Source organism: Enhydra lutris, unplaced genomic scaffold (genome assembly GCF_002288905.1).
Source record: "Enhydra lutris kenyoni isolate GAN:26980312 unplaced genomic scaffold, ASM228890v2 scaffoldscaffold25, whole genome shotgun sequence".
Taxonomy (NCBI): domain Eukaryota; kingdom Metazoa; phylum Chordata; class Mammalia; order Carnivora; family Mustelidae; genus Enhydra; species Enhydra lutris.
Window position 1 is genome coordinate 4,125,701 of NW_019154109.1, and position 63,903 is coordinate 4,189,603.

Below are 63,903 nucleotides of genomic sequence, written 5' to 3' on the forward strand. Positions count from 1 at the left end.
AGACTACAGACTTCTGCTGTTGAGGACACCTAGCCTGTGGGACTAGGGTCAGCAGTGGCACAAACAAACACACCTCACTCCCTCCCATCTTTCTCTGGCCTTTCCTGCTGATGTGAATTGTACCAACCTCTGCCTGACTGAGTGCTCCAGCCACATACCCAGTCATCAAGCTTGTCCCTTCATTTGTCTTCGTCCTCCCTTGTCAGCCAGTCTTGCCCGTTTTCCCTCCTGGATGTTTCTAGAACCCATACACTGTGTCCATGACTTCATTCAAGCCTCCCAGAGACCATTTCCTCACTAGTCTTTCTCTCTGTCACCAATCTATTCTCCATGCTACAGACAGAGGGATCTTTCTAGAATCCAAATTCAAAATCACTTCCTGGCTTACAACTCTTCAATGTCCAAACCTCTGGATGCCACTCACAAGTGTCCCCCTAAAGTCCTTCTGAGGACATCTGCTGCCTCTGTCTCTCCGCTCAGCCCTGTCTCCATCAGCCTCGGCCCCATTGGCCACGCATCAGGCTCTCTCCTTCCTCAGGTCTTTGCACGCACTGTTTTGTCTTCCTGAGAGATCCAGCTTCCCGCCACCTCACTGGCTAACTCCCTCTCCTTTTCCGGATGTTGCATATCCCATCTCAACCTGTGGGGTAGGTGCTTTCTATATAGCCCCTGTCAGAACACCGGTCACACCATATTGTCATTGCTGCAGACTTGTCTGTCCTCCCCTAGAATGTGAGCTCTGTGGGAGGAGGTCACTCCTGGGCAGTCTTCTCTGCCATTCTCCTCTCAGTGCCTCAGGGCCTGGCCTGCCACAACACCCCATTCAATTAATATTTGAGTGAGAGATTTTCATAGAGGAGGTAGAATTTCAGGGATGGCTAGGATTCGATGAGGCGACAGAAAGAGAGACGGTATGTCTCCTGCCAGCCAGAACTTGGGGCCAGAAGGCACCTGAGAGACACTGAGTAGTTCATAGTTTGGAAGGGTATCATTGTAGAAGGAGGAAAGTACCAAGCTCTGTATTTCGGTATCAGTCTCTGAACAGAAGCAAACATTGAGAGTTCTTGAGTAGAAGGAGATGAGAAAATAAATCCAGAGATTTAAGAATACTATCCTGGTGATGGCAGGCAGGGGAGGAGGGAACTGGAGAATATAAAAATAAGATCAGTCACCGTTAACCTTTGGGCACAAGGTAAGAGAGACCTAGAATTTTATCAGTGGGAATGGAAAGAAAGGAGCAGGGGCACTTGGCTGGCTTAGTCAGTAGAGCATATGACTTTTGATGGCAAGATTGTGAGCTCAAGCCCACACTGGGCACAGAGCCTACCTAATTAAAAAAATTTTTTTTCAATTTTAAAAGAAAGAAAGGGGCAGATGAGACACTTTGTTGAGAAAGAGTCAATAGAATGGTATCGAGTTGGATGATGGGAGACACGGGGAGACAGAGTGAAGACTAAGACTCAGGAACCGTGAGACAGTGATAAGCAGAAGGTCAGGTGCAAAAGAAGTTTGTGGAAGAAAAAAATGTGTTTGAGGAGACAGGTGGGGATGAAAAGTTGGAATGTGGGAGCCTGTTGGGCTGAGACATATGGAAAACCCACACAGGAAAGTGCTTGAGATCCAGAAGGAAAGGTGTGGAGGCAGGAGAGAGAGAGAGAGAGAGAGAGAGAGAGAGAGAGAAACCAAGCCCTGAGCTTTGGGGACCACAAGAGAAAGAGTGACAGAGTCCATATGGGGCAGAAGCAGGAAGGGACTGGAACAGTGTTCAGGGAATGGAAGCCACCGGGGCCTCCTGGATGGGCAGCAGGGGATGCTGGAAGTATTTAATGCTGAAGGAAGATCAAGGAGCATCAGAAGACCCAGAGCTTACTTGCTTTTCTTGAAAAGACCTTACTAAAAGCACCACCCTTTGAACAACTGAAACTGCTCGCAGATTTGCATGTGGGTTATTCAGAGCTTGGGTTGCTCTGCTGTAAATTTCCCTCGGTGTCTAGTACATTTCGTTTTACTTCAGGCGGAATTTCCCCAAATCTAAGCTGTGTGGATGGGACCCGAGTGCTTAAGCTCTTGACAAGTTTCATGTCCCATATTCCAGACCTAAGCGAACTTGGTGATGAGGATGCATTCTTTCCACTTCTCCATCCCCTAGCCTGATGCTAACTGGGGATGTGATGTCCTAAGTGGTTAGGGAGGAGACAGAAACCGAGGGAAATGAAGAAACAGAGATCTCTACATATGCAAAAACTTCAAACTGGTACTCAGCTCTCATGTTATTTTAGGATGCTGCAGAAGTATACCCTGCCCTGGAAAATGTAACTGGCATAGGAGTAATGGAGCAGGGGTCACACCTGGACAGGAACACGAATTGTCCTCCGCAGCAGCAGCCATGTCTGTGCTCACCAAGGTTAGACGGCAAGTTCACAGGAGGTGTTAGCTGTGATTCTGTTTGTCCGAATCCGATCGATGGCCAGAAGGTCCACGTCTAACATGCTGGTCCAGGAACTTCGAAGAAGAGGAAACAGTGACCGTTGTACACTGCGGACAAAGCCAGACAATCTGTCGCTGTGAGGAGACAAGAGCCATGAGCCTAACCATCCATCCCCATCCTGGCGGTGGGGATAACACATAATTTTTTAAAAAAAGATTTAATTTATTTTTTTATTTCAGAGAGAGAAGGAGAGACAGAGGGAAGGGCAGAGGCAGAAGGACAGAGAATCCCAAGCAGACTCCATGCTCAGTGTGGAGCCCGATGTGACATCACAACCCTGAGATCATGATCTGAGCCGAAATCAAGAGACAGACGCTTAACCTACTGAGACCCCGTGCTCGCTGAAACCCTCATGCCAGTCAAGGCACACAGTCTAGCAATTCAACGGAACTCACAGCAGCCCCCCGAGGGTGTGGGACTGTCTCTGGCGGTGCTGAGGGAGCCAAGGCATAGGGAGGCTGTCACTGGCCTGGAGTCACACCACCAAGGTCAGGGCAGGAACTCGAGCCCAGGTCTGGCAAGCCTGAAATTCCCTGTGCTCGCTGCTCAGAGCTCTCTCCCCAGCCCCGTCCCCGGGGGTTTTATGACTGGGGTTTTTGTTTTTATCCTTCACCTCTTTTCTGGGTTTCCTCCCAGCTGTTTGGGCAGCTGGAGCCCTAGCACTGTGTTCTGCTCCAACTTCTTGTGTGTTTTTTTTGTTTTTGGTTTTTTTTTTAGCTTCTCCCCAAACTTGTATATTCACTTTTAAAGAATGAAGACAGCATTTGATTTCTGCTCAGGTCATGATCTCGGGGTCATGAAATCGAGCCCTGCGATGGGCTCTGCACTCAGTGCAGGGTCTGCTTGTCCCCTTCCCTCTACTCCTCACCCTTCTCTCTCTCAAATAAATAAAATATTTTAAAAAATAAAGAGTGAAGACAAGGAAGTGCTTGGAAAAAAATGTAAATGCTTAAATCTATGAAAAGTGACTTATGTTAAGTTCAAATTTACCTCAATTATCACCCAGAATCCTGTCAGAATGGCATAGCAACATCTCCTGTTGATTATAAGGACATGCCAGAGTTTGATTTCAGAGCTGCTGCCTGGGCACCTGGGTGGCTCCGTTGTTCAGCGTCTGCTTTGGGCTCAGGTCATGATCCCAGAGCCCTGGGATCGAGTCTCACATTGGCATGGTGGGGGAGGAGGTCCCTGCTCAGCAGGGAGTCTACGTCTCCCTTTACCCCCTGCTTGTAATATCTCTCTCTCTCTCAAATAAATAAAATCTTAAAAAGAAAAAGAAAAAAAAAACACTTCAAAGTTGTTGCCAGGAAAGAGGCCTTTGTGTGGAAGTCAGTTCCAAGAGAACTTTTTGGTGAAGAGATTTTATAGGAAGAGAATAAAGAATCACTGGATTAAAAAAAAAAAGAAAGTCCAGTTAAAAAGTATTTGATTAGTTAGTCAGCTGAGTGAGTAACCCTGGCTTCCCAGAAGTTTTTATCTCATTTTGTTCTAGCAGAACATTCCTTAAGCATTTTATCAGGAATGCTAATTCCTTCCCAGAAAGAAGTTGTGAATTACATCATAGAAAAAAGCCCTGCCCTGGACAGGGTTTGAGATAGTTTTCTTCTTCCATCCCTCAATGACTTCATTGTGCACGTCCACCAACGTGTGTCCTCAATGATGTGCTGGGGAGGAGGCTTGGTTTTAGAGAAGTAGGGAAAAAATACGAACTCAAGTCTAGGAGCTCGCAGAAGTCTTTCTTCCTTTTCTGTTCTTGAGTAGTAAATAGGTGAGGTTTCTCTAAGAGCCCTAAGGGTTGCTGGCTAGGGAGGTGGCCTAGAAGTTCTAGAAGGTATGCTCTGGATGCTCACGGGAGCAGTGGGTTCTGGGCAGCCAGCCAGGGGGCCTAGGAGTGGCGGAGAAAGAAGGGGGTATGTGCAGGAAGGAGTAGAAGACATCACAGGGCTCCTGGGGAGCCTGGATCCTGCTGACCCAGGAGGCCTAATGGAGACATTGACAGAAATGACTTAAAATCTGGAAGGAAAAAATGCAAGAAGAGCCCCCCCACAATCCTAAAAGTAGAGCTTGAGCAAAGTCCCACACTGAAATATAGAAAAACATGAGATCCATGTGGGCAAACAATCACACTGGAAAGAGGTCCCATGTCCAGCAACAGGTGAAGGGCTCAACCCTTCGGGGTGAGGACATGGAATACTCGCTGCTCTGAGCAGTAGAGAGGGCCAGAGTGCTGACGCACACACTGGTCTCGAGGACCCGCAAAACGTTGAGTGAAAGAAACCAGACACACGCTAATACGCTGTATGATTTGGTTTATATGAAGTCTAAGGACCAGGAAAATGAATCCGTTGGGATAGAAATCAGCTTCTCCTTTCTCAAATGATAATAACGGTACCTACCTGATGGAGTCATGGCTGCGGGGGTGAACGGACAACCCAGCTACAGCCCTTAGCCTGGAAAACCTGGCGTATGAGGACCCAAGGAAAGTCAGCCACGATTACCCATTGATTTCACCCACCTGAGGAATTTTAACGACCAGGCATGAGCGGATGCTCCCAGATTGACATTTCCTTCTCCTGAGCACTCTCTCTCTCTCTCTTTTTTTAAGATTTTATTTATTTCAGAGAGAGAGAGAGAGAGCACGAGCAGGGGGAGAGAAACAGAGGCAGAGGGAGAAACAGACTCCCCTGCTGAGCAGGGAGCTCAACGTGGGACTAGATTGCAGAACCCTGGCATCGTGATCTGAGCCCAAAGCAGATGTTTGACCCACTGAGCTACCCAGGCGCCCCTCTCTTGAACACTCTTAGACTCAGCTTGTGTACCTGGTGGTACTATAGCCACCTTAAATTGAAATGTATCTAAAAAATTACCCCATTCCCCACACCCCTTAAATCTAGCTCTTCCTGTGTTCATCATCATTGTTCAAGATGTCACCATCCACTACGTCACCTAGCATGGAGATCTTAAGCTCATGTGTACCTTCTACTTCTGGTAAGGAAGCTGCCCGGACAGGGGGGAGTGATTGGCAGAGCCTCTAGAACCTGCATCTTCAACAGCTACACTATTCAGCTGTCCTTAGGGAGAGCAAGGAGACTTCAGAGAGAGGGGTCACTGGGCACAGAATCCAAGGAACACTAGTATTTAAAAGAATAGGTAGAGGATGAGAAACACGTGGAGTTGAAAAAAATGAAAAACCAATCAGGGAGGTAGAAGAAGCCAGAATTTTCTGTTATGGGGGACACGGGAGGAAAGAATGAATTTATTTATTTATTTATTTATTTATTTTAGATTTTTATTTATTTATTTGGAGGGGAGGGACAAAGGGAGAGAGAGAATCTCAAGCAGACTCCATTCTAACCGCGGAGCCTGAGGCAAGATAGGATCTCACAACCCTGAGATCATGACCTGAGCGGAAGCCAGGAGTCCAACACTTAACTGACTGAGCCATCCAGCCCCCTACCCCCACCCTGGGGAGGAAAGAATTTCTAAAGAGAAGAAGCAATCAAAGAAGAAGACTGAAAAATTGCTTTGGGTTTTGCCGCTGGAAGATTGCCAACAACCTTAGTGAGAGCAGTTTCAGGAGAGTCATGGGGCAGGGGGTGTGGGGGCCGGCACGGCCAGCGATGGAGCTGCTGGAAGAGAAGCAAAGTCAACAGAGATTTCACAGTACAGCATCCAAAACGGGATGGGGTGGGAGGCCTTGAAAGCCAGAAGAGGAGAAGGGCTGTAAGAAGTGATACCCGTTTCCCAAATGTTAGAGATTCCCCATCTTTGTAGCGGATAGCTCAATCTGTTCATCTTGAAAATGAGGGCCCCTCAAGGGTAGATGCTTGATGATGTAGACAAATTCAGATGTATACACCGAAATGAGTCAGAGAAACAAAAGCATGCCTTCTTAGAAAAGACTGTGAATGTCCTCTTAAACTCTTAAAAATCTATGAGCATCTGAACCCCTGGCCATTTGGTGATGGGAAATGGGAAGAGCCATGTGCTTAATCAACATGGTGTCCTCCTCAATTCTCTCTTGAGTCAATCAGTGATGCTCTGGCGGTTCTCATGGGGTTCAACTCCGGGGTGGTTAGAGGTCTTCTGCACTGAGAAGGTACAGTGTTATGAACAACTGGGGAGCCAACAAACTGGGTCTTTCACAAGTCCAGGATTTGAGGCAATCTAAGCTTTTTTTTTTTTTTTTTTCCCATGTTTCTAGGTCATTGCACTAGAAGTATGTCTGGCATTAAATAAATAATTATTGGAATAAGAAGAATGAACCTAGCTCTTAGATGTTATTCAGCTAAATGCCTATATTCCACATCTAAAAAGCTCATAAGCCAATACTGGTTAAATAAGAAAGATGAAAAAATTCAGTCTTGATTATATCATGCTGTGACTGTCACTTGCTAAATCCAGAGCACAAGCTTCCCTGATGAATCACGCACAAGAAGCCGAACGGATCAACCTTCTTCTAACCCCACCAAACTGACACCTTCCCCCTCCTCTGTGATAAATGAACTTTTACTTTCCATATTTAGATAAAACCTCAAAATTGTTACTGGCAAATAGTTAGGCACTGCAAATTTAGAAATGCTAATGAGTTAACTAAATAATATTTTGCCAAAAATCTCAGAGAGACCTCATGAAGGACACTCCTACATCACACTGAACCTTCCTTAAGGCCGGTGGGATACTGTTTACTTCCTTTTATTATCATGGAACCCGAGGGTAGCAGATATATTTTCAAGTATGCCGCGCTTGCAGGGTCGCAGTACAACTTGTCTCCTGGCGGACTGCCATTCACAGCTCAGGCTTGCACCACGGGTGACCCTGTACATATGACGACGGGGGTTTAGTTGCCAGTAATGGGAAAGGACAGACACTAACATTTACTAACAACGCACTACTTGGCCGGGACCTAGTCCTACATTTTCCCCATTTAATAGCCAGGAAGTCCATGAGGTGGGTATTACTTTTCTTTCTGCACATGAGGAAATGGGAAGGAAGACAGCAAGCAAGTTGTCTACAGCCGCTCTTTTCACTACAGCACGTGCAGATAAAGCTATCCCAGACAACTAGCTGCAAAGAGGCAGAGCAATGTTGAACGAAAAAATCTTTAAGTAGTTGCCATAATAATATTATTATTGTTTAGTATTACCTAATGATTTGTTTGGTTTGCAATACCAGTATAACTGTTATTATAGTTTTATATATCTATATATAAAACACATTATCGTTATATGTAACTATGATGAACACATCATAGTTATGTGTAACTATGATGTAACCAGTATAACTATTATCAAAGCAGAGCTGTTATGGCAATTTTGAGTCAGAAATAAAATAATGAAGAAAATCAATAAAACAGGGGCGCCTGGGTGGCTCAGTGGGTTAAGCCTCTGCCTTTGGCTTAGGTCATGATCTCAAGGTCCTCTGATAGAGCCCCACATCGGGCTCTCTGCTCAGCGGGGAGCCTGCTTCCCCCCTCTCTCTCTGTCTGCCTCTCTGCCTCCTTGTGATCTCTCTGTGTCAAATAAATAAATAAAAGCTTTTAATAAAAAAAAAAAGAAAAGAAAAGCAATAAAACAATAAAACCCTGAGACCAAGAGAGAATTCTGAAGCCAGTAACATTTATTAAAGGCATTCTGTTTATAACATTTCTTATCAGTGCACATGATTCTAAGAGCAAGTATATTTTCATCATTTGTTTGAATACTGTATAACACTTTACTTAAAAGTATAAATATATATATATACAAAAATTACAAAGACATTAATAATAGGTTTTTGACCAATGAAGTCATGAATTTCGAAAGCAGGAAGTAAAGACTAAGTACCAAACATTAACATGTTTAAACTCTTTAAACTACTTTAAACTACTGTATTGATACTTTAGAAAGTTCCTCAAAGAAGTACAACCTGCAGGCGAAGTTCTCCTATGTATATTGACACTTCATGAAACTTGATAGCAAAAGTGCCACTTGGCAGAGAGTTGACTATTAAAAATACTTTTAGAACTTCAGAAAGAATACAAGCTCAAATGCCAGAAAGAAGAGAAAAAAAAAGGAAAATTAAAGCAAATTTGCTGCACTGCACCATTTTAAAGCACCTGGCAATACCGCACATGGTTTATTAACATTGTTCTGGCTACAGTAACCAGTAGTATTTACAATCTCTTCCCAAAAAGGAAATTACTGAACTTACTCATGGTACTAATATCCAATTTTCACTTCTCAGGCTAAAGTGATATTTGCAAGTGAAAAGGCACATGAAAGGATCAGTTTATTTAAAAGAATTATTCTCCAGGAACTGCTCAATATCGCTCAAGCAGAATCACTAAGTATCTTTCCAGATTCCACATATGCTTGTGGTCAAAATGTCAAACTATTTCCTTAATGAAAGGTCCCAAAAGGAGAATATTGTCTTTATTACCTGATTGCAAATCAACTGTGAGATATAATAAGGATCTTTAACCTTTATCAAATCATGTACAAACTCTTTCATTACACCTTTAACAAAACAAGCATTATCAAGAAAAGGTCCAGCCTCTGATTTCTTAACCCCATTCAAAAGAGGATTCTGGCACTATTTAATTGGTTTTAAACTATATTTATACAGCTCCCATTATGGAACATAGATAATATAGTGAACGATTATACCAGCAAGCCATTTTATTAATATATATTCAAGTAACTATTTCTATTTGGAAAGAAAAGGAAACTGCCCTTGAACACACTGTTCAAAAGGCAACCAGTTAACCTTTCAAGAAAACACTTTTAGATCTAACAATGCAAGTTAAGCTGCCTTAGTAAAACCTATATTGGCAGTTTCACCATAAACCTCATTGTAGCTATTTGCACAGGAGAGAAGGCACAGGCATAAAGGTAACTGATTATTCATGTGTTATCCACTCATGAGAAAATAACTTAATAGTAACTATAGTAACCATTTACAAACAAGCTGAAGAACCAACCAGAGATAGTATATCCATGTGAAAAATAAACATTTAAAATAGTGTATCAATGTGAAAAATAAACATTTTAAATAGTATATCAATGTGAAAAATAAACATTTAAAATTTAAGGCAATGAGAAACTGGAGAAATGACCATTCACTTGTTTTCGAACTCCTAATTTCATTATCTTACCACCATGTTCCAATACGGTGAATGCCTATTTAAAATTATCTGCCAAGAAACTCCTGAAAGCACATGCTGAAATCAGGATTCCATAATGCTTATACTCTCCATTCCCAATGGAAGGCCATCAAACAGATGTGGACTTCTTTGAAACATTTATGCTGACTTCCAGCTTTTTATATTCTCCTACATAAGGAAAATTGCCTACCCAGTGTTCTCTCTCTTTCATGGATGGTCATAAAGTGCCTACATATCAGAATTCACACCCACTGAATCCTACTGGGCGTGCTGTCCTCTGAGGTCACTGCTGGGGACGAGCCATGGAGTTCAAAGACACGCTTTGGTACACCTTTATTCCTAACGGAGTCGGTCCTGCTTGGTTTAGATTGCTGTCCTTCTTCTCTGGTATTTTGGTTACAAGTTTCCCAGGGATTCAACAAATCAGCTCTTTCCTCTGATTCAAAACATAAGAGGAGTGACTTGGCTAGAGATTCTAGTCCCCCATGGCCAACTTGAGGTAGTCTCTTCTCACAGCTGTCAAAAGAAGTAGAGCACATGCTCAAATCATCATGAAAATCCTTGGCCAAGTTGCAAAGACTTTCAACGCAATTCTTGAGAAGATTTTTGTCAGTGTGGCATCCTATGCAAGGAGAAGAAAAAGTTCGTTAACCTTTTCATTTTTCATGAGGTATTTATTACTCTTATATGACTCTACATATCTTTTAGGTCAAAGTAACCCTGTCAAGATAAATCTAAATGACTTAAGATTACTCAGCTTATCTGCTAATTAAACACCTGGGTTTTTAGGATCTAATTATTTAGGCAAAGTACTTACATATTTTAAGTGAGAATATGACCATACACATTTCTATAATTAGTGTCAAAGAAGTAGCATTAATTAGACTTTAGTTAATGAATTAGACTAGAAATGAAAAGATATCTGAGAGTTCTTAAACTATAAAATTTTGATTAATTACAAATCCGTCTTGAGTATATACCTCTCAGTGCAGAAATAATAATTTGAATAGTTTGCTCCAAGCAATGTTTTAACTTCAGGAATTCCTGTGCAAGATTAACCATCTTCTTCAAATCTTGGTATCCAGGACTTTCTTGTAGTTCAGTTCTGAAACTTTTCTGTAAATAAAGTTAATATTTTTAAAGATACATAATAGGCTACATGACAGTAAGGCTTAGTCAATATAATTTTAATCACCAGAGTCTTATCTTCGGGAAAGAGAAGGAGTTTACTTTCCTCACCAGTGCTTAGTTCTGTTTCCACAAGCAAGACCAACATACAATATTCCACAAGCAAGACAACATACAATAATACAACTAAAAACAGTAATTACTGTTTTAAAAAGAAATAAGCATTTTAAATTAATTTTATTTTTTAAATTAAAAGAATTTTTTTTAAACTAAGCTTTATGCCCAATATGGGCTTGAACTCACAACCCTGAGTTCAAGAGTTGCATGCCCTTCTAACTGAGCCAGCCAGGGGCCCCAAGAATTTTAAATTAATTTTAAATCAAAGTACAATCATCATATTACATGGGAATGAAATAAAAAAACAGTACCCTTTATTATCCAATATCATAAAAGATAAATTTAATTTTTTAGAGTTCAAGTTTATATATCTCCCATTTATTTTTATTTAAATAAAAATTTTTGAGCCATAGCTATTTCTGTCCTATTTGACACATTGATTATATACTTAATTTGTATTTTGTTATTTACTTGTGATTTGAAAATAATTTGTCTAATTCACCTATATTTTAAAGTCTTCAAGCATATTGATTATTAAACACAATTTTTTAGCCAGTGACTATCCCAGGAAAAGCTGATAGTTACTAAACTAGTAGCAGTAAGAAATAGATAAAATACTATTAATCTATTAATCAATTTCTTATCTCTTTCTTAAAAAATTAGTTATGACGTCCAAGAGGAAGTAGCTAGAAAACTATGACACATGCTGCAACTAACCAGGCACAAAGGAATTATCTGGCTAAGGATGAAAACTGAAATAAACATATCATTATCTATACTTCGGCTGAACAAAATGCTAAAATACACCAAACCAAAGTAAACATTAAAGCTTCTCTTACTGTTTTCCACTCAGCAAACATGTTTTCAAGACATCCAATCAATCCCATGGCTTTACCTTTCATCTGTTTGGTAACCTATATGGAATATGAACATATTTTACTATATAAATAATTATTTAGAGGTTTAAAAATCCTAGAACTCTATGGGACGAGACAGGCAAGAATTTTAGTCTAAGAAGTCGAAAGACTTGAGTTCTATTACTGGGACTGCAATTAAACAGTCAGCGTACCTAAATCATGTAGGCAGAATTTTTTTCAAAACAAATTGCATGTTGATTCTATATTAACTATAGATACACTCTGATGTTTGTGATAATAACAGCATTTTGTTTTACCTTTAAATATTTATAGGGATGAAATTTCCAAGCCCTCCCTTGAAGAGGGTAACTAATTTATCAAGCAGATATTATGCTCAAAGAACTACATATACATTTTCACCATTTTCACAGAGAAATAGTTGACATATAATGCTGTATTACTTTAAAACTGTACAACATAATGATTCGATATACTGCAAAACCACCGCCACAGGAAGTTTAGTTAACATCCATTACCTCACAGTCACAATTTTTTTTCTTGCAATGAGAACTTTTAAGTTCTACTCTCTTAGCAACTTCCAAATATACAACATAGTAGGTATCATTAACTACTGTCAGTACTTGCCTTCCTATATCTGAGTGATTTCCCTTACATGTTTTATTATCTGCTTCTCAATTATAATTCTATGCTGCTTATGCAACTGTTTTCATTTACAAATAAGAAAACAGATTCCAAGCTCCTAAGACTCAGAACCAGGGTTAGAAGCCTTTGCTTTTGTACTGCTCAATGCTGCCCCCCTGAGGTACCTTTTCACTTAATTTCTGCCTGGGATGGTGTGAGAAGCATTTAATTGGCTTCACCCACACAGCTCTTCCCCAAGTCTAACTTAAAGTTTCTCTCTGTGGTTAAAAAAAAAAAAAAAAAAAAAAAAAGAGGCACACACAAATTCTTTTTTCCCCTGGCTCCAGCTTCACAGTTATAAATCCAATGCCTTATGTTTGAACCCATTTTCCAGTTCTTCGGATTCTTCGTTTTCCTTCCACAGGATTTGGAGTTTTAACTTAAGAGAATATGACGAGCTAAAATCCCACCATGACTATACAGCGGGGGCATACAGACTATGAGAGAAAGTAAATAAGAGAAAGGGAAGGAGGGGCGTCTGGGTGGCTCAGTGGGTTAAAGCCTCTGCCTTTGGCTCAGGTCATGATCTCAGGGTCCTGGGATTGAGCCCTGCTCCCCCTCTCTCTCTCTGCCTGCTTCTCTGCCTATGTTTGATCTCTGTCTGTCAAATAAATAAATAAAATCTTTAAAAAAAAAAAAAAGAGGAAGGGAGGGAGAAGTTTGCCTGAAAATGCCAATAATACGAATTGTATGCAAAATGGGCCTGACCCTTTTGCTATGCATTTCCCCCGCAAACCGCAGCCAAGCTGAGTCTGCGCACCCCGCCCTACTACTCTAAGCACATTTGTGTGAGCTTACTTCGCTTCTACTTTTCATTAACTGACTCTAGGCCCCTTGCACTTACTGCTGGTGGAAACTGTACTTTGCAAACAATGACAGAGAAAAGTGTTTTGGGGATAAATGGCGCTGCTGCTGGGCACCACCAAGCTGGAGATGTTGGCAGTGGGCAGTACGAGTCCACTGTCTTCATTCAAAGTAGCATTACAGAACTGAAACCAGCCTCATGTCTCTAGGACTAGACCCATGTATTTTGATTTAAGGACAAAATGAGCTCCTTTTGAATGTGTTTGTATTTTAAAAGCAAAATAACACAAAATGGGAAAGGCAAACACAGCGAGAACAAGCGCAAGCAAACTGAGGCAGCTAAGACCTGCGGGGGAACTGTGTTTAGCATTTCTGTCCACTGCTCTTAATGGCACAAAATCCTCAGAACAATCTTAGGGAGTTCGTATTCTCATCCTCACTTTTTAAATGCAACACGTGAGGCCCAGGTGAGCAGCTCAAGGCTACACAGGAAGCAGGAGAGCAATTTAATGTTCAATGTTTCTTCCAGTTCTAAGCCGGTTTGGGCAGAGATGATAGCCCTTTAGAACCCATGTAGCCTTTTAGTCTGAGGAGGGTTGGAGAGCCCCTCTAGCTTACATGGACAATTTCTCTCCTGATAAGGAAGCTAGACGCATTAATGAAAAGGTTTTTCTAAAAGGAAAGAAAAAAAACTAACTTACTTGATGCCTTCCTGGAAATGAACCACAGGGGTGGACGCTAAGGGTCCTCTACCTGATTGTCTTCCCTAGATCAAACAGTATGTATGTAAATGAGTACCGTCCTCCTGGGGGTGAGTTCAGCAAACACAACATCCCCAGGCAGCTCCATCCCAGCTGACCGACTCCAGAAAAAGAAAGGGAATGGGCAGAGATGGTTTTAACAAGAAGTTGTTACAAGATTCTAGAGCTGACAGAGCTCCGAGATTTCACTGCTGTAAAGATTAGAACTTATCTCCTGAGTCCCCACTTCACTAATAATAACTCCCAATAATGAAAATTAACGTGCGTGAACAATGATTTACAAACCTTAGTTTTGTAGCCTGTGGAGTTTTGGAGTCCCACAGGTAGAATATAAAACCCTGGCTTGGACAACTGGACGAGGTCCTCCAGCTCTGTAAAATGCATGGGAACCCAAGTAATTCCTCCCTTGCAAAGTGGGGAGGTTCACCCCTATTCTAAGGAGAGCACCTAGTCCCATACTTGCACTGGGAAATTATTTAGTAAATAAATGACTCACAATCTAGGACATAACTATTATTACAGTCAACAGGTGAAGAAACAGAGTCAGAGCGTGGACTTGATAAATGATTGCTGAAAACTGAGAGACTGGTTTTAAACAGTGCCACCTCTAAGACAGCTACTGGGTTCATGTTTAACGTCAGTTAGCTAGAGGAGGTGCTGGGGAAGCATATTTTTGGAAGTCACTCAAATCTTCATTGATTCTGTATCTTGATATGAAATAACAGATATGAATGCCTTTGGCAAAATATTTAGTTTAAAATATGGCATCAGTAAGTGGTAGTTTCTGTTCTTAGGTGGAAAAGAAGAGACGTAAACAAAGATCAGGAAGAAAGAGACCAGCAGAAAGTGAACACTAGATGTCACTCCAGACTCCATTCTGCTCTGGAGTTCATCCGCAGTCGGTTCACTGACAATAACTGACATAATGATCGCATCAGCCTTTTCAATAAAAAAAAAATTCAACACTAATTAAAATACATAAATTTATAAGAATCCAATTTAGTTGAATTAAACTATTTTCTAAAAATCAACTTTATAGGCCATCTGGTACTATATAGAATGTTCTTTTGTCCCTCTTACCTCATTTTGGGTACACTGACTTAAGAGTTCATGCTGAAGTTCTTTTGCTTTTTCTAGTCCAGAATCTAATAGAATCTTCATTCCTAAGCCCACACCATCACAAAGAGCATCCATGAAGTCCTCCTAGAAAAAGTTTTTAAGCATTAAGTAGAAAATTTGGTGTTTTTTTTAAATTATAAAATAATTGTTATATTTTCTGCTTATTTTAGGACTACAGTAAGTTCCTAGTTTATTAAAGTCAACTAAAGCTGGAATAAAAACGGTCTGTAAGAAAATCTATCATTTACTATTCCACATATAACATGTAATAAATTTAGCAAATCTATAATTTAACATTCCACATATAAGAGTTAATAAGGAATATCTGTCTGAGGAGGTGGGCAGAGGATGGGTTAGATGGGTGATGGGTATTAAGTGATGAACCACCGAGTTCTACTCCAGAAACCAATACTGCACTATATGTTAACTAAGGAAAATTTAAGTTAAAAAAAAAAGTCATCTTAGAACGCTGTGTTGCTAGAATATAGTAACATTCTAATATAATACTGTTCTTAATGGCATGACTACTTAGAGCAAGCAAATGCAAATTTTCTAGAATTATGGAGTTCTGTATGTGTTGATTGGCTGTGCAAACCCTCCAGAGTAGGTATGCATCATCAAAGCAAAGATCCAAAAGGCAAAGTGAAGATTCCAGAATTATCCAGTACATTATCTAATTTAGATTAAAACAGTTTTAAATATTGCCAAACTATTAAAAGTATGAACTATTTTAAAATAAAAACAACTTATCCTGTTTAGTTGATATTATTATCAGAAGACTACTGTTCCTCAGATGAAGTCTTCCAAAACTAATATTACCAAATTACCTGAACACTAGCAGCCTTATTGCTACTATTTTCCAGAAAATGCAGCTTGCTCCCTTGAAGAACTGCTAACTGTCCCACATACTTTACAGCTTGTTGTACAATTTGGATTATTTTCGTTTGAGCCTCTTTTACCATTGATGAGATATCTGAACAACATCCCTATAAAACAAAAATGGATCAGTATATCAGATACATGAGATTATAAACAGAGGTAAAGAAAAGACAAGAAAAGCAATTTGAAGAAAATAAATTCTGCATTCATTCATATCGCAACTATGCTTAATAAAAGTCTCACTCAGAATCAAAAAACATGCAACCCTATAGCTACTAACGATGATAAAACCACTTGGATACAGCCTCTACGCCCAAAGACCCTACATGCTAATAGGAGACATAAGACAAGTATGCAGTGAACTAAATAGAAGACAGAAGCAATGAGTGAATGCCCCCCACACCAGAAAAGGGAACAAAATGTGGCTCTTTTTTGCCTTTGAACTTTTCCTGTCCCATTAGCCATCTGGCAGATGGTTAATAAAGATACTTTCTCTTATCAGGGGAGAAGGAAGAGGAAAGGGAAGTGAAAGGGGGAAAACCAACCCTTCAAACAAAAGGCTTCTACACCAGAGTGCACATGCCCAAGAGGAATGAAGCGTGCCTCCCCTGCCCTGCACCGAGATTTTCTCTTTTTTTTTTTTCAAGATTCTATTTATTTATTTCATAGAGAGAGACACAGCAAGAGAGGGAACACAAGCAGGGGGAGTGGGAGTGGGAGAAGCTGGATTCCCACTGAGCAGGGAGCCGGATGCAGGGCTCGATTCCAGGACCCTGGGATCATGACCTGAGCAGTAGGTAGTTGATTAACAGCTGAGGCACCCAGGCGCCCCCAAGATTTTCTTTCTTTTACCTGCCAACTGCAGTGATTCTTCAGAATACTCTTGGCTTGCTTTCTAGGCCATGCTTATAATACTGCTACAAGGTAAGAATTCTCAAACCACACTTAGGTAGGAAGTGTAGTCACTAAGTTCAGTTTTGCCAATTTAACATAAGTCTTTCCTGAGCTTGGTCTAATCTCCCCTTTGAGTCACCTGTTCTCTCCATCCTTGATTCTTTACATAAAACCTTTCCCATAGGGCTATAGGTCACAAGTCCTAAGTTAAGTTCAAAGTGTTCTTCCTAGAGAATGAAAAGAAGGAAAGAAACTACACACCAGTTACTCTCACAGGCACTTTCTTATAACATCCATCCATCCGATCCTCATAGCAACCTTGTCAGATAGGCGCTGTTATTTTTGTTTCCCCAAAGAGAAAATGGGGAGCTTAAAAATTTAAGCAATTTGCCAAAGGCCAAGAACTAATTTAGCATGGGTTCAAACACTGGGTTTCCAAATGCCAATAATGGGTTTGGGAGTTTTTTCCTGTTCCTGAACTGCATCTAAAATCTAAGAGCCAACTAAGTATATCTCATACTCTCTTCCCACCACAACCCTTCGACTAGCTTCCTTCTCCAGGCTCAAGCGTAAGTCGGACTCTCAGGCTTTGGCTCCCCAGCTTTGCTCTCTGGCCAGCCCTCATCTTCATGGCTCTGTGCTATCAGAACATTTCCTTCATCTATTACTTCACCCATACCGGTTTGAGGCCCACCTCTCTGTCCTAGGGTCGTTCTGTTTCCTCACTGCTTATATCCAAAGTGATCCTTCATCCAGTGTGAATTTATAATTAACTCAATAACAAGTATCCAACTGAGCATCCTTCATATGAGGAGTCCTTGTGAGAAAAAGACATCTAAGCCGCTCTAACTGCCCAAAGCTAACTGCCCATTGAGGTGCGTGGGCTTATAGAGATGTTATATTAAAAGGCATAACAGGGGCGCCTGGGTGGCTCAGTGGGTTAAAGCCTCTGCCTTCGGCTCAGGTCATGATCCCAGGGTCCTGGGATCAAGCCCCGCATCAGGTTCTCTGCTCGCAAAGGAGCCTGCTTCCTCCTCTTTCTCTCTCTGCCTGCCTCTCTGCCTACTTGTGATCTCTGTCTGTCAAATAAATAAATAAAATCTTTAAAAAAAAAAAAAAGGCATAACAGGTGAAGTATAAGGTTATCTGAAAAACAAGAGAAATGCCTGAGTTGTGGGGAGACTCACAAAGACCTCCTAAGGAAGAATAATGGACAATTAAAAATAAACGTTTGGGGCGCCTGGGTGGCTCAGTTGGTTAAGTAACTGCCTTCAGCTCAGGTCATGATCCTGGAGTCCTGGAATCGAGTCCTGCATTGGGCTCCCAGCTCTATGGGGAGTGTGCTTCTCCCTCTGACCTTCTCCCCTCTCACTCTCTAAAATAAATAAATAAAATCTTAAAAAAAAAAACCCATAAAAAAAAAGTTTGATTTCAATTTGACTAGTGAGATTACTCAATCAAACAAACATTTCCAAATCCTATCAAGTAAATAGCCCCTCAGGAAGTATTTGATACAACTAACTTCTACCACAATAATAGAATGTAGAAAGTCTCTTGGTGGGCATAATAACGTAAGTTTTGTTCAACATTTTAGAACATTTTGTTATGAATCTAAGTCACCCATTTAAAAAACTGAAACCTATCCCTTTTGATATTTTTATATCTGTTCCCCTCATATATTCAAGGAATCCTTTTTTTTTAAAGATTTTATTTATTTAGAGAGAAAGAGCACATGCATATATGCACAAGCAGGGGAAGGGCAGAGGGAGGGAGAGAATGAGAGAAAACCCTAAGCAGACTCTACACTAAACACAGAGCCTGACACAAGGCTTGATCCGATGACCCTGAGATCATAAAATGAGCTGAAATTGAGAGTTGGATGCTTAACTGACTCAGCCACCCAGGCACCCCTATTCAAAGAATTCTTATGGAGGAGTTCACTGAAATGGTGGGTGACTAGGTATTATCCAATATCAAATTCCCCACTTCTTTTGTAGTAATAGAATTCTTGATTTTTCCACTAGGTACATACCTGTCCAGAATAAAAAGTACATTTCCCAATAACACTTGTAGCTAGATATGGTCATGTAATGAAGTTCTGGCCAAAGATACATAAAGAGAAATGTCATAGGGAAATTTCTAGAAACTTCCCTTAAAGGAAGTTTGGCCTTTCTCTTCTTTGTCACTTCTTCCATCCCGCTGCACTGAACTCAGACAGAGCTCCACCACTCTGGTGGACCATGAAATAAAGGGCAATGATTTGGCTTGGTAGAAAGGTGTGTTGGAAGGGGCTTGGATCTCAAGGAGTGGAGCAGAGCCACTATGCCTACCGCCAGATTTTATACGACAGAGAATAAGCTTTTAGCTTACTACTTCTTCAGAGCCAAGTCTAATCTCACTTGATATAAGGTAAACAGAAAAAAAATTATTTTCCTTGCCTGTGCATCACCAGGCTTGTGACTTATTCAGCATAAGCTGAAATCTAACAAACAAGCAGAGCAAGACTTTGCCTTTTTCCCCATTGCCATTACTGAGGGTTAGCATAGTAGAATATGGATAGTAAAGAGCATGAACTCTGGGCCCAAGCCTGCCCGGGTCCAGATCCTAATTCTATCACTTACCAGCTATGCCTGTAACACTGGATAAGCTACATACCCTGTACCTCCATTGCTTCACTTATAAAATGGTGATTAATAACGGTACCCACTTCTGAAGTTAAGAGATTTAAATGAGTTAATATTTGTAAATCACTGAAAACTCTCAGTGCCTGGCACAGAAGCCATAATTAATAGACAATTATAGATAACCACAGTTTCAGAATTATAAAACAGAAATCACTTCTGAAAATTCTACAGATCTAATTTTGGGGAAGATGCAGATAGTAGGTCAATAAATACTTGCTGAATAAATGAATTCTTCAAATGATAATCAGCAAAGCAATTTACCTGTAAAAATAACTGTAAGTAGCCTCCTAGTTTTTTGATCTCTTGTCTCAATTCATCTTCAAGACTTGCTGCGCTGGTACAAGGCAGAATTTCATTCAGCCAGTGTTTGATTAGCACCACAAGGTGCTCAAAAGCACATGTGACCTGGATTGTAAGTGACTGGGTTGCTGGATCAGAAGAGAACACTTTGAAAAAAGAAGGAAAATTACTGGAAGAAATAATCTCCAGATAAAAGAACTCATATATGATCACCATTAAAGTCAGAAAATGCATGCAAAATGTGACAGTCATTCAAAAGAATATGTAATGTGCAGAAAATAATCATTCATGTGAGTTAATAAAAGCTGTAAGTTTGCTTACAGTTTTCTTGACTTTCTTCGTCTTGTTCTTCATGAGCTTTGGAAATGGCAAATAGCCCGTGATAAATTTTAAGAAAATTATCCATCAGACTGTCTGCCATGGTTTTTTCTTCATCATAACTCTGTCCAAGAAAACTTAAGGATGACCCAATCAATTCTTTGCAAATTCCAGGAAGAAAAGATTCTGCTGAACTTGAGTAAATAGGGCTCGATTTCTCCAGTAATCCTGTCTCGGTAGAAAATAGCCATCTTAAGCCTACTTTTCAGGCATAAAACTTTCAAATAAATGCATTAACACAAGCATATTATAGACTCATTTGTCAGTAAATTCAAAGTAGGCTGTTCTTATTTCAATGCATTTTTACTTCAATAAGCCTAAGTGAAAACACAATTTTATAAAGGAGTCAATTCATCTGTCAGTGGAGTCAGTCCATAGGTTAGTAGTTCCTCAACCACAATACAAATAATAGACAATGCAAATGAACTAAGCAACCACTGGTTTACTCTCCTTCCTTACTGACTTTTGGGGAACACCTAAGAAACTCTGAAATTAGTGAAAACAATGGTAGTTACACAAAAAATAATATAAATAGAATAAATATAAATATCATAATATAAATTAATTAATTCGTAAGCTGAAAGTGTAGGCAATACTAAAGCAAACTCTATTAAAAGGAATGTCTCATTAGCTCTACTTTATATCAGTTCCTTCTCTAGGCTTACTGTAATCAAAATAGGCCAAAGCCAATTATTATGTACAGTTAATATATCAATCACATCTCTGGGAGACAGACTTTCAGGCTAATTTTCTAAGCACTGTCCAAACCAGAAGTAAATGGAACACTTTGTAGAGCTAATTTGGAGACTCTGGTAATAACTTTATACTGGAATGCTAATTCATGAATATAATGATTCTCATTTAATAAACAAGGTTATTTTTTTGGTCTAGGTTCATAGATGACGAAACACCAAACTAAAAGGAAGGTAGAATAAAGACAAAGGGAGGGGACTATTAAGAGTCTAGGACAGGGGCGCCTGGGTGGCTCAGTGGGTTAAAGCCTCTGCCTTGGGCTCTGGGTATGGTCCCAGGGTCCTGGGATGGAGCCCCATATCGGGATCTCTGCTTAGCAGGGAGCCTGCTTCCTCCTCTCTCTCTCTCTGCCTGCCTCTCTGCCTACTTGTGATCTCTGTCAAATAATAAATAAAGTATTTAAAAAAAAAAAAAAAAGAAGTCTAGGACAGGGGAACATGGCTGGCTCAGTCATTAGGGCATGTGACTCTTGACCTTGGGGTTGTGAGTTTGAGCCCCATGTTTGGGGTACAGTTTACCTAAAAAACAAAACAAAATAAAAAGCATTTTTTAAAAAAGAGTGTAGGCCAAAGATAAGAATTTGATTTGGGAAGAGAAAAAAGAAAAGCTACAAAATGCAAAGCTCTACCACTGTAGGATAAGAGTATATCCTAGTCATCATGAATAGTTAACAATATATTCCTTGTTCAGTAAGATAATGATGTTAACGCATTCTAAAATCCAGCATCAACACTTTACAAAGCATATTGCAAAACTCTGGTATGGCACTTAAGGTGAGAAGTTAGGACACTTGCTCAACTTCCCAGAGCTGCACCCTGCACCGTCCCCAGCCCCGTGGCTGCCTGGGCAGGTCCATACTAAAGGCACACGTGGTTTGTTTCCCTCTTTGAAAACTGCAAATGAGCAAAGAGCTCTTGCATTTCTTTAATTTTTAAATATGGCCCTTAAAAAGTCAGTTTTAATTTACCTGGAAAAATTACTTTTTTTATTTTAAGATTTTATTATTTATCCGTCAGAGAGAGCGCATAAGCAGGTAAAGTGGCAGGCAGAGGCAGAGAGAGAAGCAGGCTCCCTGTTGAGCAAACTGCCTGATGTGGGACTTGATCCCAGGACCCTAGGATCATGACCTGAGCTGAGGCAGCTGCCTAATCAACTGAGCCACCCAGGCGTCCCGAAAATTACTTTTGTATAACATCTTACTCTCAAATAATACTGAATAAACAAGGTGATACCACAGATATATAACCTTTTATTGTGCTGGTAAACAATAAGCCTTGATACTTTTTCCAGTATACAAGAAAATGTGATGAAAAAATACCTGATGAATGGGAAGAATGCAAATCCTGAATTGGGTGGGCTTGTATATCATGTAAACAACCAGAAACTCTTCTATTCTTCATCAAGCTCCTGCTCCTAAAAAAAGATAAACCATAAGATCAGTGGTTATATATTACATGGAATAAGAGTATTAAGAACATTCTTGGAGCACCTGGGGGGCTCAATCAGTTAAACGGCTACCTTCAGCTCAGATCATGATCATGATCCCAGAGTCCTGGGATGGAGCCCCAAACAGGGCTCCCTGCTCAGTGAAGAGTCTGTTTCTCCTTCTCCTTCTCCCCCAACTCACATGCATGGTCTCTCTCTTTCTTTCAAATAAATAAATAAATAAATCTTTAAAAAAATATTCTTGGGGCACCTGGGTAGCTCAGTCGGTTAAGCATCTGCCTTCAGCTCAGGTCATCATCCCAGGGTCCTGGGTTCGAGTCCCGCACTGCGTTCCCTGCTCAGCAGGGAGCCTGCTTCTCTTTCTCCCTTTGCCCTGCCCCCCGACTTGTGCTCTCTCTCTCTCTCCTGCTCTCTCTTAAATTAATAAATAAAATCTCAAACAAAATATTCTTAATTCTCTAAAGAAAATGGGTATGCGCAGTGTGTGTTTCCTGCGGAAACATTTTCATCAATAAATAGTTAAATTCATTTGGTTTACGAAGCAAGAACTTTACTATTTATAGGTATCGTTCTAAGCATATAATTAAATTAAGTAAATGGAATACATATTTATAGAGTACTCCTATTTACAGGTTCTAAATACTGTGTTTAAACACAGGAAACATGGTTTTTGGGCTCATGAACTTAAGGTCCATAGGAAAAGAGAGAAATTAGGCAAATAATTACAATACAGTGATGTGCCATGCAAGCAGAGCATGCTCTGCTGGAGAAGGACTTGACCTGGCCCAAGGAGTCAGTGGGGAGGGGGGAGGGGGCTCCTGGGACAATGACCCTGAAGGACGCACAGGAGTTAGCCCAACAGGGAGGCAGGCTTGGGAAGGAGGGAACAGTGGTTCAGACACAGGCACCAGGATGTGGGAAGCCCCGGTGATCAGAGAAAAGTATGGTGCATTCAAGGACAGAGTGAGATTCAGAAGGACTGCAGTAGGACAGCGGAGAGGAGCAAGGGGGGACGCTAGGGGGTGCTAAGATGCCAGCTTGAGGCTGACCCTAATGCCAATCAAGGAAGCTTGGATTTTATGCTGAGATTCGCCTGGTGAGTATTCTAAACAAGGAGATGATCTACATAAAAAAACATTCAAGTAAGCACCTGCTACACAGTGTGAAAAGCAGAAAGCCTGTGAAGTGTAGCAGTAACACAAACGGAGGGAATGACTCTATCTTCACTCTCTCTTTCCGCTGCCTCTTTCCCTTCAGCCTATAAAACCACTCAGATCTCTGCCTGGAGTGTGACTGGCTGTCTAGCTGTTACTCATTTTTCTTAACTGCTACTGGAAAAAGCAGCCTACTTCCACATTGCCATTCATCTGTCAATTTTCTAAACTCCAATTCCAGCCCTCATTGTATCAGTGAATCCTCGAGCTGTGACCTGGATCTAAATCTAGGGGATCCTCTGAAGTCTTTTTTCCTAACAGAACTCTCTACCACTGTCGGCCAAAGAAAAATACTATTTGTTGAAAAGATCATTAAACAAAAACATATTCCATCTGGAGTCATCTAAATGTTTCAAATATATTTTTCCCCATGAATTCCTACAAGAAAAACACAGAAATAAGACCCATAATGGGGAAAGGAAATATCAAACCTCAATATGACTAATAATAGGAAGAAGAAATATCAATCCTCAAAGGTAACAGTTTTTGGTATTTAGGGATGAAAGGGAAGGGTACATTACAGTAAGTCTAAACCAGGGAAATCTATTCTTCTAACACTATCATAGTTAAACAATGTTTAAACTCAAACAAAATGCCTATCACATTCCTTTCAAAGAATTTGAAGGAGAAGGAGAGGTTTTACTTTTGACTGTCCACAGAACGAATCACAATTTATAGGCATCCAAACCAGTCTATTTCATTGCAGAGCGGCTATGGCGTATCGCTGCCCGGTAACGGTTCCATAATTAAGAATCTGTCAGTGTTTCCGTTACCCGCAGGCATTCTCAGAGTTTGCAATTCTGTCATAAACATTCTTACAAGGCTGAAACTTCATATACAAGGTCTCTGACCAAGAGCAATTCATTTTTTAAGAAAAATATGATAGTTTTAAATTTTAGAAGTTTTCAAGAAAACATCTCTACCACATGAAAACACCTAATTTCAAAATATCAAAAGAAGTTTTAATTTTCTGGTAATAATTTAAACTTTTGTTGGTTCCCTAGTTATTAACCTAGAGGTTAGCAGAAAATAAGATGTAGATCACCAACTTTCAATAAGCTAAAATTTTTATGTTCATTATATATTTTTAATTAATTTCAAAAATTCAAGTATAATTAACATGTAGTGTGTTACATTAGTTTCAAGTGTACAATATAGTGAAATACAGTGATTCAACAATTCTATATATTGCTCGGTGGTCATCACAATAAACGTACCCTTAATCCCCTTCACCTTTTTCACTCATCTCGTTGCTCACTAATGTTCATTAATCATACTGTGATCCATAATTCTAAGTACACCAAGTTTGTATCTGTTTACAATAAAATACAGTAAGAAACCAATATTATAAAATCTAAAGGGATTTATGAATCACCCTCTGATGAATTTGTAGTTCTGGTCTGAATTTGGGGGAGGCTTATGTTACTTTAGGTTAGCTTACGTACCCCAAGGCCTTCTGCCCAATATGCCCCACAGGCCATCTTTAGCTCATTTTAGAGAACCCAACACTGTTCTGAAATCTTCAAGATAAATCACCTGAAGATACCACCTAAAGATATCACTGGTATTAAATCAGAAATAAGATCATCGGGGCGCCTGGGTGGCTCAGTGGGTTATAGCCTCTGCCTTCAGCTTGGGTCGTGGTCCCGGGGTCCTGGGATGGAGCCCCACATCTGGTTCTCTGTTCAGCAGGGAGCCTGCTTCTTCCTCTCTCTCTCTGCCTGCCTCTCTGCCTACTTGTGATCTCTCTCTCTCTGTCAAATAAATAAATAAAATCTTAAAAAAAAAAAAAAGAAATAAGATCATATCTGTTTTCCAAGATTTAATCTTATTTAGCACATATAAACAACCAATATTAAGAACTGTCATTTATTCAACACCTATCCACTGCGGTGGAAGTTCTACATACTTTATCTCGAATCCTTACAACTACTTCACGACATCATCATCAGTCCCACGGTGGTCATAGCAGAAGTAGCAGAAGAAGCAATTGTTTTTATATATGACCTCACTTAAACTTAGCAAGAGGCGCTGTAGAAATGTATTATTGTCTCCATCTTAGAGATGAGAAAACTGAAGCCTAAAGATGTAATGTCACTTGCCCCTGGGTACACTCGGCATAAATCACTCTATTACACACCTGAAACTAATATGATACTGTATGCTAACTATACTGGAATTGAAATTAAAAACTTAATGAAAAAAGTTAGAACCCAGGACGCTGACATGAGCCTGTGACTTTTTTATTATAGTACATTATAAGGGATACAGATATATATCCTGTGCTCAAGAAACTCAGAATCTGTTTAAAGGACATGCTTTGATTTCTTTCAACTTGAAATACACAGCTGGTATGTATATAACACATAAGATAACATGTATCGATTCTTGTTTCTTGGCTATTTCCAACTGTAGCTTAGCAGTTACCATATAGCAAATAGAAGAGAAGTAACAGGAGGAAGAAACCTCTCTAAAGTAGTTCCATCTCTTTGAAATTTTTTAAATGAGTTTAAAATAATCATAGTCAAAACCAAGAAAGTCCTGAAAAGGTCTGGAAACCCAAATGGATTCTGAGCTGCAGCTGAAGGTGATGAAGTGGGCAGGGGGAAAAAGAAATTAACCAGAAAGATTCTGTTCTTCCATATGCAACAGAGAGGCAATGTGGCACAGTGGTCAAGAAAAATCAGGATCTTCAGAGTCACTCAAATGTGGATTTGAGGGCCGGCTCTTCCTTTATCAGCTCTGTGAGTTTGGACAACTTATAACCTCTTTAAACCTTCAGCCTCTTCATCTGTAAAAGGTGGGTAATGACAGCACTGATCTTGTAGTTTTGTGTAAGAACCACCTGAGAGAATACTCAGCAAGCACTAAGTAAATGTTCTTGATAATGATGATGCTTCTGTTGAATGGAGAATGCCATGGACTCTAACATCCTGAAAATTCTCAAATCCTTCCTTCCGTGTTCCAGAGCTGAATGTATACACTTGTATGCTCCCTGGGAATCTCAAACTCATTGTGTTCAAAAATAAGTTAATCTGACCCTCCATGTCTGGGAACACCACCTTCCTTTAGCCAGTTACCCCTGTTAGACCAGGATTCATCCTTGAGCCCTTTATCACCCTCAATCCCACAGCTAGCCAAGTCCTTATTCAATCTTCCTCTTGAATATGTATAAAACCATACTTTCCTCTCCACTCCTTCTGCCTGACCTGATTCTGGGTCTTTATCAACTGTTCTTCTAGTCTCTTCAATTACTGGTCTTTGGGGACAGAGAGTATTTTTTTATTCATCTTTGTATCCTCAAGACATAGCAGACAGTAGTCTTGTTTAAAAACCAAATGAAGAAGTATTTGTTTAAAAAGAAGTCTTTGTTTAAAAACCAAACTAAGCAGCTAAATTGGTTCCAAGACCACGACCATTCTATTATACCATTTTGCTCCTCTGGTATCTAAGCATCTGAGGTCTAAACAGAACTAGTTTTTCCTTGAAAAACATCTATTCACTGTGGAAGTCTTTTATGGTTTTAGTTAATAAGCAGCATTTGTCACATATAGAAGTTCTCTATCACCACATTTATTCTTCTGTGGTGCTCATACTAACTTGACAGCATTTAAAGTTCTATAACTTACAATAAAATATCATAGAATATGCCAAGTTCTTGAAAAAAAGGGTAATTTAAAAGTAATAAACACTATTCATTTTTATAGGAAATTAGATTTATTCTATTCTAAGTCACTCTTAAGACTTACATGGTGAGATGCTGACCATTTTTTCCCCGTTCTTACTGACTGATAAACAATTTAATGCCCCAAGTGCTGTAATTTGATCACTAACATATTATTTCTCTTATATTACTCAGTCTCTGCACAGACATATCCATTATGACAGTAGATAGTTCCTTTAAAATAAGGAAATATCTTTCTTTCTTTCTATCTACAAATATATACCCAGAACAACAACAACAAAAAACAGTAACAAAATGTCTTTACCTCCTTCTAGAAAAGGAAGAAACCGGTGCATTTGTAATGTCAGGTTCCCATTCATCTTCAGGATCACAAAAGACATCGTCACTCTTGTTATTATTATTACTCTAAGGAAAATAAAATATATGGTTTCTATTAGTTTACATTAAAAAATATTTAGCAACTAGGGCATCTGGGTGGCTCATGGGATTAAGCATCTGCCTTCAGCTCAGGTCATGATCCCAGGATCCTGGGATCAAGCCTTACATTGGGCTCCCCGCTCAGCGGAGAGTCTGCTTCTCCCTTTCCCTCTGCCCCTTCACCTGCTCATGTTCTCTCTCTCTAATAAATAAATAAAATCTTTTAAAACATGTTTAGCAACTAAAAGAAAACAAAAATTTAAATTTGTTATATTTAAAATTAAAAATTACAAAATTACAGGTTATCTGACAGAAGTCTAAAAATAACACATTCCTGGGGCCCCTGGGTGGCTCAGTCAGTTAAGCATCCAACTCTTCATTTCAGCTCAGGTAATGATCTCAGTGGCCTGGGACTGAGCCCCACATTGGGCTCTGTGTTCAGCAGGAAGTCTGCTTGAGGATTCTATCACTCCCTCTCCCTGTGCCCCTCTCCCACTCAGACTCTCTCAAATAAATAAAATCTTAAAAATATCACATTCTTATCAAAAAATCAAGCACATGATGCTAGAAATTATATTGAAAGAGTGCTATCACAGAAAAAGCACAGAAATCATTAAATGATTCAAAAACATAAACTTGGGATTTAGAAGACAGTAAAAACATAAAAGATAAATCCTCAGTAGAAAAATAAAAGAATACTCTGACAACATTAAGATTCAATCACTTCCTGATTGAATATATTAATCATGATAATAACCTGAATTTTAAGTATTTAGAGTAATATTAATTAAAGTTCAAGCAAAATACTATACATATAGAACTTGATTCAGAAATCTAGTTATATAGAAAAATAAGCAAAGAACATTTCAACGGTTGAAAGTAGAAGGTAGGATAATAACAGAGGTAACTCATCTATCATATTTTAATGTATATGACAAGAATGATCAAATGACTTCAGTACAGTGTTTTTGTAAGATATTAAAAACCAATATGTGCAGGGATATTTTTAGTCCTATTAAAATAGAAAACAACTGGTAATACCAAAAAGCACAGCAATGGGAAAATATAATTATGTAAAAATACACATTATAGGCATTGAAGATAATGACAAATGATGCAAAGTGCTCTATGTCTATCAAATTTTTTCTTCTCTTAAGCTTAAATTCAAAAATTTGAAAACACACAGTGTAACTGTGGACAGATTCAGCACTAAATTTCTCTATTACAGGTATACCTATATTAAAATAAATTAATAAAACCCCATCTATCACAGGCAAAAGTAAAGTAAACATACATAATTGTTACTATTGGTTGGTTTGGGTAATGTAAATTGCCTTTTCCTTTATTTGCCAAAATTTCTTTACTAAAAACACATCACTTGTATATTTTTTATTTCAAAAACTGTACAAAGGGTTTTAATAATATTTCAAACCTCATAAAGTTCTTTCATTGCTGCAAGCTTAGATTCAAACTTTTCCAGACTCCAGAAAGTTGAGATCCCTAGTTGTAGGTTACGAACCCGAACATAAGTGTCAGAATTACTTCCTTTATCTGATACATCATGTCTGAAAGAAAGACCAAAGAAAAATGCTTATCCTAAAACATACATACCCATTTATAAGAGTTTTCTGAATTAAAACAACTTCCATAAAAATTCAGTCCACTGATTAAATCTTCCATTGTTAAGCATTTTTATTATAGTAAAAAAATCATGTCTAGTATATACTATATAAAAATAACTTATTATATAGGAATTTTTAAAATCATATTCTAATTAGGTATATTTCTTTCCAAACATGTAATATTAGTAAGTTTGCAACTCAAAAGAAAATCAGTAAATTCCTAAAACACCTAAAATTATTCTGTTTATAAAATATACTTATATTAACAAATAAGTATATTTTATAAACACACTTAGTGTATTTAGTATGGTACGCTAATTATTGAAAGTCTTTTACTCCCGAGTGAGCTCTGAAAGGGGAGTCCAAATGTGTCACTGGGAATTCTGATACTGTTTTCTCCTAGAAAGGTCATATAGATACCATGTCTTTGCAGAAACTAAATTTAGAAAGCAATCCTATGAAGGTCAGTTAGTTTAAAACAAAGAACTACTTTATAATTAGGTTAAGAAATTGCTCACCTGCCAAAAACATAACATTTTTTAAATTTGTGGCTGATGGCATTGGCTTCCTGAATCATCATTGAGAGTTTCAAGGAGCTCCAATTTGTCTGAACTAATAGAAAACATACAGAGATGATCAAAAAACACATATGAGCCCTGACTTATATTGCTAAGCAGAACTCCTGAAAAAAAAAAATTGATTTTAAATAAATGGTTTTAACTATTACAGAAAGTAAGGGCAATGTTTGAGTAACTTTTCCTTAAGCCTGAACTAAAGTATTATTCATAGAAAATGATGTCTTTCACCTATGGAGACACAGAAAAAAACTGAAAGTGATATAGAAAGTTGATATAGAAAAGATTTCATAAGAGAGGAAATGCCAAAGACAATGCTTTGTCTTCTAATATCTTTAAAGATTTTTTTTCTGATTTATTTATTTTTTTTTTAAGGAGTCATCTATCATCCAACCCAATGTGTACATTAAGTAAGATACTGGTTCTCAAAATTTTTTTTTATTTTTTTAAAGATTATTTATTTATTTATTTCACAGAGAGCAAGATCACAAGCGGGCAGAGAGAGATAGGGAAGCAGACTTCCCGCTGAGCAGATAGCCTAATGCGGGGCTCGATCCCAGGATCCTAAGATCATGACCTGAGCCAAAGGCAGAGGCTTAACCCACTGAGCCACCCAAGCACCCCTCTGATTTTTTTTTTTTTTTTAATTTCTAATGTGTTTAAAGTATTGGGTAAAGCATACTACAGCCTTACTTATATAAAACCACAATCTTTCTTTATTTTGCCTGAAAATTTAAACGAACATATATTTCAGGATATCAAAACAAAAAATGGAAATAATGTAGGCCACAATTCCATTTTCCTAATTTAAAATTAAGATTTTATCATAAATATTTTCTTCACCCAAACTTATCACCAATCTTCCATTAGAACACTTTTTTGAAAGGATAAAATTCATTATATACATGGTAAAAAAGTCAGGTATTCATTGCAAGGTCTTGTTTTTAGGCTCTAAGAAGAATAAAAAGATGTATTAGTCAATGTATTTATTTACTTCTCACAACAGATATAACAAGCATTAATAGTTTCAAATGTATTTCAAAATAGAAGCTATAGAAAATATACAATACAACTACCAGGTAATTCTTGCTAAAAAATTGAATCTGAATCTGATAGGCCTGAAGAAATAGCCACCATTGTATAGGGAATACAGGGGAAGAGGAACCTGTTAAGCAACACCATGGAAATACAAGAGCAAGATCCAGAATGTAGGAAACTACAGGATAAATAACCTGATTTTTTCAAAAAGCAAATTACAAGGAGAAAGAGACAAGTAAAGCAAATTTATAGGTTAAGAGACTTAAAAAGGGGCACCTGGGTGGCTCAGCCCATTAAGCATCCCACTCTCGGTTTTGGCTCAGGTGATGATCTCATGGGTCATGGATCCGTCGCTTTGGGCTCTGCACTCAGCAGGGAGTCTGCTTAGGCATTCTGTCCCTCTGTCCCTCCCTCTACTCACATGTGCTCTTACTCTCTCTTTAAAATAAATAAATAAATAAATAAATAAATCCTTTTTTTTTTTTTTTTTTAAATGGGGGTGCCTGGCTGGCTCAGTAGGTAGAGCATGTGACTCTTGATCTCAGGGTTGTGAGTTCAAGCCCCACTTTGGACGTGGAGACTACTTAATAAAAATGAAAAATAAATGTAAATAAAAGAGACTTGGGGCACCAGGTGACTCAGTCGGTTAAGCATGTCTGACTCTTGATTTTGGCTCGGGTTGTGATCTCAGAGGCCTGAGATTGAGCCATGAGTCAAGCTCTGGTTCAGCTCAGAGTGTGCTTGATATTCTCTCTCTCCCTCTGCCCCGTCCCCCACACCAGCTCACGCATTCTCCCTCTCTCTCTAAAAAAAAATAATAAATCTTAAAAAATAATAAAAATAAAATAAGACTTACAAAGCATATCTAACAAACACAATGTGTGGGGATCATGTTTGTATCTTGATTCAAACAAACAAGACATAAAAAAAAAAATTATGACACAATCCAGGAAATTTGAATGTAGACTAGAAATCTAATGAGTAAAAGAAATTTTTTTTTAAAGATTTTATTCATTTTTTTGACAGATCACAAGTAGACAGAGAGGCAAGCAAGAGAGAGAGGAGGAAGCAGGCTCCCCACTGAGCAGAGAGCTTGATGTGGGGCTCGATCCCAGGACTCTGGGATCATGACCTGAGCCAAAGGCAGAGGTTTAACCCACTGAGCCACCCAAATTTTAGGTTTGCTAACAATATCATGGTTATGCTTAAAGAGTGACAAAGAAAGAGAGAAGAAAGTCCTTATCTAATGCAGAGATATATAGTGAAGTATTTACAGATCAAATGGAATGATGTCTTGGAGTTGCTTCACAACAATCCAGGGAGGCAGGCGGGCTACGTACAGCCAGAACAAGACCAAACATGTGTTAGAAACTGCTGATGTTGGATGATAAATATATGAGTCTGTTGTAGCAATCTCTCTACTTTTATAAATTGTTTGAAATTTTCCATAATGAGAAAAAGTCATTGAAAACATGCCATGTTCCAGACAGCAATGTAGAAGCATACGCAAAAAATAAGATTCAAGTGAAAAAGAGGAAGTACCCAATGCCCAGTCTAGATGTAAGACCTAAAAAATTAGAATAAGAGATTGCATTTTTAGGGGCGCCTGGGTGGCTCAGTCATTAAGCATCTGCCTTTGGCTCAGGTTATGATCCCCGGGTCTTGGGATTGAGCCCCACATCGGGCTCTCTGCTCAGCAGGAAGCCTGCTTCTCCCTCTCCCACTCCCTCTGCTTGTGTTCCCTCTCTCACTGTCTCTCTCTGTCAAATAAATAAAATCTAAAAAAAAAAAAAAAAAAAAAGAGATTGCACTTTTAAAGACACGTTACACATTAAAGTATCACTTGAAATTTTATTTACTATTTGCTTATGTAACTAAATATTCTAAAATGCCCGCTAAAATCATCATATACTCACTTAAAAAAGTTTTATCTCTATTACTTTGATTTTGCTGCAGTATTTGTACTTCTTTAGCAATTTTTTGCTTCTCAGTTTCTAAAGCTTCCAGAATTCTTGCATGGCGGATGCTATGATCTTCTAAAGCCTAATTGATAGTCATTCACATAGACCGATACATGAAAATACACAAAGAGAGAAATTATAATTGATAACATAACACAGCATAATTGAATTTCACTTTACAGTATGTTTTATTAAGTATACATGTTTTACAAGTTTTATTAAGCATAAAAGGCCTTTAAAAAGTGATTTATAAAATATCTGTATAAAATTTGACTCCATAACAAAATCATTAGAATTTTTTATGACATAAATTAATCTTATTCTTCCCATTGATAGGAAGTAAAAAAAAAACCTTTTGGGGAGAAAAAACTGCTCAGAAGAGCCCACATTCAAGAACATTTGTTGACCAAATAAATTTAAATTTAAAAGATACCACAAAAACCTTATTTGCCACAAATACTTTATAACAGCCCATTAATAATCACTGTTTTCAAGATTTAAACAGTTGTTTTTTCTTCTAAAATTCTCAGGTGGTTCACTAGCTACTTTGTGTCCTAGAATTGACTAGTCACACGTTATCACTGTATTATAGTATCAGAACTTTTGGGTTACTAGAGGTATTTTCTTCTACCAACGCTCTCACTATATAACTTAGAAAAAAGAAAAAGAAAATTGCTATTCAAGGACAAATTTTGAGACTAAGATGTAAGGAATCAAAGCAGAGATGGAAAACCATGCTGCTCAAACTTTAGTATTTGTCAAAATTCCATGCAAAACTTGTTAGAATGGTTCTGGGCCTCACCTCCAGAGTTTCTAATTTTAGGAGTTTTGGGGCCTAAGATGCATTTCTAACAGTAATGCTGATGTTGCTGGACTAAAGACCATATTTTAACAACCACTAACATAAGGAGAAAGAATACTTCACATGGTTGATAAAAAGGGAACTCACGATATTAAAATACTGACAGTCTGGTTTTATACTGCAGTCTTCAGAACTTGATTAATATGAGTCAGCCCTAAAGATGTCTCTGCTCTCACTGAGTCAATAAAAGCTTCAGGGCCTGAGCTCGTATGACTGGGGTTATGGACTCCCTCCTGTGAGTTCTCTTAGGAGTCACTCAGGCAAGTAGACTGCTGGTCACACTTTCCACGGATGGATAATGCTTCATTCTGACATGAGGATACAATCCAGTGTAAGAGCTGTGCCTTTCTTCCTTCTACACATTGAACCCTAGCACTATTTCATTCATTTACATTATTTGGGCTGATGGATCACAGGATAATTGTGGAGGCATAAAAAGGGAAAGCTGTAATGGAACCAGCTCAAAATAAGAGCTCTGTTTCTTTCAAAATGTTTGTGTGATGATGTGTGAGCAGAGCTGTGAGCATTACCAGGTTGTAAGCTTTCAGGCAAGAAGAGCCCTTTTCATTAAAAAAAAAAAAAGAAAGAAAGAAAATCAAACAAAATGATCTCAATCCCCCCCCCCCCCCCCCAAAAAAGAGAAAGAAAAAAGAAGAAAAAGTAGAGCCCTTCTCATCAGGAGACCCAGATTCAGCCATCTCCTCTTAGGTACCGTGAGTTCATTTAAAAAAAAGAAAAAATTCCAGCTGTTGCTCAGAACAGAGCCAACTACTTATAAAATGAAATTACCTGTTTTGCAGCCAAAGTCTCCATTTCTAATCGCTTTTTGTTGACATAGATTTCCTGCTCAAGTTGCTGTTTTGCCTTTTCTAATTCCTCAATTTTGTCATTAGCCTTTTGGTTATTTATTTCCTGCATTTTCTTCCTTTGAGCCTCTTCCTTCTTTAAAGAACAATAAAAAAAAGTAATGGGCAAAAACACATAATATTTTTTCAAAAACAATATAAAAAATGTACAAGAGTCCATTTCTTTAATCAATGTATAAGAAATTGACTCCTCAATAGAAAAGTTGCCCTGTAGTTTTTCTCTCATTCAGCTTGATTAATCTAACTTAAAATAAGTATCACCAGTCAAACCTTCTAGAGCACTCTCCTCTAAAATGGGTTGTGGGAATGCAAGATGACCAAGAAACCAGAGAGAGAGCCATGGGCTCAAGTAGGTAGAAGACAGAAGCTTCTCTATTTTTCTTCTTCTTCCAACAGCTGTCTACTACTAACTTGCTTCCTGAAGTAAAATTAAAGAAGGCTGAGACTCACTTGGCTTTGACTCTCTAGTCTTTGATATTCCCTCAGTTTCCTTCTAGGGATATACTCAATTTTATAGGCAATATATCACTTAGGGCGCACAAGCAGAGAAAGAAAAAAACAGTTCTGCCTTTTACCAGTTCTGCTTCCAATGCTTTTATTTTGCTTTCATATGCAGCTTTTTGAGAAGAAAGCTCTTGTTGAGCCATTTTTTTTGCAATTTGGATTCCTTGCATCATTTCTTCCTTTGCTTTCAATTGTGCCTCTTTTATTTCTGCTTCAAGTCTACAAAGTAGCAAAACAGTCACAGGACACATAGTCAAGAATCCTTTATATACCATAGTAGTTCTTAATCATATTAAAATGTTTTCTTTAAACAAAAATTTCAAACTCATCATTAATATTCTGACACTCTGTCAACAGTGTTCTTAAATTTTTATTGCTTTTAGAATGCCTTATGCAAAACAATATAAAAGGATGAAAATTTATTTATTTCTTAGTTACCATAGCATTTAAGTAAATATATTTTTCTAATCTTTTTTTTTAAAGATTTTATCCATCTGAGATAGAGTGAGAGAAAGAGCACAAGCATGGCAAAAGGGCAGAGAGAGAGGGAGAAGCAGGTTCCCTGAGGAGCAGGGAGCCCAACGAGGGCTTGATCCCAGGACCCAGAGACCATGAACTGAGCCAAAGGCAGACACATAACCTAATGAGTCACCCAGGTGTCCCTGTATTTTCTAATCTTAAGGAAAATAAGTTATATAAAAATATAAAAATATGATGTCATAGTGAATGTTGTAGTAAACATAGTTGACATTAGTAAATATATAGTTGACATTGTAGTAAACAATATAGTTGACATTATAGATAACACAAAATAAAGGTTTGTTTTGTTTTGTTTTGTTTTTGAGAGAGAGCGAAAGAGCACACGCATGCATGCGCACAGTGCGGTAGGGGCTGAGGGAGAGAGTGAGAGAAAATGTCAAGTGGACTCCGACTGACCCAGAGCCCAACACGGGGCTCAGTCTCATAACCCTGAGGTCATAACCTGAGCTAAAATCAAGAGTTAGATGCTTAACCAATTAAGCCACCCAGATGCCCCCAAATAAGGGTATTTTATGATTAACAATAATTAGAGCAAAAATTATATTTCATATATCAATAACTTTTAATTCACGTTTAGGTCACAGGTTAGGGAAAACATTGAAATAACTCTAAAAATGTTATGAGAGCTAATAAAATAGGTTGTATATTTTCAACCATCTATAAAAATTTGACATTTAGTAAGTTAAAACATTAAATTAGCTTTGTCATCTTTCAATATACAAGGGAAAAGCATCAAGGAGTATAAAAAACTGAAAGCTTCTTTCTTCTCAGTAAAATCAACGCTCTAGAGGCACCTGAGTGGCTCAGTCAGTAAAGCATCGCTTTGGCTCGGGTCATGATCCCAGGGTCCTGGGATGGAGCCCCACGCCAGACTCCCTGCTCAGTGGGGGGCCTGCTTCTCCTTCTTGCTTGTTTTCTCTCTTGCTGTCTCTGTCTCTTTCTCACAAATAAATAAATAAAATCTTTAAAAAAAAATCAATGCTTCAGCAACTACATTGTATAGAAATTTCCATTCTCAATTTCACTGAAAAAAGAACTATCAAAAGAAGGAAGGCTAACGGTAACCAGGGCCTAGGGGGTAGGACAACAAGAAGAGGGATTATGGGGAGTCACAGCTGAATGGCAACAGAGTTTCAGTTTGGGAAGATAAAAAAGTTCTGGAGATGAATAGTTTGATGGTTGTACACACTGTCAATATACTTAATATCTTTGAGATGTATATTTTAAAATGGTTAAAATAGTGAATTTTATGTTACATATATTGTACCACAATTTTTTTAAAAAACACCAGAAGCAAGTTCAGAATTTTTAAAAGATAAAATAGGATTAGCCCAGTCCATACTAGTCATTCTGATTCCTCATCCCTTCATCCTCTTTGGTTGTCAAGTGTGGTTGATTCTTTCTCCGTAATACTCTCTCCGACCCAACCACGCTGTACTTCTACTTCAACAATCTCTGAACGGCATTTGCAAGCTATACTTGCTCCGCCTCTCTTCTGTTCTCCGGACTTGGGTCATGGTGAGCTCTAAAACTGCGATTCTGTCAGGTCTCTCTCTTGACTGACTAAAATTTTTAATGATTCTGTATCCTTTAAGATAAAGTCCTAACTCTTTACATATACTTTACCAATTAATTGGTAAAGGATATAACTTAAATCAGAAATTCTACAATATTGCATGAGCTAAAAATGGGGCAAAGAAAACAAAAAGTTTACACACCCCTGTTCTGCTGGCTAACTGCTAACAGCTTCTTGGGACTCCATTCCAGGGGAGGTCTTCTTGTCCCTTAGAAAACTTTGCTGATTCCTGGTTGGGCCTACGAGTCACCCCTCACTCTATAAACCACACATAGTGCAGGACTCTGTCATGGTACTCTGGTACAACTACGTGTCAGCCCCACGAGATGATAAATTCCTCCAGTATAGTAGCTAAATTTCAGTTATTCTTTGTATTTCTAGTATAGTGACAGATACATAATATCTGCTCAATTAATGTCTGCTGAATGAATGAATGTACCAAGAGAAAAGATCACGTCACTAGACACTAGCACCCAAAGAATTAACTGGCGGAGACTAGCACAATATGATGAACTCTTTCTTGTAGACCTCTCTCATATTCTTACTATTTCATATCAACAAGAATACTTACTGTGATCTCTGTGCAATGAGCAACTCATTTTTTGCAAATTCAAAGTCTTTTGGACCCTCGTTTATAAGAGTATCTCTACCGGATGGTCTTTTTCCTTTCTGGACTTCTATTGGATGATTAAATCTAAAATAATGATCTCCACCAAGAATCACCCGATCACCCTAAAGCACACAAAAAATGTACTACTTGAGGTGAGTCTGAATCAAAAACTTACATGGGACAAATAATTAAGCTCAGCAATTCAATACAGTCTAATATTAGTAATAATAAACATTAAAAATCATAGCAACTAACATTTATTAAATATTTTCTATACGCCAATCTCTGTGTTAAACACTTTATATATATGTGATCTTATTTATATCTCACAACAACCCAGTGAGATAAGACTATTATCCAGATTTTAGGAATGAGGAAGCTAAAGACCACAGAGCTTAATAATAAAAAAAGGCATTCACTGAGCTTACAATTTGCAGACATTGTGTTAAGAACTATAGACAGATTATTTCATTTAATCCTCCCCTGCCCCTGAAAAGTAGGATATGTATGAAGTGACCAACAGTCTTGGTTTGCTTGCAACAGACTCATTTTTGCCTGTTCTCCCAATGTAATTTTTTTTAAAGTTTTATTTATTTAAGTAATCTCTACACCCAGCATGGGGCTCAAACTCAAGACCACAAGATCAAGAGTTGCATGCTTTTCCAACTGAGCCAGCCAGGTGCCCTTCTCCCAATATAATTATTACAAATGCTCTCAACAGTATCCTGACTTCAGTGAAATACAATCACCCTAATTAAATAACTTTTTTCAAAAGTCACATAGCAAATAACTGGGGCTTACTTCCAAGGCTCAGCTCTTTACTGGACATGTAATGGTGCTGTCAGTGGTCAGTTCTTCAATACTGGTTTATAGTGATTTACCTTTTATCTTTGCATGAATGAAGGTAATTAATGAATTAATAGAAAAGAGAATTTTAGAACTGTAAAGTCTTTAATCTAGTTCACTACCTTATCTTACAGAGGAAAAAACTGAGACTCACACAAATTAAACAACTTGCTCAAAGTCAAACAATTTGTTAGATTTTAGCACTGGCTAACTTACATGATGTAATACTGTGGATTCCAAAATGTGTTTTCCATTTATATATGTCTTTGCTTCTCCAACTGGGATGATACTCACTATTCCATCAAAATTTTTTATAGTACTGTTAAGATAAGAAGTACATTGTTATAATTACAGCACAGACAAAAAAGAAAAAGGCAATACAAGATAATCCTGCTGAGATTATTCCTTTGCTGTTAAGATTCATATCAATTTGTGACAAAAATAACTTAAAATTCTTTTATTTTCCTCCAACACATTTTGAAGTTTTGGCGAAAAAAGCCTGAGCAACTCCAACCATCAGTGGTGGAAAGGATTTTCATTGTATGTATTTTAACTATAACTATTAAAAAAAAAAAAATACCAACCTTCTCCTCAAAAATAAAATAAAATGAAATTAATTCAAGGAAAAAACATTAGAATATTGACAATGGTTACCTATGAATGAAACACTTTTAAGTGTTTTATTTTTTAATTTCTGGTTTTATGCATGAGTTTTAAAGATGAAGAGAAAAACAAACATTTTCCTCTCATGAAAAGTAGGGTAATATAGAAGAAGGAAAAGCATGGAGATAAAAACACACTCCTTAGTCGTCTAATTAGCTAGACCCTGACACCATGAAAATCAGCTATAAATGCTACACATTCCTTAAAGTCTTTTTATTTCAAAAATAGGAAAGGCAGGGGCGCCTGGGTGTCTCAGTGGGTTAAAGCCTCTGCCTTCGGCTCAGGTTCTGGGATCAAGCCCCGAATCAGGCTCTCTGCTCAGCAGGGAGCCTGCTTCCTCCTCTCTCTCCGACTGCTTCTGATCTCTGTCTGTCAAATAAAAATATAAAATCTTAAAAAAAAAAAAAAAAAAAAGAATAGGAAAGACACTCCAAAGTCCAATTCATCTTTAGATTAACTTAACAGAGAGAGAAAAAGCTACAGAAAAAGCTGAGTCCCAACCCAAAACCTTTAGCTGTTAATTAGGCTCCAAGATCTATAATTAAAGAGTAATGGTTCAGTTGTAGCACCTAGAGAAAACAATCTGGAAAGACTAGCTCACCCCTTGGCAGTACGAACCTCCCACCAGTCTAGTCTTTTAACCAGGTAAAGGTTTCAACAGGATCTACTTGTTCTGATTCTTTCTCTCTCCTAGGTCTATCAGAACTCCTTGGCGTGGCGTTCTGAAACATCCATGATCTGGCTTCACCACCAACATTCTTTTTTTTTTTTTTTTTAAAGATTTTATTTATTTGACAGAGATCACAAATAGGCAGAGAGGCGGGCACAGAAAGAGAGAGAGAGAGAGAGAGAGAGAGAGAGGAGGAAACAGGCTCCCTGCTAAGCAGAGAGCCTGATGAGGGGCTCGATCCCAGGACCCTGGGATCATGACCTGAGCCTAAGGCAGAGGCTTTAACCCACTGAGCCACCCAGGTGCCCCAATAAATAAAATCTTTAAAAAAAAAAAAAAAAAAAGATACTTCACAGCAGTAAAAATTAAAAAAACATCAAAATGAATGAATCTTGAAAACACAATGTGGAGCCAAAGCAGTTTGTATATACTATCATCCCAACAATATGTATATAATCATTCAATTTATATGAACAAAATTCACATGAAACAAAAAGTTTTTAAATTTGTCAATCCAAACAAAAATCCTGCCATATGAGATGGACAGAAGTTTAATTTCATGCCAGTAATTATAATTCTAAGAAAAGAAATGATCCCTTGGGGCGCCTGGGTGGCTCAGTCGTTAAGCGTCTGCCTTCAGCTCAGGTCATGATCCCAGAGTCCCGGGATCGAGCCCAGAATCAGGCTCCCTGCTCAGTGGGAAACCTGCTTCTCCCTCTCCCACTCCTCTGCTGTGTTCCCTCTCTTTCTGTGTCTCTCTCTGTCAAATAAATAAATAAAATCTTTAAAAAAAAATTTTTTTTTCTAGAGTATTTGCAAAAAAAGGTGTGACATTTAAAAAAATCAAATCAAATCAAATCAAAAATCAAAATAAAAAAAATCATCCCTCAACCAACAGATCACATACACCAAAACAGAAATACCATTACACTATACCTCATATTGATAGTAATTAACCTATCTTCCTTACAAGACACTCAGAATGTCTGTTTTTCCTGGCTACAAGATGCATTTGAAGGATTATACCAAAGAATCAATGAAAATGAATGCCTCATGTGAAGGAAACCATACACATCAAGATATGGAAGCCTACTAAAAAAATGAACAGGAGCCTTTTTTATCTAGAAGAATAACATACCAATGATCATCAGCAATTAGCACCCCAGATAATTGAATGTCATGGCTTGAGTTTGGTTTATACTTTCCCACTGTTGTCGTTCCTTCTTTTATCATATATAACAGCATCTCCGATAGTTGAGGATCTTCATTGAGATTGACGAGGTTTGGCAAATGGTTGTCCATTTGAAATGTAATTCCTGCTTTCTAGTGGAAGTCAGAAAATAAATTAACATTAGCAAAAAGCAGCAAATTACTAAATCCCCCCAAAAAAGTGGTCTACGTTAAATATAAAAATTGCTGGATGTGAAGTCTCAGTAAAGGTTTCTTAGAATCTCTCTTTCATGGTTCCCCCGTGACTGTTACCATCACACATCTTAGACTTTCAGAGTTATGTTGGCCTTTCTTTGACCTTCACCATCCTGAGCCCTCTCATGCATCAATCTGTCACCCTCAAACTGTGCCTTTTCTTACTGACTGATTGTCTTTAGAATGGATCAGTCCCTTTTGTTGCATCTTTGCTATCCTCACCTTAGTTCAGACCCTTATTACCTCATACTTGAACTACGGCAGCAGCTGCCTGATTGCCCTGTCAACAATTTCTCTTGTTTTCAGTTCATCTTACATCCTATGCTAAATCAATTCTCCTGAAAGGGTATTCTCAAAATGTCAACACCCCAGTCAAACATTCTCAATCACTTCCCACTTCCTACAAGATAAAAGTCAAATTACTTAGCCTGAAAATCAATAAACTAACCATAACATATCCTGCCCATTTTATCTCCTTATGACCGCATACAAACTGCCGCTCCAATAAAACTGATCCACACACCTTCTTCTGAGCACACCTTCAACTTTTGTACCTTTACTCTCATACAATTTTCCTTTCCTAGAATGCACTCTTCCTTTTTTCTACCTAACAAAATCTTACCCAGGCTTCAAAGCCAAATTTTCAAAACTCAAATCTCGCCTCTTCAGTGAAGCTGGACTCACCACTCCCAAGGAATATTCTCCCCTTCCTCCCGATTCTTACAGTTCTCTGCCTACCAGTCATTTGAAATATTTTCTTTACAGCCAATACCTTTGCCCTTGACCCATACTCTCCAATCTCTTTTAGAACCTCATTCCATTAAGGAGTTTTGATTCCTATAAAAAAGTCCAAGTGTCTTCCCTCCTTTAAAGAAACAAAACCAAAATGAACAAACAGAACTTCTCCAGTCACAGCCCCTTTCTCTGACTTCTCACTCAAGGTTTTCAGTGTTTACCTATACTGCCCTATCTCCTTAGTCACTCCTCAACCCATTGTCATCTGGCTTCTTTTACCACTACAGTGACTTCATGATTTTACAGTGCAATGCACCCATCTCAGAAACCTGGGCATCATTCTTGACTTTTCCATTTTTTCAGCATACACACACATCCAAAACACACTCTGAGTCTATGAATTGTACCTCCTTTCTATCTTTTGAACCCAACTCTTCCACTAGCCATTCCCACTGCCGCTGCCTTACTCGAGCTCTCACCACCTCTTACCTTCACCCTGGTAACAGCCTCCTAGATGAATAACCTTCCCAGCCAGCATGAGTCTTTCCTCCCTCAAATCCACCATTACCAGAAGACCCTATTTAAAACAGAAGTCTGCTCATGTCACTTCCTTTCCATTTAAAACACTTCAGTGGCTCCCTGTCACCTAAATTCAAGTTCCTCACTATGTCATGATCTGAATCTTGCATTACTCTCCAGTCCAATCTCTGTCACCAGCATTAATATACAAGTTCTGAATTCTGTGGACATCCAAGCTATGTTGTCCTTCCATGCTTCTGAACATGGGATTCCTTGCTTAGAAATCTTGACTTTGCAGGGCACCTGGGTGGCTCAGTGGGTTAGCCTCTGCCTTCCGCTCAGGTCATGATCTCAGGATCCTGGGATGGAGCCCCGCATTGGGTTCTCTGCTCAGCGGGAAGCCTGCTTCCCCTTCTCTCTCTGCCTGCTGCTCTGCCTACTTCTGATCTCTCTCTGTCAAATAAATGAGATCTTTAAAAACATAAAAAATTTAAAAAAAAAAATTAAAAAAAAAAAAGAAATCTTGACTTTGGTAGCCTAACAAAATCTTGCTTAGTTGTCCTTTTCTCTTTGAAGTCCTCCTTAACAACCACCCTCATCAAAGTTAATTACTCCCTCCTGTCTCCTGCTTCTCTTCCTTTTACATGCTTTTCATTGCCTTAGGTTGAACCGTATGACACTGCCATGTTCATTTCTTACCTAAAAAATGGCAGTATCATATGGTTCAACCTAGTCAGATCACACTGCCTTTCAGTCATCTATTTACACTGTAAACCTCCCTTTAGATTACATGCTCTTTGAGGGCCAAAACTACATTTTATTCACCTTGGCCTCCCCCTGGCCTGGCACAGAAAAAAACATTTAATATTTGTTGAATTGAAGTGAACAGAATTAGATGGTTTGTTTATATTTTAATTTTCCAACATAGCTATGGGCTCTAAGTATATCAGAGTCTTGATCTCAACACTTTCTTATACTATTTCTCTTTATGGTATTGCTTGCCATATAGAGTCAGTATGAAATGAATATTTGAGAAATTCCATTTCCATATTTACTGTCATCTTCATTTAATTTTCAAACTTCAATAATTTTCAAATCAGTTTAGAAAGTTGAAATGATACCTGTAACGCCTTTGTTTCTTGGAGTTTTCTTCTTTCAGCTTGTTCAAATTTTTCTTTCCATGCTCTTTCCAGAGACAAACAGAATAATAGAGTTAAAAATATCCAGATGCATAAGATTGAGAATTAAAGATAATAAATAAAGATTAGGAAACCACTTAGGAATATTTAAAATATGATGGTCTGGGGATGGACTCCTCTATTCATACAGAAAGTATGAAAACAGAGCCACAGATCCTTCCTAAAGTCCTCCCTCTCCACCAATCCCAGCACCACCCATCCAGTGATTTTAGGTAACACACAGACATCTAAAATATTAACTATATTCCACCTTTGCATTTCTGCTATGTCTCTCTCCTGTTGGTGCAGTTTCATTCTTAAGGATGTTATTTCTTGCCGGCATAGCCTATATCGTTCAGGGTCAATATTTCGACTGTTCCTTTGAGCAGCTTTTAGCTTTTCAATTTCTGCTTTCAATTCTAAATATGTAAAAAGGTGCATGATTAATAACATTTGATATATAATCATTACCACAGTAGGTTTAATCCTCCAATTTTCTTATTTCAAGTTTTAAATATTACTAAATAAAATAGAATATTTACAGAAATCAGTTTTATTTTACTTACATTACCTATACATTTCTACTTAGCCTTAATCTGAAAAAGTACTCCCATCTTAATGAATTTCCCCCCTCATAAGTAGTATGGCCATATAATGTATGGTCCAAAGAGGGACACTTTTGAGAAGCACATTGTTAATCACACTAATGCAGGAGACATGAACCAGGATTGTCCCAAGGCAAACCTTATTCATAAAGACATGTTGGATAAAAATCAAAGATTTTTCAAGCTGGAGTTCAGAATACTTATTTTTAATGAAAGTAGCCCTATTTGTGAAAGAGAGGGGAATCCAAAAGGGAGACGATGGACCATGGTAACAGTAAATTCGTTCTTCTCTGTCCTGCTCCTCTGAAGTAACCATTCATCCTCTGCGGCTCAAAAGGGCCAGAGGACAAAGGACTATGAAAAGATGGTAGCTCCACATAAGCAAAGAGAAAACTGCACAAACCAAGGTTCCGTGCAGGTACTCAAGTTCATCCTAAGCAGGTGATTCCCAGGAGATACAGAAAAAGTAGTACTGAGCATAAATGAAGTTAGGCCTATGCTAGAAACTCAAGCCTTTAGATCACTATCCTTTACATCAATGAACTAAGCAGGAGTCGAACTGATAAACAGAATGACAATGGAGGAAAGGTTGTAGGAGGAAAAGTGATAAATCATGGTATTATTCTGCTGCACACATCTATGACTCAGTCTGTAAGATTATTTTTCTATGTTCACTCTTTCCCCTTTACCCACTCCCTATTTTCTTTTTCTGCTTGTTTTCCCCTTCCTAATTCTCTTTCCCATCGTCTCCACCTCTCTTCCACCATCATTGTAGAATGAGGTCTCGTGTCTAAGTAGGTATGAAAGAAAAATCTTTAATTTTCTTAAACTGCATATTTTCATGACTGAAACAATATTTGAGATTTAGCTGTTATAAAATAAATGTTTAGAGAAATCTTCACCTCTAATTAACTTAGCATTCATATCTTCATTTACTTTGGCAATATTGACTATCATACGGGCTTGGCTGGCATATCTCAGTGTGCTTAAAGTTTCTTCAATATTGTTGGCAGCGGGACTGACAGTAGCGATCATTGAAGTTTTTGAATTTCCACCCAGACTTTCTTTTAACAGCCTTCAAGGAAAATAAGTCATAATTAGACTTTGTTTCTACAACCTAATAGCAGTACTTATGTAGAAAGAACAAAACAAACTAATAGCATATATAATACAGTATTATACTTTTCACTCATATACCATTCAGGACTTTTATTTGTTTATTTTTAAAGTAACCTCTACACCCAATGTGGGGCTTGAACTCACGATCCTGAGATCAGGAGTCACATGCTCTATGGACTGAGCCCGCCATGAGCACCACCATTCAGAACTTTTGTGGTATTTGTAGTTATTTTTAGATCTCATGAACATTGTTTTCTCTTATACTTTTTATATTGTTTCATGAAACAGTAACTGGGGCAAAGATTTAAAATACAGTTAACCATCAAATATTTAGTGAGATACCACTTCCCACTCCCCAGACTAGACTGTGAGCTATACTTCAGGAAAGAAAGTATGTGTGTTGGCCATCTCTGTATTTCCAATGCTGCCACAACCCTTAGGAACAAGTGTTCAATAAATACTGAAAATGATGAATGGGCATATAAACAAAAATGTTGTTTTTTACTATACGCAAAAGCCTTCTTTTAGAGGAAAAAAGATAGTATGAGACTAAATCACTTTTCTTTATTAATGCAGAATGAATTTCACTATTCTTAGTTTCTAAAAGGCACCAAAAAAAAAAAAAAAATCAGATTTTCCCTTAAGTATTTTCTTAAATGTTGTCACTACATTCCTATAAACCAATTATAAAGACACGCAGCAATCTGGGGGCCTGGGTGGCTCAGTCGGTTAACCATCGACCCTTGATTTGGCTCTGGTCATGATCTCAGGGTCCTGAGATCAAGCCCTGCATCGGGGCTGTCAAGTAGAGAGGCAGCCCTTATCGGTATATATCAATGCTCATCACAATTGGATATTAAATCTACGCAGATGTAATTTGAATGTAATGTATCTCATTAATGAAAACATACTCATTAACAAAATGTTTATTGAACACTTAAATGCTAGTCAGTGGGTGCCACACAAAACGGTTTCACTTTGTACACACAGCAATGTGTTTGGTGGTATCATATATGCTCAAACATGAAGCACTAAAAACACTGAGGGTAGTACCAGCTGCTTATACTAATACGGCACATACTACGTGTTAAGAGTTTTATAGTAATTATTTAATCTTCACTATAACCTTACAAGGGAGGCATTGTTATTATACTCATTTTACAGGTGGAGAAACAGACTAGAACATTCAATGATTTGCCTGAAGTCGCAGAGCTTATAGGACGCAGAACCAAGATTCAATCCGCATAGTCTGGTCTTGGGAGTCACACGGCTAACCACTTCTTCTCGGTCCCAAGGCTACATGAAGTCAGTCTATCATTCTTTTCCCCAGAGTGTTCACTATGTTTTATACAATTCTTTGTACTTCCAAAGATACTTGCCATGTAAGAACAGATTCACGATAAGGAATAAAAACTCTCTTTCGGTTTGCTTGTTCAGAAAGAGCAGATATGACCTTTCCCAGCACGAGCAAAGACTTATTAATACTCCCGCCTTCCTGTGTACGAGAAAAAACATCTAATTTAAAATAACTGCTCAGGAATCCATTCATTTCACAAAATACATTCCTTCCCTCATATAATTACCAAGTCAATATTTTCTTCCATAAACTACCAACTTCCTTACAACTCAAAATTTACTAATTTTCTTTGAAAAGCAAACACGACCACAAAAGTAAAGATCTCTCTTTAAACCACAGCAGTGTCGTCTATAAACTGCAGATAGACAGTTTTTGTTTTTGTTTGTTGTTGTTAAGTATATTTAGTTTGCAAACTCCTACAAATAATGCCCTGGGGAATTAAAAGTTAATTAGGTTTCATTAAAATGAGAAAAGCCTCTTATATATTTTTTAAAGATTTTATTTATTTATTTGTTAGAGAGAGAGAGAGAGCATGAGCACAGGCAGACAGAATGGTAGGCAGAGGCAGAGGGAGAAGCAGGCTCCCCGCTGAGCAAGGAGCCCGATGTGGGACTCGATCCCAGGACGCTGGGATCATGACCTGAGCCGAAGGCAGCTGCTTAACCAACTGAGCCACCCAGGCGTCCCTATTTTTTAAAGATTGTATTTATTTGAGTAATCTCTACACCCAGCATCAGTTTGAGCTCACAACCTCGAGAACAAGAGTCACATGCTCCACTGACTGAGCCAGCCGGGTGCCCCAGAAAAGCCTCATATTTACCTTCAGTCGATCTCCACTAGTTTGAGCTGTGGAGCACCGCTCGCTGCCTGCCAGATCTATCAGGTTTATCCGACTCGTTATTCTGTGATCATGTTCTTCCCCTTCCACAGATTCCGTCTGTAGCAAAAAGACATTAAAATAATAGGTCATAAGTTCTTCCATGACTTGCTCTCAATGTAAGTCTTGAAATGGAAGGTTAGACAAGATTACAAACCACTCATTTATTTTTGAAACTGTCCTCTCACAAAAGTGTGATCATTAATAACTTATAATAAACATTCAAGAATATATGGAGCAATGCTTGCATTATGCCAAAATAAATGACTTTAAAGAGATAAAAACTCACAACTACCCAATTATATTGACAAAACAACCATAAATAGAGCAAAAGTTAATGTACAAAGGTGTTATTTATCACAGCATGAAAGAAGCAAGGTGTTTATTTATTTATTTAAGTAATCTCTCCACCCAACCCAGGGCTTGAACTCATGACCCCAAGATCAAGAATCACATGCTCTTCTGACTGAGCCAGCCAGGCATCCCAAAGGAGCAAAGCACTTAAAAGCAACATAAATGTCCAACAGCAGAGAAACTGGAATTGTTCGTGGAATATTATACAGCTATGAAAAATGATAGTTGATAAAGAATTTTAATGGCATAAAATTATTGAAGATTTTGTAAATTTGTTTAAGAGTGATTATAAAACAACTAAAATATTATATATTAAAATATTGAGAGGGGCTTTATTTGAATAGTGGAACCTATGGCTGAATTTTTAAAAATCTCTGACTTTCTGATACGTTTTTCCAAATACTGTACAAATACCATGTATTATAAACATATTATCATACATTAATATTCTTATCATATTAATATCAATGATATCATAAATAATCATACATTATTGATTTTTCAAACAGTAAAATAAAAATACTGCCATCTATACAAAAGTCATTCTGCTATTGTGTATACTAAAATCCAATTATGTTATATATTGATATTACCATACTCTTACTTTTGATTTAAAGAATAAAAAAATCAATAAAAAGAATACCTTGGTCTGGGTCATTACCAGGGTGAAAACCGAATGTGATCGGGAGCTTTTATCATTCATACCAGTAGCAGCAGTTGCCCTTTGTTTATTTCCCAATTCTAGCCAACTCTTACAAGAAAGAAGAGAGGGAGGTCAGAACAGCAAACCCAAAATTTATTGGAACAAATTAAGAAACAACAAAATTAAGTAAGTGCATTTGGCAACATATACACACTTTATAAACTGTTTATAAAATGAAATTAATAAATGTTTGTAATTTAATAATTTGTATTCCCATTTTCAACTCTGCCTCCATCACAGATACTTGAATCAGGAAATTACACCTTTAAAAGACTATTTCAATAATGCTAAGCTGCTATGATAGTCAATTTTTATTTTTACTTCAGAAGAGTAATTCCTCTGATTGAAGTTTAACAAACAAAATCAGCTCATAATGAATTAACAGGATTTACTTATGCAAGTAGCAGTTGAGAAATATTCTTATGAATATTTATGATTATGATCTTTCTATGTAGCGGAAAGAAGATAAAATACAATCAATCTTACCTGGATATCAGAGTAAGAACTGACAACATTCCTATTTTTAAAAAGGAAAAAGACAAAATTGTTTTTACTGATAATTACCTTCTTATTCTCATAAAATAATAATAATGTTTAAATTACATAATTACTTTCTGAAGACCACAACTGAATAATTCATAGATATTATTATACTGGCTCTCACACAATCTTTCACTGTCTCCATTCTTAAAGGGTAGCAAATGCTTTAATTTTACCAAAAAGTATGGTTTTTATTAATGAAGCAGTTTAGCTCTTAATATTATAATATTCAAGTCTAAATCATGAGACCAAAACCCATACTTGGCATACGTGGGGGTGGGTATGCTAGTATGTATAGGTTGCGACATAATCCCAGAATTATTAAATGGAGCCGAATCCATACCTATTCACTTTCCCTTTTCTTTAAGAAAGCATCTGGGGTATTGAAAGATAAAGTGAATGACTCTTAGCATGTTTCACACTCTTAACACTAAACTCATCTTAACACCTTCTCCTCTCTTCAGCTTAAAGTAATAGATAGAAAAAGCAGCTAGAAAGGGAAGGCTTAACTTAATGGGGAAAGGGGAAAAAGGGAGAAAAATCAAATATCTCACACACAGTATAACTAACACTCCATGCCAGGCACTTTATAGGTGCTGCAAAAGCTATAAACAAACACAAAAACAAGCAGCTAATGCTGTAGTCGGAAAGAGAGGAAAAATTAAAGGAATAATATTAAGGGTGAATGTTAAATAGTTATCCAGCGTTTCAAAGTTGGGAAGGCAAATGAGAACAACATTCGTTCTATTCATTACTTGTCTCCTCCTTGCTTTCGCTGAGCCAAACACTTACATTGACAGAGCTTCGACATACGGCCCAGAGACAGGATGCTCCCTTACTCTCAGCTAATAGAAGCAAACATTAGCATTATTAAGGGCATAACAAATATTTCATATAAAACACAATTTTAAATGGTCTTTTCTTGTGTATGTGGAGTTTAAGGCAAAGAGATTTGCCTTTACTTGACCCAGAGATAAATATAAAAGTTCTCACAAACACAAATCTGTAAGGCATTAAGATACTGCTTCAGAATCACAAACTTTTTACAAGATGCCACAGTTCACTGTAGCATCAAATATCTTACTAGTTCTTTATTCTTAAGACCTGCAGTAGCCATTATCTCTATGCTCTTAAATATCTCTTTAAAATAAAATACGTTCAGCAAATTTCAGTTAATTTTTTTCCAGCTTTACATTATGTTTTAAACTTTGTAACCAGAAATTTAAAATACATTTAAGTCAAAGAAGAAAAGCCAAGTTTAAGATTCTTGATGTTACCAACAGCATAGCCACAATGACTTTGAATGACTTGACTTTGAAAGTCAAGTGACCTCTTTTGATTTTACTTTCTTGCTCTCCAAGGTCCTTTTCAAAATTAAAAATTTTTACATTCTTTTAAAGAAAGGACTTTATTTATTTATTTGAGAGAGAGAGCATGCAAGCAAGGTAGGGGGTGAGGTGCAAAGGCAGAGTCTCCAGCAGACTCTGCTCTGCTGAGCTCAGAGCCCATTGAAGGGCTCAATCCCAAGAGATCCCATGAGATCATGACCTGAATCAAAATCAAGAGTTGGAGGCTTAATCAACTGAGCCATCCAGGTACTTCCCAAATTTTACATTTTGATAGCAGTTTTTTAAAAAAATTATGTATTTGTGGAACTTACTATTTCACAGAAAATATTATGTACAAGATACCAATTTACTAAATAACCCAGTAAGATACATATTCTATAATAACAAACAATTTTTAAACTTCTACTGCTTTTTGGCTTTAGGGATTTAGTGTTTGATTTAAGTGGTCTAACGAAATCTTGAAACATATATTTTGATACAATATTTGCTTTAAAAGAGGCTAAATTTAATAATGAATTTAATTCCCATTAGCAATAATGTTTAGTTTATTTACTATTTATTTACTCATTTAGACTGTAGATCCCAAGCATTTGCTATCATATAATAGCAATTTTAGTAAAAATGCAAGCCATATAGATCATGTTGAGTACTAGCATAACCATACGCATTTATAAAAACAAATTAAAAACAGATCATAAATTGTTTTAATCTTACTGGTTGCTTTCTCTGCCCATTTTCTCCTTTACAAACCAGAAGGTCATGAATTTTTTCATTATACACTTCAAAAAAGCTCATTTCAAGGTGGTAGCTGACCTAGTAGGACAAATAGAAACACAACATGCAACTTATTTTAAAAATCTTTGCATTTTTTGCAAATTATATATCAGATAAGGTTCTAGGATCCAGAATATATAAAGGCCTGGTTTTAAATTGGGTTGTAAGAGTCAAAGGACTTGAATTGACATTTCTCCAAAGAAGATAAGCTCTACTTACTAAGATCTCTCAAATGTTCAATCCTACAGTCACTACCTGAATCTAGCCCCTTGTCATGCCTTCCTTACAGTTTATAAGTCCCACAACTGGTCTCTTTGCATCCAGTTCTACTTCTTTTCAATCCGTTCTCCACACTGCAGCCAGAGCTATCTTTTTTTTTTTTTTTTTTTTGAAGAGCAAAGGTGATCATTTGATTTCCCTGCTTAAAATCCTTCCATAGCTTTCTAGATTCCTAGATGCAGGGGTCATAAAGTCATTCAAAAGCTGAGTTTTGCCTGCCTCTCTGGTTTCATCTCTTATCACCCTCTACTCTCAAATTCCATGCTTAAAGCAAAGTAAACAATTTATAGATTCCCAAAGGCTCCCTACTTTCTTGCTTTCAAAGCTTTGCACATGCTGCTCCCGCTGCCTGGAATGTCCTTCCGCCTCTTCACCAAGCTAATAACTGCTCTGTTTCCTTAAAAATAAGCTCAGTTGTCCCCCATTTAAGAACACGTGGCTTCCTCTAATCTTAAATATTCTCAAAGCACACTGTTCTTACTCTATTATAGTATTTGCTTTCATTTATTTAGCATTAAGTTGATTGTGCTTGGCTATTTACTGACTCATTTCTCCATTATACTCTCTTAAATACAGAAACTGGGTCTTTTAACTACATATTCTCAAATCTTGCACAGCATTTCTCCAATTTCCCTTATCATAAGAATCACTAGGTATAGTGTAGTAAGAAAACTATAAATTCCCAGCTGCAGCCCAGATCAACTAAATCAGAATCTCCTGAAGAGATTTTTGTAGCAAGTGTATACACACACACACACACACACACACACGCACACACACACGCACACACACATACAATCACACATGATGAAACACACAAATGAAAATCTGCCCCTGACACATTCCTGGTAATTCTTATGATGAAGCAAATTTGGGGAAAAGTGATCTAATGGACTGCTGGGCAAACAGCCGATATCCAGTAAATACTGGCTGCATGTACGAATGAGTAAGAAAAAAGGGAAGCTAGTACAGATTTTCAGGTGTAGGGCAGTGTAAAGAGCATGGTATTTGAAGCTGAATCTGGGTTTAAACTCCAGCTTCACTACTCTCTGCTTCATGTTGTTCTGAAGATTCTGCCTACTGTCCTTAGTTGAGTCTGTGTACCTGCCTGACTACAAACATGTAACAGTACATAACTGCCTCATTATAAGCCACTACACATACATAAAAGTAATAAAGCTGAAAAAGCTAGAGAAGACAGAAGAGATGATCCTTTTATCACTGCCCATCGAGGGGAATTCATTCTGAAATTTTGAATCTCCAACTTCCCCTCCATACCACTGTTCCAAAAGAGAATGATTTAGAACTTAAAACTGCATCTTCCATTATTACCTTAGTGGTGATGACTCTGATTTTAATTTGATTTGACTGTTTCCTAGTCTAACATGAAGGCTTACAAAAGAGAACGCACCTCCTGAGTTTGTTTTTTGGCTACTTGAGCAAAAAGGTCTTCACAAAACCTTGGAATTATTCCTGGTTCTTCACTAAGTCCCATCATCCTGGAAAATACATAATAAATGGCAGGGGTGAAGAGGGATAAAACTAATTAGTGGTTTTTTAAAATTCTTCTGGGGAAATGGGTTGGGGAATGAATGGGAAACAAGGTAATTAAACCACATTATAAATATCTAATAACCTAGTCTCTGAAGTCAGATCTTCCTGAGTTCAAATCTTGATCTCACCACTTATAAGCTCTGTGACCTTAAACAAGGTACTTAACCCCAGAAAACCTCGATTTCCTCTTCTATAAAATGGAAATAAATATGAGGTATCTAATTCAGAGAGTTGGGAGAAAGTACAAGCAGAGCCTTTAATATACATATACCATTGATTAGTTGACTACTTTTAATTCTCACAATAATATTTACAAAATAACCTCTCCAGATTTGGGTTTACACAAGACATATGTACAGTAAAATGGACCAATGACACAAAGTAAATAGTATCTCCTGCATAAGCTGAAGCTCAGAGGTTACATAACGTGCCCAAGTTTGCAGAACCAGTATATAAAATGGATGAGATTTGAGCCCAGACCTGTGTGGTTTCAAAACTACATTCTTGGGACGCCTGGGTGGCTCAGTTGGTTAAGCGGCTGCCTTCAGCTCAGGTCATGATCCCAGAGTCCTGGGATCGAGTCCCACATCGGGCTCCTTGCTCGGCAGGGAGCCTGCTTCTCCCTTTGCCTCTGCCTGCCACTCTATCTGCTTGTGCTCACTCTCGCTCTCTCTCTCTCTCTCTGACAAATAAATAAATAAAATCTTTAAAAAAAAAAAAAAACTACATTCTTTCTATCAACACTACACTGTTTCTTACCAAAGAGTCTGGCACTTTCAGTAACTGTACTTGGAAATAACACTTACGTATATGATTTTCCGGAGCCAGTCTGACCATAAGCGAACAGACAGGTATTGTAGCCTTCAAAGGCACGTTCTAGGAGGGGTACAGCTAGCATCTCATAAACAGTTGTCTGGCTAGCATAGTTGGGATGGCATTCATCGAAAGACCAGAATGTAAGATCATAAATAAAATTATAAACTTGTTTCATGTCAGGATGTTCCACAACTATTTCTTCCCCATTCATGAAGACCACCTGGGATGCCTTTTCAACCTTCTCTCTTTATGAAGAAGCACAAAGAAAAATATTAAGTTACTGTGATTATTTTGAGTATTATTCCATAGAATATAACAAGAACCTCAAAACTAGTTAACACAACATACCTCCAGAGCAAGATAATTCTTTAGTTTTATGTGGAAAATGTAGACCAGCTAACATAGTAATAGTGGGTTTCCAAATACATACTTCCTACAGCTCCAGGGTCACTCCTTAGAGGGAAAATGGAGTCCCAGATCTGTTGTCTGAAAAATCACCCTACTTTTACAGGATTTTCCATCTTTTTCCTTTTTTCTTGAGCTCTCCCTTCACCCTTCCCACCACTATAATCTATCTATACTCTTCAGTCCAAATCTAGGAACTTTTTAATATATTATAGAGAAGTTTCAGAGATGCAGATCTACATAAAGCTGACATGAAATGCAAACATAATTTCAACAAACTCAGTTAAGTATAAGTCTCAATCATAAATCTCTTTGGGCTACTGCCTATTGTTACTGTTAATACGAAGCTCCCCCCCCCCCCCGTTGATTTTCCTCCCTTAAAATCATGGATTTTCAGGGCACCTGGGTGGCTCAGTGGGTTAAAGTCTCTGCCTTCGGCTCAGGTCATGATCTCAGGGTCCTGGGATCGAGCCCCACATCGGGCTCTCTGCTCGGCAGGGAGCCTGCTTCCCTTCCTCTCTCTTTGCCTGCCTCTCTGCCTACTTGTGATCTCTGTCAAATAAATAAATAAAATCTTTAAAAAAAAATCATGGATTTTCACGTGCATCCTTCTTCCATCAGACTTAAGTGGAAATCTTTCACTTACTTTGCATCTGCAGAAAAATATTAACAGCCCTTGCCTGGCCCCAGATGTCCCTTTTTGCCCCCAACTCTGCTTTAGATCAGAACTTATCCTGGAATCAACCTGCTTCTTCAATGTGACAAGTGTCCCACCGCCCCTGCTATCAGCCCAGTTTACATGGCTTGTCTGATGAGTCTGGACTCAGGCACTTGGCCCCTTACTAAGTTCTCTTCAGAACTTAGTAGTCATCATCGTGGGTAGTCATCTATCGTGGGGTTTACTCCTACCACCTCTGTTCCTTCTGTTGCCTCTCATCCTATCATGAACCTTGAGGCCTGTCTTTGAGGTTTCCCCATTCTCTCCAGCCAGCTCACTCTCAGTTTTCTCACTTATCACAAACCCCACATCTTCACTAACAGGCTTTAAAGCAACTTATAACTTGCTTTTAATCACTGACCCTTTAGGTTCGAACTAGGGGTTCCTTCCCCAACGGCAGGGGTCACCATATCCTGTCACATCTTGCTTAGATATACAACAGAGTTAACAACTAACACTGAAGGTTTTTTGCAGTCACCCCACAAAACATCCAAAAATAATTAAATGCCACATTCACATTTTGTCATGTTCATCTTTCTCATCCCTACCTGTAATATGTGACTATCTCACCCACAACCACTTTGGAGAGAGATTTTTTACTATCAACCTCAAATCTAATACATCACTGCATTTATTAGATATCTATATCTGATATATAACTATCTATAACATTTATTAGATATATATATCTGATATATAACTACTATCTATCAGAGATGACGATGGGAATGATACTATGCTGGACAGGATTTTGGAAGGACCTCTTTGTGGAATAAGTGACCTAATAGGTGCTCTTTTTAAGGGAAACACAGAAGAGCCCGCCATACATTGCAGATTTGAAAGCAGACTGCATTAGACACTTAAGTCATTCCAATGTTTTCAAAGCAGCAGATCTAAAGAAATTTACATTTATAAAAGATGATTTCCATGTTTTAATTTTATACCCAATCATCAAAAATAATGAGGGTTCCACAACTAAACCAAAAGTTCTCGCTGCATAAAAATGCCAGTGCCAAGCTTGAAGATGCATGAATGCACTCACTTTCCAAAGGCAGAGAGGAATGAGACACATTACATGTCAGAAGTTTGGCCTTAGATTTTAAAAGGTGTAACATACCTCTTGCTGAAAGGCCTCACACGTATTGCCACTGTCACTTGACTGTTCTCTACTTTTAGGGGGTCTGCTTCTATAGAAGTGTTCCGACCTGCTGTTTCCTCTTCAAGAGGGAGTGTATTTTCTTGTGACCTTTCCCTTTCATTCGCTAGAAGAGAACCTCTTGGCTTTTGTTTAACTTGGAGGCTAGGCACCCTATTTTTTGGTGTCGATGCAGCTGGGCTCATGAGCTGTGGCGTGCCACACTTCGGTGTCCATTTGTGTCCTATGATGTACTTCGTAGGTGTTCTTTTTTCTAAGCTTTCAAATTTATTTGAATTTTTTGCCATATCCTTCCCAGTACTTCGCTGATGTAAGTTTCCTGTTCCTGACACTTTGATACTCAACTTGCTCTGAAGAGGTTTTGTTGCCAAGTGTCTGGATGGAAGAACTTTAGTCTGACTCTGGGAATCAGTGGGTGCTCTATTACTTAAGTATTGAAGTGCAACATGTTCATTTGCCCCAAGAGGGGCAGAAAATGTTTCTTTGTGTTTTTCATCATTCATCATTTCAACGTCTTTTGGGCATTCCGCTAAAGGTACAAAAGATGCAACAGAAGAGTCTTTATCATTATTTACAACTGTTACCTTTCTCCTCGCTTCCAGGGAAGCACAATCATTTTCTGTTGGGCTTCCCACATTCTGGGCTGTTTTCCACTTTTTCACACAATCTGTTTGAGCTGTTTTCCCCTTTTCCACAGAATCTGTTTGAGTTGTTCTCCACTTGTCCACAGATTCTGTTTTAGCACGACGCTGTAATGTAAGACGTGTCTCTGCAGTTTTTTCGGTTGAGTCTCCCAACTGGCTACCACGTGAAGATGATTCTTTGTTCCTTATAACTCTTCTCTGAAGTGCCAATCTACCTACAGGGTCAGGAGTAAGAGGAACCTCTCCTGTTTTTTTACAGGCTGAAATCACATAAGTACAATTTATGTCTCTGATTTTACTTGCAGATCTCAATAACGGATCATCATTTTCGCATTCTGACATATCTGAATTCAAATGCAGCTTACGTCTGCTACTATGGGTGAGGACATTCAGTGATGAACTCTTTTGGGAAGAAGGTATACCAAGGATATCCCTGTTATTTCTACTATGTGTGGTGTATACTGCCATTGTGGCGCAAGTTGTTTTAAAAAAGTGTTGTTGAAGAACCAAAGCTCTTTTTTAGATGTTCATTTGACTTCCAGCCATATCTTATGTGTAAGTTTCCAAGTATCTGCTAAACTGTAAAAAAAAAAAAAAAAAAAAATTAGATTGTAAGACTATAAACAGACATTAAAAAATACGAGAACTCTCCACTGTGAAAATAATTTCCCAAAAAAATACATTAGAATAAATCACAATCTCCTCCTTGGATACTGTTCCTAAGCAACTTCACACAATCTCTGCCTTCAAAGAGCTTATAATCATTATGTAACAAATATTTACTGAGTCCCTATTACATGCCAGGCCCTCTGATAGATACTACTGACAAGACCCTGTTCCCATTTCCTTAGTCTAGAAGAAATACACAGTTTTCCATGATATCAGGATAAAGATACTAAGTGACTTAAAATATGTAAACAGTACATATCAAAGAAGATACTTAAATAGCCAATAAGCACATAAGAAGATGTTCAACATCACTAATCATTAGGGAAAAGCAAATCAAAACTACAATGAGATACCATATCACACCCATTAGGCCGGCTACTAACAAAAAAAGCAAGTATTGGTGAGGACGTGGAGAAATTGGTACCCTTGTGTGCTACTGGCGGAAACATGAAATAGCGCAGCCACTGTGGAAAACAGCATGGAAGTTCCTCAAAAAACTAAAAATAGAATTACAATATGACCTAGGGATTCTACTTCTGGATATCTAACCAAAAGAATTAAAATCGGGGTCTTGAAGAGACATTTGTACACTCATGTTCCTAGCAGTATTATTCGCTGTACCTAAAATATGGAAGCAACCCAAGTGTCCATGGATGGATGAAGGGCTCACCAAAATGTGGTATTTACAGACACCAAAATATTATGCAGGCTTAAAAAGAAATTCTGCAATATGCTATAACATGGATGAATCTGGAAGACTTAAAGCTAAATGAAATAAGTCACAAAAAGACAAATACTGGAGGATTCCATTCATATGAGGTACTTGGAGTAGTTAAAAATCATAAAGACAGTATAATGGTGGTTGCCAGGGGCTGGAGCCAGGAGAAAAATGAGGGGTTGTTGTTTAATAAGTACAGAGTTTCAGATTTACAAGATGACAAAGGATTAGGGAATGGATGTTAGTGACGGCTGAACAACATGAATGTATTTAAGGATATACACTTTAAAATGTATATGTAAAAGAAGGTAAGATGATACATGTTATGTGTCTTTTAACACAATAAGGTGGGGGGTAGGAACGTGCATGTCAGCAAAGATTTTTAGTTGAGTACTCCCTGTTTGCAGATTAGGAGAGGGACTAACAGAAACCCTGGCACCTAAATCAAAGACTAGATAAAGCATTTCGATAACACCTGTTGAATGTATGTTAATTACAGGGATGCCTCGTGGAGATTAGTTTGAGAGGGGTCGCAAAACAGAGTATTCCCAAATAAATACCATAGACAATAACTATAACAAGTAAATTAATTGCTTCTGTTGAGAAAAATTATGCAAGATTAGGTAAGTAGACAGCTTGCCCTCTAGCAGTTAGACAACAAAGCAGACAGGTGTGTCTGTAAATATGTCAACAATATCTATGCAGCACTAATGGTTTAAAAGAAAAAGAACTGCAGTGACAGCTAAAAGGTCTGGTTTCTAGTCAACTCCGCACGGAACTGTGTACTACTGATGTAAACAAGTCTTTAAATTTGCATGCCTGGTTCTAATTTGTAAAATGACACTTGCTCAAACTATTCCATAGATACGGCTATGCAGGGATAAAATACTAGAAGTTAACTTTTAAGTAAGTCTTCTGAAGTTTTAAATAAGTAATAATCATTACCACCACCGCCGCCGCCCCCGCCCCAAAAAGAGAAAAACAAAAACAAAACCAAAAACAAAACCACCAGGATATAAGCATCTTCCTTCAACATTTTAACTAAAAGTACAGAATGTTCCTTTTTATGGAAGTAAATTTAAAGGCAAGAAAAGATTCTGGAAATTCTACCGCAGCTAAAAACTATTTGCTACTTACGCAAACAGATGGGGCTTTTTGTTTGGGACGTTTTGCCACCGGAGTTTAAAGAGGAGTGGAACGAACAGAAAGAAGGAAATTAAGTCACAACCACAAGCGAAAGATCCCCGTGGATGGTTCTCCCCGCCAGTCACTCCGAGGGCTGCGACAGCGAATGTACCTCTTAATGCCAACCGACTGGGCGAGACTTCAGTGGGTGAGACCCCGGCCGAGGGGCCCTGAAGTCCGGCTTCCGGGTCCCCACAGAGGAGCCGCCCGCGCGCGTCCTTCGGGGACCCCTTGGCCGCCGACCGGGATTCCCGGGCCGGTGGGGGACCCCGCGCTAAGGCCTCCGCTCGCACCTCAGCGGTCACCGGTACAGAAGGCGCCCGCACGCCCCCACAGCATGGATACTTCCCACCTCTGAAGGGTTCCCCACTCGCGAAGACCTCCCCAACGAGGTCCACACCACTCACAACCCGCACCGCCGGCTCCCTCTGCGGCCGCAATTTGAATGGGCGCCCTGCTTTCTGATTGGCTGCTGGACGTCGCGTCGGGCGCCGCGCCCTCGCCTCCTCCCGCCCCCAGGAAGTGCCGGTTGTCTGGTAGCAAAGATTCTAAACTCCAGACCCGCCCCCCATCTCCTAGGCAACGGGGCCCGCTCCTCCCCGGGCTGCGCTAAGGCTTGGAGCTTGGGCACCTCTAAATACGAGTGACAGTGACGCTTTTGTCGATGCTCAGTATAGAAAAATCGTGGCCTATCCACCTTACAGTGAAGTTGTAAAAATGGCTATTTGTCCTCAAGCTAAGCATAATAATTAATACGATTCTAGCATTTCCTATGCAAAGCGTGGAGATAGAAAGTGTGCTAAAAGACTTTACGTGGAATTTTTCCATTTAATTCTAAAAATTTAACGAGGCAGATATTAATATTATCCCCAAGCTTAGAGTTAAACCGGTGAACAAGCAACCAGCAAGTGGTATAACTAGAATTCTGAAGTCACGTCATAAGATTAATCAGTTTCAATATATATTCCAATAAGATTTTGAAACACAAAAAAAGTAGCAAAGATACATTCTGAAATATAACGAGATCAATGAGAGACTCTAGTCAAACATGTTATAAGGCAACAGTAATTTTATTTTTATTTTTGTTTAATTTTTTTATTTTTTAAATTATTTTGAGCAACAGTGTTTTTTAAAGGGCAAAAGTGCAGGTAATGGAAATGTGTTCAATGGTATACGAAAGGAAACCAGAAGTGGCTCCAACTATATAGAAAAACTGAATGGATGATGAAGTACTTATTCTAAAACTCACTCTAAAAATCATTCTAAAATTAATGATGATTAAGTTATAGAGAAACCATCAGAAAAATAATATAATATTTATCAGGTCTGTGAGAAAAGAGCCATTCAGTCTATAAGCAAAAGATATGGCAAAGGGAAAGACTGACAATCTCAAATACATAAAAATTTTAAACATGTGTAGTTGGAAGTAATAATGAAATGATAAAATATAAGCTAACAAGAAAAATATGTTAAATATGACCGATGAAAACATTTCTTTCAATTTTACAAGGAAATAAGCTTATAAGTAGAATAAGAAAATAAACAGAATTTTAAAATGGACAATGATATTTCACATAAAAAAGAATCAACCTACAGACAAAAATAATTTATATAAAAATAGAACATAAACACCCAATCATTAAATGCAAGTGTAAAAAGAAAAATAGGTATAAATTTAAAAAAATTGTTTTTTACACTTATGTCCTGTTGATTTGGCATCAAAATTAAATGTATAGGGGCATCTGGCTGGGCTAGTTGGTAGAGCATGCAACTCCTGATCTTGGGGTCATGAGTGTGAGCTCCGCTTTGGGAAGCTGGGTATAGAGATGACATTAAAAAATAATAAAATCTAAAGACGCCTGGGTTGCTTAGTCAGTTAAGCGTCTGCCTTTGGCTCAAGTCATGATCCCAGGGTCCTGGGATGGAGCCCCAGGTCAGGCTCCCTGCTCAGCAGGGAGTCTTCTCCTTCTGCCCCTCCCCCTGCTTGTGCTTTCTCCTCTCTCTCAAATAAATGAAATCTTAAAAAATAATAATAAAATCTTTTTTTTTTTTTAACTTTTGACTGGTGGGGAGAGGTAGATGGAGAGAGAGAGTGTTTAGCAGCCTCCACGCCCAGCAGAGCCCTACTCAGGGCTCCATCTCACAACCCTGAGTTGGTGACCTGAGCCAAAATCATGAGTCAAGTGTTTAACCAACAGAGCCACAGAGGCACCCCAGAGATAAAATCTTTAAAAAATATTTAGAAGTATATATTTTTAGTGACAGAAATTGTTATACTTCTTGAAGGCAGGGACCATATTCGTTCACAGAATATCCCTAGTGTTTAATATAAAGCTCGATATATTGTAGATGCTTAATAAATATGTTGTGCAAATCACAAATCGTTCTAGAAAGCAACATGATAATGTGTTGAAAGAACCATAAAGATATTCATACTCTTTGACCTAGGAACTGTTCTGCAAAAATTTATTCTAAGAAAATATTTCAGGGGCACTTGGATGGCTCTGTTGTTAAGCACCTGCCTTTGGCTCGGGTCATGATTCCAGGTTCCTGGGAATGAGCCCCGCATCAGGCTCCCTGCTCAGAGGGAAGCCTGCTTCTCCCTCCCCCACTCCCCCTGCTTGTGTTCCCTCTCTTGCTGTGTCTCTCTCTGTCAAATAAATAAATAAAATCTTTTTTAAAAAATTTTCAGTAGATAACAAAAAGTGTGCAGGAAAATTGTGTATCCATATTGGCCCCAAACTGGAAAAATTCTCAATGCTCAACCCTGAGAGATACTTTAAGTGGTTAAAGATGAGAAATAAATAAATCTTATTAAAACGATTAAGTGCCAGGGAGCCTGGGTGGCTCAGTCAGTTAAGCATCCGATTCTTGATTTCACCTTATGATTTCAGGGATGTGGGATGATTTCAGGGATGTGAGATGGAGCCCCATCAGGCTCCATGCTCAGCAGGGCATCTACTTCTCTCCCTCCCTCACCTTTTGCCCCTCCCCCCACTCATGCTGGCACTCTCTCTCTAAAATAAATAAATAAATCTTAAAAAAAAAAAAAAACCAGCTAAGTGTCCATTAAGGTTATAGTTATGAGTCCAATAAGACCAGACAATGTCTGGCCTATAATCATAATCTGCCCAAGACTGTGAGCTCAAAATGGAGCAGGACCTTGTCTGTCTCACTTTTGCCTCCCCAAGTGCTCTGCCCCAACTGTCAGAGGACCTTCTTCTAACACTAAACTAACCATATTTCCCTCTTCTTTCTGCTTTTAGAAGCTCCCAGTTTAATTCCAACCATAGGAATAACACTCCACAGGACCAAGGGCTACCTGTGAGCCATCTCCAGGTTACCCAAGAGGAATTTTGATCTTTTATTTATTACACTGAGATATACTTCTCCAAATCCTGTCCACAACTGACCAGAAGGGAAAGTCATTTAAACTCTTATTGCCTCAGCTCCCTCATATGGAAATTGCAGATGGTAACGCTACCTTCCCTAAAGCATCCTAATGAGGATTAGATGAGATAATGTATGCAAAGTGCTTAGCTTGGAGCCTGCTGGAGGATTAATGCTTAATAAACGTAAGCTACTAAAATGCATAGCTTAATATAACTCTCCAAAACACGGAAAAGCCCTACTCAAGGCTAGTGATGAGAAACTGGGATCATGCATTTTAGAAGCTCTCTGTTATAATAATGACACATCTTATTTTATAAAGGATGAGGATTATGATTTAATCCCTAGAAATAACTACAAGATGAAATAGTGAGTCTCGTTTTGTAAAGGACTCCCTATACTCTTAGAAATCAAAAGAGCAATGAAAACCTAACTCCAAGAGGGAGCAGTAGCAATCTCAATTTTGCTCCAATTTGATTACTTTTTTTTAGAACTTCAAATTTTGTAGGCGTTTTGAAAGAAGATAAGAAAAGGGAATCCAGTGGGACGCCTGGGTGGCTCAGTTGGTTGGACGACTGCCTTCGGCTCAGGTCATGATCCCGGAGTCCCGGGATCAAGTCCCGCATCGGGCTCCCAGCTCCATGGGGAGTCTGCTTCTCCCTCTGACCTTCTCCTTGCTCATGCTCTCTCTCACTGTCTCTCTCTCAAATAAATAAATAAAAATCTTTAAA

The 63,903-nt window shown here is 38.2% G+C and overlaps 1 protein-coding gene across 1 annotated transcript; it reads right to left on the minus strand.

Annotated features, from left to right (window-relative positions):
• Positions 1-9,596: 9,596 nt before the first annotated feature.
• LOC111151047 (kinesin family member 14) lies at positions 9,597-59,876 on the minus strand. The gene is made up of 30 exons (XM_022508769.1): positions 59,735-59,876; positions 56,528-57,789; positions 54,278-54,532; positions 53,329-53,416; positions 51,579-51,677; positions 50,308-50,360; positions 49,462-49,492; positions 48,916-49,023; positions 47,862-47,978; positions 47,064-47,179; positions 45,468-45,640; positions 44,232-44,379; positions 43,904-43,967; positions 41,242-41,426; positions 38,987-39,089; positions 37,886-38,046; positions 35,270-35,417; positions 34,618-34,770; positions 32,922-33,048; positions 29,911-30,004; positions 29,203-29,335; positions 27,658-27,758; positions 22,327-22,421; positions 20,199-20,423; positions 19,839-20,023; positions 15,948-16,106; positions 15,082-15,204; positions 11,717-11,791; positions 10,613-10,748; positions 9,597-10,254 (listed from the first exon to the last, which is right to left on the minus strand). The coding sequence occupies exons 2-30, from the start codon at positions 57,676-57,678 to the stop codon at positions 9,875-9,877; spliced, it is 4,986 nt and encodes a 1,661-aa protein (XP_022364477.1). The 5' UTR covers positions 57,679-57,789; positions 59,735-59,876; the 3' UTR covers positions 9,597-9,874.
• Between the last annotated feature and the right edge of the window lie 4,027 nt (positions 59,877-63,903).

Coding starts and splice junctions, on each gene's coding strand:
- LOC111151047 (XM_022508769.1), bottom strand. CDS start 57,678: ATGGCAGTATACACCACACATAGTAGAAATAACAGGGATATCCTTGGT. Junction 47,979..48,915: donor TGGTAATGACCCAGACCAAG/GTATTCTTTTTA, acceptor TTTTTGCTACAG/ACGGAATCTGTGGAAGGGGA. Junction 27,759..29,202: donor CAATGAAAGAACTTTATGAG/GTTTGAAATATT, acceptor TATTTTCCTTAG/AGTAATAATAATAACAAGAG.